We start from the raw sequence: 72,089 nt of genomic DNA on the forward strand, positions 1-72,089 counted from the left end.
TGGTCAAGATTTCTTCTTTTTAAACATTTCTACATGTAATTTTATCCAAAAACTCCAACTCACCCAAAAGCCATTTCAAAATGCATCAACACGTTTTTTAATACTCATCAACATAATTTCTAATCAACACAATTTTATAGAGTCTACATTTATGATATTTCATCAATATGCAATTCATCAACAATCATTCTTATCAATGCCCAAAAACACAATACAACTCATGAGATCACATCTCATATCACAAAAACCATCAAAATTGCATTTTAATAAGAATCTCCCCAAATCAATTTAAATATTCTGTAATTATTAACTTAAATTTAAAACATTTTAAATGACCAACTTCCCTTACCTTGAAGTGGTGATCAAGCATAACTTTACCCCTTTTTATACAGCCTCACACCAAAAAGATCGTTCTATCACAAAAATAAAGGTCTAATCAATAATCTGAGCAAAATTTTAAGATCAACCTAAAAGACAGTTTCATCAAGAATAAAGGGAGATTACATGGACTCCAAAAATAGGCGTGCATGTATGGAAAATGGATTGCTCTGTAGAGTAATGAGCAGAAAATTAAACTTACCTAATGAGAGAAATTGAAAGAGGGCTTTGATAGAGTTTTTCACGTTAATCACTCTGTAGTGTTGAATGTTCACAAAGATGATATATTAGTCAGGTGTGTAGAAGGGAAAGGAAAATGGAATTAGAGGATTAGGTTTTTGGAAGAGAAACTTGTAACGTCCTAACTGAAAATTACTTAATAAAATAGATAATTGTAAATAAACTCAAATCGTCATAAAATAATATTCCCGAAATGCAAGAAAATTTCACCGTGCTTAAATTCAAATCCATAAATCCATAGTAATTAATACAAGTTCCAAATCAACTGAAAATTAAATAACTCAATCATAAATGGTTCATAAAATAAAGTCCTATGATAACCCTCTCTCCCTGTCTACGCATTTCTAGCATCACCTGGAATATCATCTGCACACGTGTGACATGTCACACGATCAATGTCAAACACAAATAGAAAGGGTGAACTCAAATCAAAATGAACACACAATTTAATAATATAAATACCCACCCAAAATACTCTAACTCAACTAATGTTTATTCTTGAAACCTTGTTGCCCTAAGGTATTCTAAAACATCATCTCATTATTTAAATTAAACTACTACCCCATGCATACAAGACAATTACTTGACCAAGGACCCAAGATATATCATGCTTCCACGAACCTGCCCGTTCGTGGTCCAACCTCTATGTACCTCCCCGCTCGTAGTCTAACTCTACGGACCTCCCCGCCCATAGTAGTCCAACACGCATGATCCATCCAGCTACGAACCTTTCCGCTCGTAGAAATTCTCAAGTATGAGCATGGAACATGCGAACCTCCCCGTTCGTATCCTCACAAGAGTATCACTAATATGAACCTCTCTGCTCATTTAATCGCATTCCAACACAAGTCATGAACCTACCTACTTGTGACAAAATCAAACATCTTCTGGTCCATATTTAACATCTCAATAACAGGTATAATAAGTCCAAACACATCCAAAAACAATAACAAATATCCCATACATCAATTATACACACACACACACACACACACACACATATATATATATATATATATATATATATATGTATGTATACATTTACAATTGAGACCATGCTGACACTTGAGTTTATCCAAGAGTTAATCATATTCATAGTAGCTCTAAAATAATCAAGTAATACATATTCTAATAGAAAATCCAAGGATTATGATTTCATAATTTCATTTTATTCCTTTCTCTAAGAAAATATTACAACCTATAGACTCTATATCTACACATGTCGTTTATATTTCTAACATACTTTCACACTTATCACCATAAATTAGTAAAGTTTTCCAAAAAGAACCCATATACTAATTAAACTCCTAAAATCACATAAAGATATAACATTATATTATTCTATATTTAATAGAATATCCAAATATGCAAATAACAGTACCATCTATATCCTTATATGAATACTTAATTATTTTATTTTATTTATTTTTTATTTTTATTTTATAATATATTTTAATATAATATATATCCCTTTGCAACCAATTTTGAATACTTAACTTTAACCTTTTACATAATATCATCACCTTCCATTTTTAATCACTTTATAACCCAAAAATAACCCAACTATAATTATAAAACCAACAAACCAACTTTGAAACCACCCCATAAAAAAAAGAGAACTAAAGAAAGGAGTGGCTGCACTCCAAAATCACGTGAGGTGATTTGTCCAAAGGAAGGAAGACTACCTCTCGAACCTAAGTCCTCTCAAACACCACACCATACGCTCAACCACTTGAGCTACCATCGCTCCTTATTACAATTGACCTAATTAATTCCATTAAATGTGTATCCATTTCCCATTTACTGTTAAATTAAATATTTATTTATATTTAATTTTCTTGGGTCTTACAAAGCTTTTGTTAAATAAATAAATGTAGGTTCGCACAATTCTCTCCCACTAAAAAAAATTTGTCCTCGAAAATTGTCTTACCAGAGAAATAGAAAAATGTATGATTTTCTCATATCTTCCTCCAACTCCTTTATAGAATCTCCAGTCCTTTTATTCCATAATACCTTCACTAGGCTTATAGTCTGGCAATACCTAAGTTGTACCTAATGCCATATCAGATATCAAATTCCATTTTTTGGTATCAAATTGGTCGAACTATTCATCTGAAAATTTTTTCCCTTCTTTAATCCTTAAAACAGGTACAATTTGACTCAAAAGTCCTCAAATAGTACAATTTAAGCAATTTGGTAATATCATAGCTTCAAATTTAAGATTTTTACTAATAATACAATCACAAAGTCTCATACCTAAATTGTCTCAATCAAATTTCACTAATGCATAATACACACACCAATTATCAATAAAATAAATCATTGCATCACAATAACAAACTAACTATGAAATCATTCAACCACCCTTCCATAGATCACAAACAAATAAGCACTTTAACAAACAAAATAAAAATAATAGGTTTCCCTTATTTTGAGTAGAAAACTTCTCTAACTAAAGTTGCTCCTTAGAGTCTTATTCCTCATAAGATGATTTAACTATACAAACATAGTCCCAATTAGAAATTTAAACATATCCTTATGATCACAATCAAACATATATTCACTTTGAGCTATTGAGTCACATGCATTGAACTACATGCTACATTTAGACTAGGTTTGATAAATTACAATTTTATAATCATTGAGTAAGCTTTAGAATAATCGCAGTCTATAACGTTTGTTGCACTAGTGTAAGTTGCATATAAATTTCTTTTGATGCTTTGAAATACACATTTGGTAAGATTTATTTTCTTAAAACAAATATAAACACAGTAAACAACGTCCATGTGGTTATCTTCCATATGAAGAAATAATGACTTGACACACACACACACACACACACAAACCCACCAATATTCGATTCAAAAGTACAACGTTACACAAAGATTCAAAAGATTACGTTATCTTTCAAACATTACGCAACAATCATCTCCATGAAGAAAGTACAGTGTATACAATTTGATTTGTCTCATTGTTCTAAAGCTTTGCGTATAATTAGTTTTTCGTGGGAGTGTGTAAAAGCTTTTGTATTCTTCACCATAGAAAGTTATCCTCTAGTCAGGAAGCCATTCACATATCCTCTCTCTGAGAGTTACCTTTCTTTGAATAAACATTCTTTATTTGTAATCACAACTTACATTTACAATATTTGAGTTCTTAATCTTAGGGGAATTAAGGAGAGATAAATAGGAGTGGCTTGTGTACTCTCTATAGGCAATAATGATTTGGTATACTCAATTTCTAATAAATTTTTGATTAATGTAACCTTTTAAATTTTGACATAAGGAGAAAAAATTGAGTGTATCCCAAGAATTGTGAATAAATCAATATAAAATTGTTGTGTTGGCACTTTGTTCAACCCTTCTAAAGTTGTTTGATACTTTAGTTGGTGTAAGTGCCAACATTTTGAAGTTGGTTTTGTTATAAAAATATAATGTATTGCAAAAACTTTTCTAGATTCAAACTCCTATTTCTAAAACCACATAATTACATACATTGAGTCACACATCTCATTCTACTCCACTACATCCTTTCTCTTATTTTATTGAGCTTATTTTCTACTCTCTTAAAAGTGTTCTTCTTGCTAATTCTGAGATCCTTGGAGATATTCGAGAAGTTCATGTCTCAGGAAAACCATCTAATTCATGTTCTTGTCATGTTTTTACAACAAGTTTTTGATAGAACGAAAGGTGTAATCCTATAATACTTACTCGTGATTGATCATCTACCTTTTTCCAAAGGATGTTGAAGTATGGGAGGTGTAATCCAAATTATACTTGTTTTCTTCTAGTCATGTCATATGGATATCCTATACATTGTTGAAAATGACAACCACATTCTTATATGAAAAGCAAGAGTTTATACCAACCAATAAATGGATTGAATAACTAAAATATTTTTACCAAATGAATGCAAAAAAATGCAATACCTTTAGGGTGTTATCTCTAAAGATGAGTATGCAAAGTTTCACTCATTATTAGTGTATAAAGCGAATGTGGGACACACTAACCGTCACTAAAGAAGGTTTTAAGAAAATAGAAGGGAATAAACTTAATTCCTTGAGTATTCAGAATTGGTAGTTTAACATAGAAGGGAATGAAAGCCATGTTCTACATATTCCAAGTAATTATAACATTAGTACTTACAATATCATGAACAAAAGATTAATAATAAAAAACTTAATTTCATTTCAAAAGTTTTCATTTAGATACTTTTTTTTAAGTTATACAAAGTTCTTTTTATCTTTTCAATTTGCAAAACATCCCTAAGTTTCACATGATTTTAAATAACATATCAATAATACACTTATCACATGATTTTATTAAAGATCATTTAAAAATATTTTACATTTAAAAAAATCAATTGAATTCTTTTTGTTAGAACATAATAGTTTACTTTCCTACACTAGTGCATATTTGCCTTTCTAACTCGGGCTTTATGCCTTGATCAGAATGAAAACGAGGTATATAAACAAACAGTGACAATTTTGAAATTTACGCAATCTTTTATGCCTCAGTTACCATTACACTCGAGCTAGAAACCACCCTTCTACCTTGGTTGCGAAGGACCTGAGGCATAAATTGGTTACCTACTTCGGTTTTGTGTGAACCCGAGGCAAATAAATTTGTGTAGTCAAAAAAATAATTTTTTCAATTTTTTTCCTGCTCTTTATGGCCTCGATTTTCTTGGAACTGAGGCAAAATAGGGTGTTATGCCTCGGTTATGTGTTAACTGAGGCAGAAGAAGGTTTTATGCCTTGATTTTTAATTCAACCAAGGTAGAAAGGTTAGGTTAGAAAAATCCCAAATCAGAAACAAACTGCACTTCATCTTCTTCCCTGCATGCAAGGGGCTTCTTCTTCTCCATTTTCTCTACACTTCGTCTTTGTCTTCCACCAACACAATAGACATCACGTCTTTTTCCTCTCCCTGGAGCGAACCACTGCACTACGCGTCTATCGCTGCTCTTGTGCGTCTTCTTCATCGCGTCATGTCCGCCATTGCGTGTAAGACCCGTGAAATTTAATTAATTAAATAAATATTTAATTAATAAATGTGGGTAATGGGAGCCTTTATGACATTTAATATTGATTGATGTGATGTGGAAAAGTGCTAGCTTAAATGGTTGAGAGTACTTAATTGTATGAGAGGACTTGGGTTTGAGTCCTATGTATGCCTATTGTGTGTGTATTTAATTTATTTTTATTTTAAAAATATGCTTGATCATGTTGATTGATAATATAATCATAGAATTATATTAATCATCATGAAACATGAATTGGTTGAATGGTTGTGCATTAAGTTAGCATTGGCATGAGAGTGGGTTTGAACCTTGGGTAACCCAAACTAAACTATCTTTTTGCTAAAAGTTGTTTTGGCATGAATGTGAAAAGGTATAGGAACCCTAGCTGGCCAAAGAGCAGCCAAGAGTGGTTGTAAAACAGTCCATAACGAGACATTGAATGGCCATTAACATCCCCATTAAGCCTCATTTTCGTTTCTAGATAATTAACATACATTAAGACCTAATTAAAAGGCCAATTAGAGAAAAGGAAGAAGGTTTTCTGAGGCTACTATTGCACTGCACGTTAGGGAGAGAAATTCAGAGAGAAACGTGAGGTTGAGTGCAATCCAGGAGCTGAATTGGGTGAGAGAAGAGAAACCATTTTCTTATGAAAGAAGGAGACAATAACCTTCAAGTTTAGCAAGGAAATCCAGGTTAGGGGAGTTATACACGTTAATCTTTATGTTTAAACATGAATTGCATGATAAGTATGTGATGATTGTACATGAACCCCTTTCTGTTCGGTTAAATTTCGAGTTTCTGAAAATTCCCAGAAACCGCCTGGGGGGCTATGCATAGTTGCCAGGCGACACTGCTGTTTTGGCCTAATTCTGGGTTCTTGAGGAAGGAACCGCCTGGCGGCACATCCCTAGCCGCCAGGCGACACATGTTGCTTGCCCAGTTTTCTGGGTTCTGGTTGAATTGTCTGGCGGTGATGAACACCCGCCAGGTGACACGAGTCAATTTTGACTCGATTTTAGTGTTTTGGACTTCCTGTGTGATTTCTAATCGGTGGAAAGGGTGTTGAATTCTTTAAATGATTAAATGGGAGTAAATAATTGTGAAATTATGATCTAATAAAGGGAAATTGGATGATTATGGCATCATTCTCGTTTTAGGGTTGCGTAAGGAGGAACCTGAATGCGTGATTTGATTCAAGTGAGAATTTAACTGGAAGTGGTGTATTTTATCCTAAATAAGGGTTTGGGTGTAGTAGAATGTATTAGGGTCTGATGAATTGGTAAAGTCTAGGTGAAAGGGATTTTCAGGGAGTCTTCAAAGTGTTGAAGTTCTGGAAAATTGCCTAGAATCATAAGTACTGCCTCGTGGCATGGGGCTTGCCGCCAAGCGCTAGCGCAGTGGTAGTGATATTGCGTGGCTGTGATGGTAGGCACTGGGGTGGGTTTTGTTGCAGTTGTATTTGTATTTGGAACTAGAAGAATTGATTTGGTGATATCCTTGGGTAAGTAATGATATAATCCTAATGCATAACCTAAAGTAGTGGCTTAAAATGTGGAATTGGATGGTATCAATTATTTTAAGACTGCTTATATGAAGTGTGATATAGTGTAAATTATGGACTGGTGTAAGCTATGTGAAGGAGGTCCAAAAGCGTGACTTGTTCTTTGATAGGGTTAGATTTATGAGTGAAGTGTTGGTAAGCACTTAGGAAGGGTGAATGGAAATTAAATACCAAGCTAATGTTTTGAACGTGAGTGGAATTGGCCTAGATGGGAGTGTGGTGTAAATGTTGTTAAGATATGGATATTGTGTCTTGAGTCTTAGACACCTATGGGTAAATAATAGTGTGCCAAGGGTACGAGGTTAACAGTGGTATATGGTAAAGTTTGAAACATTGAATTAAGCAAGGTGATTTATTGGTAAACTTAGGTCGGTGAACCTAATTGGAATTAAGATCATGGGAAAACGAGTTAAATCACATGGTCTTGAGATTAATTAATTTGGTAAAGTTTAGTGATGGGGTGGTGCAGAGGGAGATGTAGAAATCAGTGAGGGAGAACTCAAAACCAGTACAATTAGATGTACTGATATAGCGCCTGACAGTAGAGTTGAAGCCGCTAGGCGATAACCACCAAACAAGTGCTCTTGGAACGTGTGCGTCTGGCGATGAGGGTGGTCCCGCTAGGCGATGTCTAAAAGTCTGGGTGCTCTAAGGCGTTTGGCGCCTGGCAGTATGCGTCCCCCGCTAGGCGGTCTGGAAGTGGGCAGCGCCTGGTGCTTTGTGGGTAGTGCAAGGCGATTTTGCTGCAGTAGAATTGGTTTTGTGCTGGCATTGTTTGCGTGATCTACAAGGCTTTTAGGATATCTCAAAGGTCGGCTTGCTGGTGTTCCTTGAGTTGTGGCTTGGAATGTATCCCTTGAGTTGAGCTCAGGATAGGGGTTAAGCACATAGCATTTATTAAGTTGTGGCTCAGAATGACATTCCTCGAGTTAAGCTCGAGATGGCGGATGAACACGAGGAACCCTTGAGTTGAGCTTGGGTTAGCGAGTGTTGCCGGTGTGAGTGTGCTGGTTGTGGCCAGTACGAATAGGTCCAGATAGATTGCCCTCCTGAATAATTAGCTGACGAGTTTGGTAGTCTTGGGACGTTACGAACTATGTTCGTATTTGGTAACTCCACCTAGTGTTACGGTGTGTGATTCGTAGTATGGTTTCCCACACGTGCTCTATCGGTTATGGCCGATAGATATGGCAACAAGATATCTTGAGATACTCACTAGAAGACGTAGAACACGATTAACATGGTTGTGGCCATATGGTATGGAATCAAAGGAAGGAATTCCTTTGGTGTGATTGTGTGATATATATAAATGTGCTATATGTATATATGTTTATTTTGTTAGCTCACCATATATACTTGTGTTTGATGACGATCGTGTACGCAGTACACGTGACCAGAGAATGTTGCAGGTGGATCTAGTGAGGCTCAGAGACAGAGCAGGGGCTAGCTGGGAGATTTTTTCTATAGAGATGTTTTTATTGTGAATTTTACAGACTTGTAATCTTGGTTTATGAATATGGATTGGTTTTATAATACCTTTTATAAATTGAATTTTGGAATTACTTTATAATGTATTAAAGTTTTAATTTCCCTGTGTTTTTGGGAAACGAGGTGTTAATAAATGTAGCTGATGTAATAATTTTTTATTATTAATTAAATTCGTAATATTTGGTCGGGATGTTACATTGCGCGTCTTCTTCCTCGTATCAAGTCCGCCCCTATGCACTTACGCTTGGTGCCGCTGCTGCTATTATTGTGGCATCACGTTGTAGTCGCTGCTGCACTCGAAGACCCCATTATTGCATTGACGATGTTAAGAGGGAGGGAGGCTGTTGCAATTGTGCCATCATCACCGCTGTAATTGACGTTGGTTGCCCCATAATTGAGGCAAAAAGATCATTCAAAATATATTTTTTTTAATTTTTAATGTCTTTTTGGCATCGGTTGTTATGCATATAGATTTAATACCATTATTACTTTTACTTAATATAGAGAGAAAAGACATAGAAGAAGAATAAACATAATAACATTTAATTAAAAAGTTACTTTAGTTAAAAATAAGAACGCCATAAATTAATTCAAATTAATTGAAAAGTTACATTAATTGATTTGAAAATTTACAACAGTTGTCAATTGAACAATAATCTTTCGATAACCAATGTTAAATCTATTTTGGAAAAGTAGTAAAATTAGCCTATTTTACTATTATTGTTATATATATATATTAGACTAATTGAACAATAATCTTTCAATAACCAATATTTAATCTATTTTGGGAAAACAGTATAATTAGCCTATTTTACTATTGTTATATATATATATATATGTATATATATATATATATATATATATATGTATATATATATATATATTAATTAGACTACTTAATAAATTATGTGTATTTTAGTAATTTAAACTGGAACGAAAAAGAACATAGATGAATATTAGGACATGTATGTAATTGAAAAAAATATGTAGATACCAATTCCCATCTCTATACTTAGTTAAAGAAAAATCAAATATTATTCGTACTCATACCTAGTTAATACGAGATTTTCCGTCAAAACATAAGCAAGTTCGAGCATTATCTGCTCTGAAATTAACTCACATAAAAATTATTTATTTTTAATTTTATTAATTTAAGTTAACAAGAATAATGTATTAAGTAAAAAAGAAAAGCAAAAAATAGTTAAACCTAACCAATAAAATGAAAAGTGTTAAATTAAAAGGATCTCTTGGCGCGAGAAGGGAGGAAAAAGAAAAGAAATGGAGGATGAGTGAAGTATCATAGAAGAAGCTACAGAGTTCTCATGATCAGAACAGTGTATGATACAAAGCTATTGAGGCTTGTAGCGCTACATGGCAAAGCCAAAACCATCACTCAATGCTTCTATTCCACTCATTTTCATCACCAAGATGCGTTGGATTCCTATTCCTACGCCACCATGCTCCAACAAGCTATCCAAAATCGCAACCCCAACTCAGGGAAGAGCCTCCACTGCCACATTCTCAAGCGAGGCGCCCGTTTGGACCTGTTCGCCCAAAACGTTCTTCTCAACACCTACGTTAATTTCAACTCCTTAGAGGATGCCTCCAAACTGTTCGACGAAATGCCCCTCATTAACACTGCCTCTTTCGTCACCTTGGCTCATGGCTTCTCCAGTTCAGGCCAATTTCATCACGCCCTTCACTTGCTTCTCAGGTACGCGTCTTCACAATTCCAGCTGCTGGTTAGTTAGTTAGTAACCTATTAGGAAGTTTGCTGCTTGCTAGTTGGGTCCTTTGTAAATTAATCCAATTAAAAATAAAGGACCTCACAAACGCTAAAACGGGAACTTCCTTTTTACTGCATCGGATTTCAGATTTTTTTTTTAATCCATGTTATTTGTGTGAATTATCGTTGATTTGTTGATGGCTCACAGAATCACTCCTGAGTTTATGTCATTCATGTTTTCATTTTTAAATTTTCGTCGCAATTTATATTTTTTATGAAAATATATTTAATTATAGATAACTTTTGGTAATTATTTGAGTGTGACTATGAATATCATTATCAAACTGGATAAGTTTATTTGTAAGGATTTACACTACTATTTGATATATAATTACTTATAGACGATGAGATGCTTTGAGTGATATGGTTGGTCTGGTTTGATCTCTGGTATGTGTGTATAGGAAAACATTTGTTGGGAGAGGTTAACCCCTTAAATGAGTCGTAATATCTCAAGGATTAGTCCTTGGCTTGGATCAAATTTAAATTTAAGGTAAGCCAATTAGATATTAAGAAAACTGAAGTGATTGAATGTGGAGGATTTTGCTTCGAAGATGATTCAATCCAATTGGTGAACACAGGTTGTTCAGAGAAGGATACGAGGTGAACCAGTTTGTTTTCACGACACTTCTCAAGTTGCTGATGAGAATGGAGTTGGCTGATACATCTTGGAGTGTGCATGCATACGTTTATAAGCTTGGTCATCACTCTGATGCGTATGTTGGGACTGCACTACTTAGTGCCTATGCTGTCTGTGGAAATGTTGATGCTGCACGTGCAGTTTTTGATGGCATTTGTTGTAAGGACATGGTATCTTGGACTGGAATGGTAGCTTGCTATGCTGAGAACTATTGCCATGAGGATGCATTGCTACTTTTCTGCCAGATGAGGACTATGGGGTACACACCAAACAATTTTACCATTTCTGCTGCGCTTAAGTCCTGTCATGGTTTAGAAGCATTTGAGGTTGGGAAAAGTGTTCATGGATGTGCTTTGAAAGCATGTTATGATAGGGATCTTTATGTTGGCACTGCACTGCTTGAACTGTATGCCAAATCTGGAGAGATTGCTGAGGCGCAGCAGCTTTTCGAGGAAATGCCCAAAGATGATCTTATTCCATGGAGTCTCATGATTGCTCGGTATGCTCAAAGTGAAAAAAGTAGGGAGGCTTTGGAGTTGTTTTGTCGATTGAGGCAATCATCTGTTCTCCCTAATAATTTTACTTTTGCTAGCGTGCTGCAAGCTTGTGCATCTCTGGTTTCGTTGAATTTGGGAAAGCAAATTCATTCTTCTGTACTGAAAGTTGGTCTTGACTCAAATGTGTTTGTGTCAAATGCCCTCATGGATGTTTACGCCAAGTGTGGTGAAATTGAAAACTCCGTGAAATTATTCATTTGGTCGGAAGAGAAAAACGAGGTAACTTGGAATACTATAATTGTTGGTTATGTTCAGTTAGGGGATGGGGAGAAAGCCTTAAATTTATTTTCAAATATGCTTGGATATGATATACAGCCAACAGAAGTGACATACTCAAGTGTTTTGCGTGCCTCTGCCAGTTTAGTTTCTTTAGAGCCAGGGCGTCAAATTCATTCCTTAACCATCAAAACCATGTATAACAAGGATAGTGTAGTTGCAAATTCTTTGATAGACATGTATGCTAAGTGTGGTAGAATTGATGATGCTCGGCTAACATTTGATAAGATGAATAAACGAAATGAAGTTTCGTGGAATGCTATAATCTGTGGATATTCTATGCATGGGTTGAGTATGGAGGCTCTAAACTTATTTGACATGATGCAAAAGACCAATTGTAAACCAAATAAACTCACTTTCGTTGGTGTGCTTTCTGCATGTAGCAATGCAGGGTTGTTAGACAAAGGACGAACTCATTTTGGGTCAATGTTACAGGACTATGGCATTGAACCATGCATAGAACATTATACTTGCATGGTTTGGCTTCTTGGAAGATTAGGTCAATTTGAGGAAGCAATGAACCTCCTTGGAGAAATTCCATTTCAGCCCAGTGTTATGGTGTGGCGTGCACTGCTTGGTGCTTGTGTTATACATAAGAATCTTGATCTAGGTAAGGTTTGTGCTCAGCACGTACTTGAGATGGAGCCCCATGATGATGCAACTCATGTACTTCTGTCAAACATGTATGCCACTGAAAAGAGATGGGACAGAGTTGCTTCTGTTAGAAAAAACATGAAAAGGATAAAAGTGAAAAAGGAACCAGGATTAAGCTGGGTTGAGAACCAAGGTGTAGTTCATTATTTCACTGTCGGAGACACCTCTCATCTCGACATTAAACTAATACATGCAATGCTTGAATGGTTAAACAAGAAAAGCAGGGATGCAGGGTATGTTCCTGATTGCAGTGTTGTTCTTCTTAATGTGGAGGATGATGAAAAGGAACGTCTCTTGTGGGCACACAGTGAAAGACTGGCACTGGCTTATGGACTGATACATATTCCACCTGTATGTTCTATTCGTATCATTAAAAATCTTCGGATTTGTGTAGATTGTCACACTGTTATAAAGTTGATATCAAAAATTGTGAAGCGAGAAATTGTTATCAGAGATATAAACCGGTTCCATCATTTTCAGCATGGCATTTGCTCCTGTGGTGACTACTGGTAACTGGCGTAGTCAAGCAGCGTTTAGAGAGTGATTAGATATATCTTTAATCTCTAAGTAAGATCAATTTTGTCTTTTAGACAACATTAGTTTATCTCTTAGAGTAGTTTTATCTTTTAGTTAACATTCTATTTTTATATATATATATATATATATATATATATATATATATATATATATATATATATATATATATATATATATATATATATATATATATATATATATTATATATATATATATATATATATATATATATATATATATATATATATATATATATATATATATATATATATATATATATATATATATATATGGGTGAATACACTTCATGTTGTTGTCTTCTGTGCATTATGCAGAATTATTACATTCAACCAGTAGGATTGAGATTTTTTCTGTAGCGTCTCTCGTTGTGAAACTTGTGCAAGTTCAAGCAATAATTAAATAAAATATATACAAATTTGGGTGAATGTTTTAAATTGTGTTTTGTATATTTTTATCAGTTCGCCAACCACACCATTGCGTGGTATGCAAAGTCAGCGTCTAGCAAAGTTAGTAGTCTTTTTTAACTTTGTCAAAGGCTAGCAACCCTATAATAAATTTCTTCTAACAATAGATGTTAAACGAGGTTTGATAATTTAGAATTACTTTTTAATACTTACTTAAAATATTATTTTAATTAATGATTTTTTAATTAACGTTTTGACGTGGTATATGGTAAAATTATTATTATTGTTGATGGTGTTGTTATTTTCTATTTTATTTAAAGTGCCTTATACTTTAGAAAAGTTAGACGTACTTTTATACATAAAACACCTGATGTATATAATTTGCTTCAATATATGTTATGCATAAAGGTTTTACTTTCAAGGTATAAGTTTTTATATAGTTAAGTGATTTAAAATTATAATAAGTATGACTTTACTATAAATCAATTATTTGATAATCAATTTGATTTTTTAATTTATTAAAATATCTCCTGTTTTTCTATTGAAACAGTTATTCAAACACCCTTAAAAATATGCGCAAAAAACTTATTTTGTAGTAGCCACACAACTTCAAGTAATTCACATAATTGCTTGAATTGGAAAGAAATCGATAAATAAAAAACATTGGATTAACTTCACAGTAGAGCTAAGCGATCAACAATTATTTCTTTTCCTAAAAATTCCATATATTTGAAAAACATGAGACTAATTATTTATATTGTAGAAATCATTAAAGAGAGTTTTACCTCTTTTAATAACCAATCTTTTTCCTACATACAATCAAGAAACAAACATCTATCTACATACTTAAAATAATTAATTGCTTATCAACTAGGTTGACCTTGTGTACAGCAAGGATTAGTAAAATTAGTTAAAAACTATTAAAATAGTGGAATATATGTATGGTATGAGAGTTATTCAGAGATTATTTTAGTCAAGATTTGGACATATTATATCATCAGTTATCAAATTCTTTTAATGCTTAAATTTAATGGTGTGTTGAAAATTTCACATATAGATAAATCTAAATTATAATTTAAAAGGGGATTATTAAACCTAAAGTAAACGTAGTCTCACTAACTGAGATGATTAGAGTCTCTTAAAAGACTTACGTTTACTTTCTAAAATCTCTAAAGGGAGAATGCATTTAGAAGTAGGAATGTTGGCCATATGCAACTGTTTGCAATGAAAGTGACAAGACTTGCATGGAAGGTATTTGAAGACAGAGTTCCATGAAAGGTCAATTTGTCCTAAAGGGGAATCCTACCACTGAATGGACCAAGGACATTTTTCTTTCCAAGAAACAAAAGCAGACAAACCGAGCATGTATTCTTCAAATGTAATCATATTGTTGTATTTTGCAAAGAATTTATGCTTGCTTTGGCGTGGAGATAACATTGTATAACATTGCATAGAAAGTCACTCCTCACAATATATGATTTATCATGAGTGCTGATGAGTTCTGTTTTTATGTATTGATTAATTATTTTTTTTTTGGTGATAGGGTTAAGAAAACCTATTAATTAATTAGGTGAAGCATCATTTGTGTAAAGGTACAACTACCTCTTTTAATGATTTTTCCTCTATAAAAAAGAGTTAATAAAGTTATTGAATAAATAAATATAATAAAAATGCCAAATCATGCAATATTTATATATGAAATCTTACAACTTACATACATATAACAATCACTTCAATAAAAAAAAAAATGTATGTGAAACACTAGCCTAGCCACCTTTTAGAACTCCCCTCCACAAACCAACAACAAAAGATACATAGAATCAACACTATAAAACACTATTTGCATCAATCAATACTATACAATTATTTTTTTTCCTATAGGGAAATTGTAGTCTACATTGAATGTATCTAGAAAATTAGGAATAGATTCTCTTTTTTCCACTTTTCATTTCAGAGGAGACACATTCTAGAGAAACAAATATTGGAGCATAAATATTTCTTGTGTGCCCTTTTTCTTTCCCAAACGTGTCAGAGGAAACTTGAAAAAGATTCATCCCTGAAACAGTAGAAAGAAATTTCAGAACACAAATTTTGACCCATTTTCTCTTATTCAGATAATGTTAATGAAAATTTCATTAGATATGTCACACTTTTTAAAGAGTTAATGCTCCATATTTTTGTTATAAATTGGATAAAAGAATTTTAATTCGTTCCTATTTCAAATATTTATATATCATATATTTTACTCCTAGTTTCAAATGTTTATACGCTAAAAGTTAGAGACATGAATTAAAGTTTCAGTGTAACTATAAAGACAAAAATGAAGATTTTAATAGTCAAAGATTAAAGCCAAATGTTTATCAACTTTATACAAATTTAAAAGTTAATCCTATTTTAAATTAAGAAATGTCACATATATAATAATATTTTTTATTTTTATTTCGCTTGTATTCGTCATTTACTACATATCATAATAATAATAAAAAAATACATAAACAAAAAAAAAACTATGCAATTTAGTGTAAGAAAGGTGGTTTAATAACTTATCTTAAAAAATCAATTAATTGAAAAACAAAATTCAGATACAATATTACAAAAGGGTTATTCTTAAATTAAATAAAAAGTTTTGTATTAATGACATAATTTAAAATGTATTTAAAGAAATTTGTACAGAAATAATTATAAGAGAGAAGAAAATGAAAAAAATGAAAAATGATACTTTTTTTGTTGGGAAAGTAATGGATTGATTATCTGTAACGTGGTTTGGGGCTAGCATTAGCGGGAGAAACAGTGTTTCCTTTGGCAATGTTCTGCACAAGCACATCGCCAACGCTTTCTCCGATGCCCTCCACGAGTCCTCCGATGAACTCAATGACCACCTGGGAGGCAACGCGGGCGGCGGCGGCGAGGACGCTGGGCTTCTGCGGTGGCCTGATGCCGTTGGCGAGGAGGCCGTTGATCTTGGTCTTAGCGCAGGCGGCGTGGAGGTGGTAGTCGCAGACGGTGCAGCGGTAGACCTTGCCGGACCTGCGCTTCTTGCACTCGGCGCAGACGAAGGAGGCGGGGTCGACGGCGGCGGAGGAGGTGGCGGGGAGGATCCTGAGAGTGTGGGGATGGGAAGGGAAGTCGATCTCGGTGTTGAGCATGGCGCAGCATGGATGCATCTGGAAGGCGCAGGCCGTGCAGAGGAAGGCGAAGCCCTTCGTCGGTTTCCCACACACGTCGCACTTCACTTTCCCTCCCATTCCACTTTTTCCTGAAACACGTTTACCATGCAATCAAGTTTTACACCATTCTCTCACAAATCTTACACTTCCAGATAAAAAAAAAAAAAAAAACATTACAGGAGATAAAAACGTGTTGGTTACCTGGTTTGGAGTGGAACAAGAGAGAGTGTTGAGAGTGAAAGGGGTGTGCCTTGAGAGCAGTAGGAGCCAAAGCACAGAAGTCATGCATCTGAAACTCACATTGTTGGCAGACAAACCTCTTTCCAGACCCATATTCCTTGCAGCCTACACAGTTGAATAGGTCAGGGAGATCCACCATTGAAAGAGGATGCTGAGGGTGGCTGAAGTGAACAATTTCCTCCCCAAATATCAGTTGTGGAGAGGTTGGAAACTCCACTGCTGGAGGAGGTGATTTTTTAGTCACAAACCCAGTGTAATATTGCTCACTGGGTGCTGTGAATTGGTGCTTTTCCATTTCCGGTGAACACTTTTCAAGCCTATAGCTTTTGCTTTTCTTCACTTGCCTCAGACTCTTCATCATCATATATGGATCAGACCCTTTTCTCTTCAATTTGGTGAGTGGTGCACAACAAATGCCCCCACCTATATGTATAAATTTGGCTACAAAAAGCTAATTGCACTGTTCATGTCTTTGGAAAATTAAAGACCTAATTGTTGACATTAAGAAGATGCCATGCATCAAAGCATCTTGCATGTGTGTGAGACATGAAATTTTTGTTTACGCATGACGCTTGGTGCTTTTGCCACCTTCTGCTGCCCTGTAACTTGTACTCTTTTTCTTCTCTCTATGGACCTCTCCAATTAATGCTTATCTGTTAAAATATTATGTCTGCACTTTTAAGGTTTCTTTTTTCTTTTAAGAAAAATTAATTATATAGTTTTGGTTCTTGAGAATGACAAGTTATTTTATATTCCATTTGAATTAAGAAAGTTATCTACTTTTATTTTAATTGATAATTTTATTAACATCTTGTAATTCTATTTATGTTAATGCTTTTTTTTTCTTAATTGAAACTTGATATTAAAAATAAGAACTTGATATTTTGAGATAATTTTATATTAAATAAGATAAAAAATTTAAATTTTATTTATGCTCAAATAGGTTTATTCAAAAGGGTCACATTAAAGATTTAAGATTTAAATATACTAATTGAAGATTAAGACATATCATCTTCATACTTATTACTATCAAAATTTAAACTTATTAGAATTAATAATAACAATATAAATCACTTAATGGGAGAAATTAAACTAAGAAAATTTCTCGTTCAAAAGTAAACGATTATATTTATGCATAAGAATAAATTACTCTCATACTTAAATTAATATGTGTGCATACCACGTAAGAATTTTTATTTAATAGACACTAGATTTCATCCAAAACGCATATTTTTCCCACGTTATTGTTTCTTTTTTCAACAGTGGATGTGCCTATCATTTTCAATCACCCTCATCATCCATTCAAAAAAATAAAATAAAAAAAATTATACATCTTTCCATTTAAAACCATATTTTTTAAGAAATAATAATATTTTGAGAATCACATCTATCACTAACATTATTTTGTGAATTATCCTTAATAAGGACTACAATACAAGAATGTGGTAGCAAATGACATGAGCCAAAATGGGATTTGACAAGGGACCCAAACAAATAGGCCTAGTTTGCTGGAATTATAAAAATATCACCGCGCCATTATATACTTCGGTTATTGGATAACCGAGACATATAAGACGAGTTAAAAATAGTAATATGCACTAGTGAGGATGTCAAAACCACTTGATGCAAAAGGTTATTTGTGTCGGTCAAAGGATGACAAATAATAGCTTCCCAGTTATTGTCGACTAAACCTACACAAAGGAAAAAATAATATAATAATCAGTAAAAGATGCATCGGTCAAGCTCACGCATGATAGAAATATAAAAAATATTTAAAACACCATTCGTCACTTTGGACGATGCAAACTGAGATAATTATTTAATATATAACGTGATAGCGTCGGTTTTGCATCGGCTAAGTCCACACAAATGAATGTGATTTTAGAAATGCAAAATCTATTTTGCTACACATCCATAACCTATTTTAGCCAATTCATTATAGTCCACCATATCATTTAATTCATTCAAAATTGAAATTGCAAACATAAAATTAAGTTACATTGATACTTAGATAGTTAAGAGATCAAAATATAATGGTCGCGCATAATCCATCGAAGTCCAAGAAACACATAATACCATAATAAAAGTTTAAGATGTTTATAAATAGTCTAGTGCATTGTCATTATAGTCTAAATTATAAAACTAAGCCTAATGAACCTAGTAAGAGTGAGATCCAAGCCACAATCCACAATGGAAGAGAAGGATTACACCGAAACTTGTAAAATGAAAAACAAAAATGTAAGACATTAATATGTAAAGCTAGTTTATGAGTATATACAATTTGAACATGAACAAAGGTGTACGATCTTCAAGTCTTCAGCATAATGTGGATGCACATGACTGATGCCTGTTGAAGTGTTTGCAGCATGTTTCTCTAACACAATAGCTAACTATCGCTTGATCAAATTCAATTGTTCTTGCACGAGAGTATATTTCTTATCAGTTTCACCAGTTCTCACAGTGGCTTGTTTTACTTCTTCTTGAAGTTACTCTATCTTAAGCAATTGTCCCTATGTTGGATGAATTGTGCGAGCTAAAGTAGGAGGTTGAGTGAGGGATGACACATCATGATGAATGTTGGCAACCAAGTTCTCAATGCCACAAACTCCGCCTCTACTTTTCCTTCCAACAACATCCTTCCAACATTGAATCTTTGTTGTTGTTGTTGTTGTATGTGTTGTTGAACTATTCGACTCCATGTCCTATACAAGCTGGTGATATGTCTCCTATTCATTCATAATATTTGAAAATTGTTAGAATTTTATAGAAAAAACAAAAGTAAACCAATTATTGACAACCTACATATGTTTCACGTGTATGTGTATCTACCTAGGCACCGTCCTTTTTCTTGTGAGTGACAAGAAATAAGTCATATGGATTCACAGGACGACCATGTTTGCACTCTTGACAAAATTTATGCAATTGGTAAGGTTATATCATCCACCATATAGAATGTTCAATAATGTAAGCAAAATTGATACACGTGTTAAAGAAAACTTACCAGTCCCAATGCAATCTCAAGGTGAGATTTGCGTCCTGTAGAGTGTAGTATTCCATATGTAGCTAAAGCTCTGTTTGTTTTATTCTAAGAATATACATCTTTGAATTCTTTACTCTCCTAATAGTTGAGCAATTGAGTCTTAGCATGTTTACCCATCCAACTAGGTTTCTTCATTTTGGTGAGCATATCACAAAGGGGTTTTCTGACTTTAGCCTCATACAATTTTTTGAATCTGCCAATCATGCTTATGTGCCTAAGTAATATGAGACTACAAAAATAGAAAAATATAAGTAATAATTGCTCTATAATATCATAATTGATATAAAATATATTCTATTACCTTAAACTATGTCCACCATTTAAGTTAAACATCTTCAGGGACCTCCTTATAATGATGGTATGAGCCCTTGAAGTGTGCCCTTATTGCCTAGCCATTTACCTCTCTAGCATGGTGATTAGGTGTCCACCTACACAAAAAGCGAAAGCGAAGACATTTTTTAGTATCAAGTACATAAATTACAATGAAAATGAAATAACACAATCCACTTACCCTTTACCAATGGGTATAATAATGACCTTGCCATGTTCATCACATTGCAATTCCTCAGTTGGTAAATTATGGTCCAAAGGAGGTTCAATAGATGGGGAGGGATCCACTATTACATTAATTAGGATCTAGAAGGATGAGGTAGGATTTGGACTACAGGAGCTAGATGGAGACTATATGAGTTAGGGTAGATTGAATAGAAGCATCTGGAGTGGTAGAAGTGACAATAGAGGTAAATAGAGTAAAGGTCTGAAAAAGATTACCAAATGGCACTCCAAAGTGTGGAGAAGCTTATGAAACCCTAGCATGTGGGCTTGTAGGGTGTAAGGGAATGAGAGAGCATATGTTGTCTGGCTGTGTAGGGGTATAGTGGAATCAAACATCCTAGATTGTTGACCTATGGACGAGATAAAAGAATCCTAGTGTAAGACCCGTGAAATTTAATTAAGTAAATAATTAATTAATAAATGCGGGTAGTGAGAGCCTTTATGGCATTAAATGTTAAGTGATGTGATGTGGAAAAGTACTAGCTCAAGTGGTTGAGAGTACTTTATTGTGTGAAAAGACTTGGGTTCGAGTCCTATGTATGCCATTTGTGTGTTATTTAATTTTTATTATTTTTCGTATGCCTGATCATATTGACTGATGGTATAATCTTAGGATTTCATAAATTATCATGAAACATGAATTGGTTGAGTGGTTGTGCATTGACTTTGTGATTGAGTGGTTGTGGATTCAAACCTTGGTCAAACAAAGTAAACTATTTTTTTGCCAATTTTAGTTTTGGGCATGAATGTGAAGGGGCAAGGAAAACCCTAGTTGAAGGAGCAGCCAAGGGGAGCTGAAAAATAGTTCATTATGATTCATTGAATGGCAATTACCCTTAACAATTAACCATTTTCGTTTTGGCCAAATTAACTCTAATTAAGGTACAATTAATGAGGCAAATGAATGGTGAGAGAAGGGGGAATTGAGGGTTAGGGGAGTTTAATTCTATGTATTGTATGCCAATTATATGATTTCGTGCTATACTAGATGAATGGGTTATGTTTTTCGGAGTTTTGTTGAATCTTGTTGCTCCAGAAACCGCCTGGCGACGTTGAAGGCCTGCCAGGCAACTCATGTCTCCAAAACCCATTTTTTGTGTTTTCTTCTATGGACCGCCTGGCGGCTAGGTGTTGTCCGCTAGGCGACACGAACTAGCTCGCCCAGTTCTCTCGGGTTTTTGGTATTTCAGTAATGTGGGAACGTTTGGAGTTGGTTTTCGTGAGATGAGTACGATTGGTATTTTGGTTTATTATCTGTAATTGCTTAATTGGTGGAAAAATTGCATAAAACCTTCACATGAATTTGAGATTTAGGGTCCGTATTGGGATTGGGAATGAATAACATGGATGATATTTATGATTGATGCACTGTTTGCGTGGAATTGATGATAACATGATTAGATTATGAAGCCTGGATGTTGTGTGCATGTGAAAGCATGTCAGCCTGAAGGTGGACATTGAAATCAGAGTGTTTGCGAGTCACACTGGGTGTGGGAGAAATCTGGCAGAACCCAACTGGTCACGCACCGCCTGGCAGCATCTGGACTGCCGCTAGGCGACCTGTTAGAGCAGTGGCATCTTGAGTGGCTTTGTGACTTGCGTTCTTGGGGTTATGGCTCGAGGGTCTTTGTTCATGAAATGGGATAGTTGTTAAAGGACGTATAAAATTGAACATGTGATGGAATTAAATGTTAGTGTGTATAAGGATGAGTCTTACGAAGTCAAATGCATGAAAGAATTAGGGGATTATGTACTGAATGGTAAATTGTGTATTTGTAATGTAATTATGTATTTCTTTGGGATATTGAGTTACAAAGGGAGTTAACACGTGCCAATGGGAAAAAGGAATGAATCCTAGATTACTTGCATTATATTTAAGTATAAGTATGGCTTGGACTGTGAAATTATGATTAATAATGCTTTGAAATGTTGTTATGGGAGTATTATTGGGGTCTGTTTAAGTATAATTGTATGATAATTTATGTATGAGTTGGTTAGGGGGCCAATTAAGGCCTGATTAATGTGCCAAAAACTAGTAGCACTACGCTACTGGTATGGCGCCTGGCGGCTCACCCTGCGCCGCCAGGTGGAAGACATCTAAAATAGTGGCAGTGGCCACTGAACATAAGTGGCGCCTGGTGGCACAGAATGGTGCGCCAGGCAATTTGCTTGGATTCCACCCGGCGGCGCTTTGGCAACGTCAAGCGGATACGATTGCGGCTGGAAACTTTGTTTGTGATGTTAGGCTTGATGGACTAAGTCCATAGGCGATCTGGGATGTGCTTGGTTGGTAACATGAGCGAGGAGTTCGTGTAGGGTGGACCGCATGCAAAACAAGAACGGTTTAGTTCACTGGAGGTACCCTTGTTGGGATGAGTGAGCGAGGGAGTTCATATCCTGCTCAACTTGGGAATGCTACGAGCGAGGGAGTTCATAGTAGGAAAGACGGGTATGCGTGTCCAGGTCCGAGGAGTTCAGATTACGGGCGAGGGAGTCTGTGGAGCAAGACTATGAGCGGGATAGGCTCGTAGGTTGGACCCCGAGCGAGGAGGTTCGTGGAAGCACGAGAAAGTCCCATGAATAAGAATACATGCATAAGCTCATAAAGGTTATGAGTGTGAGAAAATGGGTATTTCATTGTTTTAAAAGTTAAATAATTACGAGATATTTGGGTGGGTGTATTTCATATTTATTTTCATCTATGCGCATATCTCACCCTATCGGTTTGTATGTGGTGATGATCGAATAATGTGTTATTTGGGAGCAGATGATGTAACAGGTGAGCCATGAAATATGTAGTGATGGAGTGCGAGAGCAGGAGAATTTATAAAGATTTACTTGTTTTATATGTGAAACTTTCATGTAATCTATGTATTGGTTTTATTGCTTTAGTTTTTTTAATTGTAAAGACCGAATATGGTTGTTTTGTCTTATATCGCGAACTTTAGATTTACGTTTTGAAACTTTTCTCGTGTTTGGGAAAAGGCTTAAAAAATAAATGAGATATTTTATTTAATTAAATTATTTACTTTATTTTATTTAAGTAATATCTTACTAGGATGTTACACCTAGGATGTCGACTTACGGAAAGGATAAAGGAATTAAACATCCTAGAATGGCAAGACAACCATGCATGGCTCTCGCACTCCACGTCCAGATTGGTTCAGCGAGATGACCCTACCATCCCTTCCACACATCTAGGCATATTTCCTACATAAGGGAACATAAAATTGAAGTTTGCAATATATTTCTTTATCTGCCAAATTTAGTATAGCAAATGCAAGAGATGCAAATAAATATAACATAGACCTAAATTAATTATCTATTTTGTCACAAAGTTGAAGGGTGAAGGAAGGTCGTCACATACTCTCTCGCACAAGCCGCGTCCCTCATCGAAAGAGTTCGCCACTCTTCACCCAATCTCTGCAAATTGACTTGCTGCAAGGGGAAAAGAGGCATGTGAAAACTTGCGGTGAAGGAAAAGGATTAATTATGAAAATTTTCTCACCTAAATTAACCTATGTTTATTTACTTGTGGAGCCTATCTGTCGGCCATGTCATGACAACAATTTTTAAATTTTGTGCATCTGCCATCCAACTCAAATTAATAAAGCTCCCGTTTTATTAAGGTTTGCTGGAATAAATTTTGTTTTTAAATAATTTTTTTATAATAGTCTATTTTTCGTGGATTTAGCCGACGCATTGTGCGTTCTACATTGAAACATGATAAATACCTTTTCCATTTTGTAGATGTACCATACGTTATAAAATTATAATTGTTTGAGGAAGTTCAGTTTGAGTATCTCTACAGCTATAATTAATTTTAAACTAATATATTTTTAACCAATAAAATAATCCATACCCTGATAGTGTAAATTTAATCACAAACCATCACATAATGTATGTTTTTTAGTTTTAACAGGTTATAAATCATATCGATAATGATTTTTTATTAATTTATTTTGTAAATTATTTTACGCAAACAAACTCATTTTTAATTATATATATGTTTCTTGGAAAGCCAGCATTAGAACATCTGGTTTTGGTGCGAAGTGGGGGCCAATAAATTGAGATTTCTACGAAGTTGTTGAAATGAGATGAAAAAAAATTCGATACCCTGCCACCAAAGTCAAGATTTTCTTTGAAGCAATTGAATGTGTCATTTGATTTCAAGATAAAATTAGGTACTTTGGTAAACTGATTTTTCCTTTTTATATTATATTTGAAGATTCACCTTAATTAGAGAAAATAATAAAATATAAATATAGATGAATGTAAATCTATAGATCGAATGAAATGTAAATTTTACTTTCTAAAAAGTATTAGAATTATAAAAAACTTATTCTAATAAAATTAGTTGAGTTACTTATCGAACCTCTTTTATTTTTACGATTGATATTCTTATCGTAAACGTTCTAATAATCATATAAAAAGAAATGTATTTATAGATTCTATGTATATCCAAATTATAATATATAAATAAATATAAGCTCTACTTTAATAATTTTATAAAATAATTTTAAATTTAAAGTACACTTCTGAAAAATCTAATTAAGCAATTGATTAATTTGCATCCATTATACGGTTTAATACAGTTAATTTTGTGAGTTGTATTCCATATATATATATATTTGAAGAATTATTAGATGCTCCTTTCAATCACTTGACTAAGTGTCACTGAAAGTGATTCCCAATTATTGTTTGTTTGAGTGTTGCAAGTGATTCCCATTTATATTATTCGTACATTAATTTGCTTTTTCCCATGCTGGCTTCGAGAAATCCACAAACCAAATAGAAAAAGGTTCAAAAACTTGAGATACGTATTCGGTATTCCTATCTTTAATCTTTAAGACTTTTAGCACCACAACAACTTTTCCACCATTTTTATACGGTGAAAATTCCACCATATTTTGCTATGTTGTCACTTTTTGTTTTGTATACTTAATAACACTTAACCCTATTGGGGAACGAAAATTCGTTACCTAACTCAGCTATATTTATGTTTCTTCCAGATAAATCTTTTAAGGTAGAATATTTTAAACGTTTGAATTGTGGAAACAAAATACTTACTACTATGCTGATTAACGAAATTCAAAGCTGAAACAATAGATTAATTATATAATAAATGCAGGAAGATGCAGCTTGAAAGAGCAATAGCAATCTAGATACCTCATTCATCTAGTTCAACCTAGATTCCTCTTTCTTTATCTCACCAGTTAAAAACATGTCAATTATTGTAGATTGAATTGATTAATTAGATTAATTTTACAGCATTTCTTTTATATTATTCATACACCACTTGTGTTAGATTCGCCACATCATTATTGTGCATATTAAGTTACCTGTTGGATCATTATCTAACTATTTGTAGACATTGATTTTTATATAATATATTTAGTTCGTGGTTAAAGATCTCATATTCTTATTGATACTAGCATAAATACAGTGTTGTCACACATGATTTTCAGTATTTTTGAAACATTTGTATTATAATATAAATTATTAATATTTATAAATTGATTAAGTTCACATGTAAAATAAACTTTTATTCGTTAATAAAGTTAAATATATTTTTACAGATATGATAAAAAACAAAAAAGATAGCAGTTTTATTCAATAAATCTAAAATAGCAGTTAACAATCATTATATTATAAAGAGTAAAATAAAAATATGAGTTTTCAAATAAGCTCATGGTAAATATCATTAAACTTTGATCTTATATTCACATGAAAATTTTTGTCTATAACTATTCATGTGTAGGGTCTTTCTGTCTCTATTTTTGGTTGTGTATTTTGGAGCAGCAGAACAAGTTTGTGGCTACTGTTTTAGTGTCATGTGCATCTTTTTAGGATCTTTTTAATCTTTGATGGATCTCTAGTTATTGACTGTCATGTCTTGAAAGGTTTCGATGTCAAGCTTTTGCATCATTTTATACATGTTATTGATCTTTTTGTAGAAGGGTTAGAACACCCTATAAGTGTTCTTCTTTAATTTATTCATTCTTTGTTGAAAAAAAAATCACATGAAAACTTCATTAAAATAAATGAAAATAAAAAAAATAATGTGAATAAAACATGAAAAGTCACATTGAACTTATGATAAAAAAAATTACACCTTAAGAAATATAGACAAATAAGATTTATTATGAAAATTTTAATATATTCGGGTTAAAAGAAGTATATCAATTCATTTTTAAAGTTTAAGAATCAAAATATATCAAGTTTGAAATAAAGATGAATCTCAATTTTGCGTCAAATTTCAAGAATTAAAAATATACTTAATCCTTAAATAAAAAAATAAAAAGAAAACATTTAACATTTTTACGCACTAAAAATACTTGTAAGGTTATTATTTGACTATCCGCCATTATATTGTTATCAATTCTGATCGATGACTTAATGATCGAAATAGTGTAAATGATTCAATTTAAAATAAGCTTGAAGTGATCAAATTCTTGGAGTATTTAAGATCTTTCCTTTAGCTAGTGCAATTGATGATGGTTTAATTAGTGGGTGATTTTGAAGATTATCACTACTAAAATTTTAAAGCCAGTTTAATATATTATTTAGTGGCGATTATAATCGCCACTATTTTTTCTCCCGTTAGTTAATTAACGGCCACAAAATTTAGCGCCACAATATTATTTAATCGTCGATTTATTGTAATCGCTAAAATAACCGCCATTAAAATTGATAAAGTCGGTTTTAACTACCTCTAATTTTTTCTAATTATATTAAATTAAATACTTAGTGGCAGTTATAACTGCCGCTAAGTCTACGAATTTAAAAAATTTGGTGGCAGTTATAACTGCCGGTAAATTTAAAAAATTTGAAAATTTAGCGACAGTTATAACTGCCAATAAATGTAATCCATGAATTTAAAAATTTTAATGGTAGCCTTACTCTCTAGTAAAGTTATTAACATCATATAATCATATTGATATCACGAGATGTGCCTTGGACCACCTCAGGAGGTTAGGGAGGCAGGGATGGTGTTGGCACTTTTAAATGATATGCACGAGTTCAACGTCATACTTTTCCTGAAATAGAAGAGAAAAGTATATTTAACATGGAAAGCAAAGGAGGAAAATGAACCTCCACTGCCACAGATCCCCAAAACAATTTTAGAAAAGAAAATTCCTTTAAGAATAAAAATATACCAAAATTCAATGGTAATCCAATTAAAGGAGCTCACATGAGATTTACGTGATCTGGAAACCCATATAATTGCACTTCCTTCACGAGAGCATGTAATTATGTTATCATGATAAGACCTGAAATATTTAGTAATGAGAGAAGGGATACAGTTTTTACATTAAATAAAACCAACCAGGATAAAAAATATTATAACAAGCGCTAGATATACCAAAAATTTTGAAACTTCAGTGTATTTTCTTCTTTCAAGGGGTCAAATGTTAAATTTTTTTGAAGCCATAGAGCAACAACTGCATGCGGAATAGCAAAAGATAATAAGGATCATTACAAAGCAAAACAAACAAGTGTAGATCTAACCAGGATGTCTAACTTAAATTGTACATAATTAACATCATTTTCATAACCACATAATAAATCTATCTCATTTATTGGTTGTTCTGGGTCATTAGTGTTGGGCTTCAACGCACTCCACACTTGCAAATAATAATAATTTTCAACATTGCATAGAAGCGATATTAAATAAGCTAATAGTATTCTTGAGAGAAAATAGGAAATTTGTGAAGAGTACGCCAATAAACCTACCCTAGCAAAAGTATCAAAGCTACCAGTAACAAAAATAGTTCCATTTGCATTATATGTACAATAAAGTACTTGATATTTGTTGACCATTGCTTGAGGATGGTAAACTAGCTAGTGGACCATTCCTCAATCAATAATAACCTAATAACACAAAGGTAATTATTTTAGTCAGTAGGTCAGACTACTGATCTGGAAGGTTTAAGTAACAAGTCATCCATTTGTATGTCTAAACTCGGACAGTTTGACTTCAATAAGATTTGATAATTCCATCCACTATTCCATGTGTACTATTTATTTAAAAAACATGTTGAAATATATAAAGATATTTTTTTTATATTCCATTTAGATTTTAAGAGAATATAATTGATCCAACTTAAAAACTTAATAGATTGTACCACCATATCAAATTTAACATGGTAAAAAATGCAAAATTCAGCCACTTTCTATTCCAGACCTGATCTATTAACAGAAGTAGAAGCAATTAATTGACCATTTATAGCATCTAGAGGTCGAGGCACATATATTCGGGGATTGTGTGAGTTCCTCGCATATCGTATTCTATAAGTTCCATCATCAGAAGACCTACATAAGTCATAAAAATTAGATTATTAACACTAGAATGATGTACATGTGTGTAAAATAATAATTCATGAAAAAAATGGGAAAATATTATACCTTCTGAGGTATTCTGGTAAACGCCTATGACTCATCCATTGCTCAACATCATCGAGTCTAAGTTGCATTGCTAACCTCTTATAAAAGAGAATGAAGAAAAAAAATCAAGCATGGTACAACACCAAACACATTAGCACTTGATCATCAAGTTTTGCTCAAAAGTTGCAGTATAAGGTAAGTTTTACCTCCGTCCAAGACCTTGAAGAAAGTTCTGAATGTTTCCAATGAGAAACGCAAAAAGCAAAAGTCTCAATCCTATGATGGCTATAGTAAAAAAAAGGTTTCATACACAAGTCACTTGGTGTTTCGTTACCCGCCAAAGTACTAATTTGTTTTATAAAGATCAAATTGGGTATACTTTCTATACATATTAAACCATTCATATGCATTTACTAGTTTGATATTGTGTTAGTAAACCATTTATATGCATTTAAGATTTCTACATTTATCATCCTATGTAACATCCAGTCCGGATATTACGAATTTAATAAAAATAAAATAGAAATAATACATCGGCATCATTTATTAAAACCTCACTTAATAATAATACCTCGTTTCTCAAAACATGAAAAATGTAAAACTTCATTAAATTACTAATAAGTCCATAAATATAAACCGTAAATTTAGTAAAGTAGGCCATGAGCCTTTACATCATATTTTAAAGTAGAATAACAAAAATGTGAACATAAAAATTCCCATAATCATCCCCTCTCCGCAGCTAAGCCTCACCAGCTCCACCTGCATCATCACCTGCTCACGTGTACCGCATACACGATCATTGCCAAACACAAGCAGATAGGGTGAGCTAACAGTTGAAACACAAAAAAATATACCTAACATACATATACATGTATAACCAATTCAAAAAAATATAACAATAACACAACTCTTTCTTTATACCGCGTGGCCACAACCATATAAAATATCCTTTCTTTTCCCATAGAACCTTACACCATTTCCATCACATGGCCACCACCATGAACACCGATGCATCTAGTGGAAGTCTCGTTACCTTCCCTCCACATGGCCACCACCACGTGTAGTAGGTACATCAGGAAACCTCGTTCCCATTTCTTCTCATGGCCACAACTATGTTAGCAATGTTCTACATTTCTATTGAGTATCTCAAGGTGCCTTGCTGCAAAACCTACGGCCACAACCGACAGAGCACGTGCAGAAACCATGCTACGGATCACATACCGTAATGCCAGGTAGAGTTCTCAAGTACGAACATAGTCCGTAACGTCCCAGGACTACCAAACTCATCAGCAACCACTGAAGAGGCCAATCCATCTGGACCCATCCGTACTGGCAACAACCAGCACACTCACACCGGCACACTCGCCAACCCGAGCCACAACTAAAGGTTGCTCGACTTCATCCGCTATCCTGAGCCACAACTCAAGGGAAGTCATTTCGGGCCACAACCCATAGAATGCCACGTGCTTAACCCCTATCCCGAGCCACAACTCAAGGATACGTTCCGGGACACAACCCATGGAACACCAGCAAGCCCACCATTAGGATTACCTTAGAAGCCTTATGGACCACGCATTACAATTTCCTTCAGTACAACAATAACTCAGGTCTTGAACACTCACTAACACCCTTGCTCACTTAGGTCAATATCCTTTGTTCCACCAATCCAGCCTATCTCGCTTAAGCTAGATCCACTAGCTTGGGCGAGCCTCTTGAAGCTCTGCAGTACACGTACTCTCGCTTAAGCGAGCTCACCCTCGCTTGGGCGAGACCCTCGCTCGCCCAGAATCATAATTCATCTCATCCAAGCGACGAGTTCAATTCAACAGCATAACCCGCCCTCGAAGTCTCGCCTGGGCGAGACATACTCCCGCTCAAGACCATAATCAACCTCGCCTGCGCGAGTTGTTCAATCAAACCACACAAATGCACACGAATTCTCGCTTGGGCGAGGCATACTCGCCTAAGCGAGACGAACTGTCGCCCAAGACCAACACACCCCGCCTGAGCGAGATGGTCGAACAGAGAAGGGTTTCGAGTCCCTGCATATTTCGCTTAGGCGAGTCTGGCTCGCCTGAGCGAGACATGCAGACTCTAGCACTGTTTCGCGCACACAAAAGCAACAAATCCACCCAAAATATACTTCAAATCCATACCATTTCATTCATCACAATCCCATTAGTCATACGCGCATAATTGAACACTAAAATAGACCCCCAGCAGCCCAAATTTGCATAACCACGAAATAGACAGTGCATAACCCCATTATTTTCATGCTTTTTGGCCAAAGTTCAATAAACAGTACCAAAACCCATAACCCCTAATTCCCTCAGATGTAGCACGAAATTCAGAACACAATTCCATCACAGATCATACAAAACAACAATATAAACATGGAAATTCGGCTCAGCTCCCCTAACCTGATGTTTCCCCGCTTAAAACTTGAAATTGAAGGATTCCTTCGATCACCAAGGACTGACCGTGCCACCACTTCCGTTTCCCCTATCTACCTCACTCCCAATTCTCCTTTCACTCTCAAATTTCGTCCTCCCTCTAAACTCTCAGAAAATAGACTTCCAAAACCTTATTCTCCTATCAAATTTTTCCTTTTATAGGTCTTACTAATTGGTTAATAAAAAAAACAGGAATATAATTAAATTTGGGTTTTATTGCTTTTCAAGGACCATGACTTGATTGTTTCTCAGCCCTGTAGCTGCCACACAATTCAAGCATTATCTCATACACAAATGTGGCCTAACATACTATTAAAACATTAATAACAAAAATACACACAATTAGCATACATAGGACTCGAACCCAAGTCCTCTCACACAATCAAAGTACTTTCAACCACTTGAGTTAATACTTTTTCACATCATACATAACAGAATTTAATGTCATAAATGTACAACCTACCTGAATTTATTAATTAATTAATTATTTAATTAATTAAATTCCGCGGATCTTACATACTGCACTTTCAATATTAATTTTAAGATTTCATATAATGTAGTTTTCTCGGTTTGACAACTAGATCGGATGGTGATGCATCCACTTTCAATAATGTGGTTAAAAAATCAAACTTTATTTCTAGAGCAAATATGTTCATTCTAACATGTAAATGGCGACAATGCACAAGCCAATAATCAAGCAAACAAGCTTTGTTCTTTCCTTAACCTATGATTATTGAACGTAATGTGCTAACAACTAAAAACAGATATGAAAAAGATTATTAAATTACCAAGTGATCAAAACAGAATCCTTGCATTGATAGGTATCTTAAACCGTGTGTTTTTTCCCTCCCGAACTATAATTCTTGAACAATATAAAATTCACAATGCTCTACACCAATGCCAAACAAACAATTGATGCAATTCCAATCCAAATGTTGAACTTGATGGTAGATGACATAGTCTCTCATTCCAACTGAGATCCTTCTTCTACAAAATAAAACATCAAAATTCAGAACTAGTTTCAGAAAAACAGAAGCAAAAACTCCAAACATCAAGGTCTTAATTCAAGAATAGAACACGAATACATTACTCACCTTGTTCCTCTTAACCTTAGAGAGTACGCATGAGGAGAAGGAAACTAAGCCAAGAAAGAAAAAGAGGGAAATTCAAGCTAGGGTTAAACAAATTGAAGATAGGATTAGGATTTCTGAAACTCAAAATAATATACATGGAGAAAAAAATCAAAGGAAAAATACTTACGATTATGAACAACGGAAGAAGATGGCTCCGAAAACTTCAATCTAGTGTGTAGAGGATATGGTTTGCATTGATGAGTTCTTCTGTTGTGAAGAAAAAGAAATCAGTGCAAAGACGAAGAATGAACTCTTCTATTGTGAAGAGAAAGAAATCAGGGAAAAGACGAAGATATTGATGTAACTGGAAAGAAGAAAAGGCATAGATTAAACTAACAAACTTTTCGTCGGTTTTCAAGCGACTCTACTTACTCCTTAAATTTTTTTTAAGCATAACGTCGATTTTGTTTAAACGTCAGTAAATACCCACCACTAAAAAAATAATTTTCTTATAGTGTATTCAATCAATGGTTTTGAATTCTCAAGCAGATTGATGATTTTTTGGTGCAATTGAATTGTTGAGTTGAATAAAAAATGAGGTGGTGCCTTGTTGCAATTAAATTGAAATCTCATTGAAACAACTGACAAGAGCTGAGGCACTCTGTAATCAAAACTATAGTTGTTCAAGCATTTTATCAAGCATGAGGCATTCAAGCTAGGGATTAACACAAATAAAAAAAACTCATTTCTTGTAAATTTTGTTTTGAAATTTTTTTCGTAGAAAATACTTACAAATTTTGTTGTGAAAAAATATTTGCAGAAATTGTTACCAAATTTCATACAAAATATTTTATATAAAACACTTTCCTCAACAAATTTTGTAGGAAATACTTGCAAATTTTATAATTTTGTCGAATATGATTACCCATGAAGGAATTACCTACCAATTAAAATTTGTACTGGACCTGGTTAACTTAACCATATAAATGATGACCCTTACGTATATGCTGGAAACAACCCAAGTACACGACTTGGGCCGGCATAAGCTTAAACTCATAACGGAACGAAGCCTAAACTAACAACAGAACGGCCAACCTAGGATAGTGCACGGGCAAAGACGACATCCATCAACTGGAGAAGTAATCGGATCAGACTGCTCCTAAAGACTTAGCAAAATGAAAACCCTCCTGCCATCCAATAAGCCCACGATAGTCGAACTAACGGCCTGGGCCCCACCTGCAGCCCAAACTAGGGCCCAACCCATGTCGTAATCAGACATAATTAATACTCTATAAATACGCGTGGACCCCAGTAATTAAGGGTACACATTCATTACTCCATTAATCACCTGATTTGACCTTTTGAGAGCTTTGACTTACTTGAGCTTCGGAGTCCCTTCTGCAAGTAACCCCTCCTGGGTCCAAGCTAACATGTATCAACTGGAAGAAGCCAACTGAGGAGATAGCGGACTACGTGGGTGAGGTGACGCTTGTGCCTAACTTATCTTATTTGTTCTCTATAGGAACAATTGGCGCCCACCGTGGGGCACGAGACAATCACCTTAGTACCCGTTTTTCTCCGAAGATGGTTTCCACCGGTAGCAGAGCTGGAGTGAACAAGCAGGCGGATGCTGGTCCCTCAGGACCTGCTGGCATCACCCCTGACCTAGCCGCCATCCTGGACGGCCAAACGAAGATGCAACAAGAACTAGCAGATCTGAAGAAACGCAGCGCTGATGAAATGGAGGTGCTGCGGTAAGAGAACTCTTGCCTTAGGCGAAAGATCGAAGCTGATCCCACCCTGAAGGGAAAGGCCAAGGAGGCGTATGAGGCTACAAGGTCCCCGACCTTCCAGCCCACAGAAGAGGAAAGCGAATACAACCCCACCCCTCACACCTTCACCACCACCCAACAAACACCCATCCCCTCCACCCATCCCACTCACTTCCCATCCACTCAACCAGGGTATACTGCAGCCCCAACCCCTGTTGTTACCCTCCCTACCACCCAGATCCCCTACAACATACCCACCACCCTACACACTACACATGTTCCACCCTACAACCCACAATACCTTCCAACAACCCACATCCCCCCTCACAACCATACCTCCACCTTCTCGGTTATGATCAACCATCCCATCCCACCTCATCTGCTCCCTCCCCACCAGCCCAGACGTCGTCACCCCTTCACCGACTTTATCGCCAACACCCCGCTTCCTGCCCAGTGAGAACCCTTCACGCTGGACCGCTACACCGGCAAAACCGACCCTGATGAACACCTCAAAGTATACATCACCCATGTCGCCCTGTACACGTTCCAAGACCCGGTCTTCTGCAAAGCCTTCCCCACCACCCTCAAGGGCCCTGCTCTAGAATGGTTCACAACCCTCCCACCTTACTCCATCGACAGCTTCGACGTTCTATCCCATATGTTCTCCACCCATTTCGCTGGCAGTCGTCCACACCAAACTACCACAATCTCCCTCTTGGGCATTCGACAAGAACAAGGCGAACCACTCAGAGCATTCATAGATTGCTTCAGTAAGGCAGCTCTTCGCACCCCACACCTCAACCAAGAGATGATCCTCCAATGCATGGCACTTACCCTACAACCCGGCCCCTTCGCCAACAACGTCTACCTCCACCCACCTGCCTTTATGCACGAACTTAAATTGCGTACGGCCGACTATGTCCGCATGGAAGAAATGCAGACCCTCCATACCAAATTCTGCAATGACTATGCAGCCACCACCGCCAACCCTACCCCACAACCTCCCCGCCCTGATACCTGCCCACACGAGCCCCGCCAACCCCACTTCACCAGATATGCCCCTCTTATTGTAGCCCGCTCCCGCATCCTTGATGAGGCCCTACAAGCTGACCTCATCCCTCCACCACGCAAGACAACCACACCCTCTAATGCTGATATGACCAAGTATTGCCGCTACCACCGCAATCATGGCCACACTACAGAAGACTGCAAAGCACTCCAGGATAAGATAGAAGAACTGGTCTGTGCTGGTCACTTTCGCCGCTTCATCCGTAGAGATGATCACTCCTCTCGATCCCGCCACCCCCCTCGATCCGACCATAGACACCTTCCACACGACTCCCGTCACGACAGATGCCCAGCCCAACCCGCTAACCAGGAACCCCAACCGGCCCACACCGACATCACCCTCGCCGACCCTCCCCTACGAGGCACTATCAACACCATCTCTGGTGGCTTCGCTGGTGAAGGATCCACCTCTTCGGTCAGAAAGAAACACCTCCGCCATATTCAATCCACCAACCATATTACTCATTCCCATCATAGATGTCGCATGCCTCCCATCATCTTCACAGACAACGACTTTCACGGCGTCGACCACCAACAAGACGACCCCATGGTCATCACTATTGAAATTGAAAACTACGCCGTTAAAAAAATCCTTGTCGACTAAGGTAGCTCTATTGACATTCTCTACTGGGCCACCTATCAAAAGCTCCAGCTCCCGGATACGGCCATGGTCCCATACGACGAACCAATCTATGGCTTCTCTAGCGAACAAGTTTCGACCCGCGGCTACATCGACCTTCACACCGTGTTTCGTGATGGAACACAAACCAAAACCATCCCCATCCGCATCCTTATCATCGACGCACCCACATCCTACAATGTCCTCCTAGGCCATCCTTTGCTCAACACCCTCGGTGCTGTCGTCTCCACCCCCCATTTGGCCATGAAATTCCCATCCCCTTACGGCGACATCCTCACTATCCACTGCGACCAACGCCTGGCACGCGAATGCTACATGGCCAGCCTGCGCCCACAACTCCCCATCCAGCAAACCAACCACATTGAGTGACCACCTGACTCCGACATCGCCCCATCAGGCGAGGATCTAGACCCCAGAGTTGGCCAGGACGTCCGTCTCGAAGCTGTTGAGGAGACCTCCCCCCTCGAGCTCCCCAATGGCCACTCCATCAACTTAGGCACCAATTTGAATTCTGACGAGCGTGCCATCATCACACCTATCCTTGTCAGCAACACCAACATTTTTGCCTGGTCAGCCGCTGACTTACCTGGGGTAGACCCTCTAGTAGCATCTCACAAGCTATCCATCTACAAAGAAGCCCGCTACATCTCCCAGAAAAAATACAAACTTGGCGAAGAACGCCGCCTAGCAGCTAAGGGTGAGGCTGACAAGTTACTAAGCGCCGGATTCATCGAAGAAGCTCAATACACCACTTGGCTTTCTAATGTAGTCTTGGTGAAGAAAGCCAATGGCAAATGGCGGATGTGCGTAGACTACACGGATCTCAACAAGGCCTATCCTCGCGATGCCTACCGCTTAGCCAATATCGACCGACTTGTTGACGGCGCGACAGGGAATAAAGTGCTTAGTTTCTTGGACGCATACTTTGGGTACAACCAAATCCCCATGGCCGCATCTGACATGAATAAGACCGCTTTCATCACGGACAACGCCAACTACTTTTACAGAGTTATGCCCTTTCGTCTTAAGAACGCTAGAGCGACCTACCAATGACTGATGGACAAAGTTTTCAGCCATCTAATGGGACAATGTGTCGAAGTATATGTCGACGACATAGTTGTCAAGTCTCCAAGCCACCACCAACATGCCCAAGACCTCTCGGTGGTCTTCTCCGTATTACGCCAATACAACCTTCGCCTCAACCCTGACAAGTGTGTATTCGGAGTCGACCGCGGTAAATTTCTCGGATTCATGTTAACCCAATGCGGTATAGAGGCCAATCCCGAAAAGTGCAAGGCAATTATCGAAATGCGCAGTCTCACTACCATCAAAGAGGTCCAATGCCTCATAGGCCGCCTCACAGCCATTTCCCGCTTCACACCCAATCCAAAAAATATTGCAAAAACCAGACCTAGCCGGACGGATGTCATCTTGGGCCGTCGAGCTGTCAGAATTCAACATTCGCTACGAACCCCATGGCCCCATTAAAGCCCAATGCCTCTTGGTTTTTGTCAATGACCTCCAACACACACCCACAGAGGACCAGTGGACGCTTCATGTAGATGGTTCCTCCAATCCCAAAGGTGTCGGTGCCTACATCGTGTTAGAAGGACCTAACGATATCCTCATTGAAAAATCCCTTCACTTCGCCTTCAAAACATCAAACAACCAAGTCGAATACGAAGACATCCTCGCCGACCTTTTCCTTGCCCGCGAAGTCGGTGTCAAGACGTTAACGTGCAAAACCGACTCCAAACTTACTGTAGGGCACCTAAACGACGAATTCCAAATTAAAGACCCTATCCTTCTACAATATTACCATCTGGTCCGCCCAATCATTCAATCCGCTTTCGAACGGGTCCGCATCGAACACATCCCTAGAACCGACAACATCAGAGCTGACATCCTTTCCAAATTAGCCAACACCAAATTAAAAAGCTATCACCGATCCTTATTACATCAAACATTATCTACACCCTTCATCACAAATACCTGCCAAAACCTAACCCACTCTCTAGCCGACAATACCACCCCTCCCCAAAACCACAACTGGACCACTCCATATATCCAATACCTAAAAACCGGCAACCCCCCACAAGATGCGGACAAAACTTGGCTGGCTAAGGCCGCAAGGTACACCATGATAGGCGACGACCTCTACAAACGTGGATACGGCCAACCACTTCTCAAATGTGTCACTACAGAACAAGTGTAATATATCATTAAGGAGTTACATGAAGGCATTTGCGGCTACCATTCCGGCGCATGCACTATGGCTACTAGAATCGTCAAAGCTGGCTACTTCTGGCCGACTATAGAAGCAGACTGTCAGGACTACGTCAAAAAGTGCAAACCATGTCAAAAACATGACAACCTTATCCACCAGAAACAGGAACAACTTCATTCCATACTATCCCCATGGCCCTTTGCTAAATGGGGAATGGACATCCTCGACCCCTTCTCCCCCCGCAAGGGGCAAGTCAAATTCCTGATTGTAGCCGTTGACTATTTCACCAAATGGATAAAAGCCAAACCGCTAACCACTATCACAGCACAACAAGTTCAACAGTTCGTTTGGAAAGATATTATATGTAGATATGGTGTTCCGCACACTATCATCACCGACAATGGCCGACAATTCATAGATAAGAAATTAGCCAAGTTCTACACTTCTGGGCATCAAACACATCACAAGTTCTATAGAGCACCCACAAACAAATGGACAAAGCAGAGGCGGCCAACAAAGTTATCCTGGTGGAATTGCGCAAGAGATTAGATAGCGCCAAAGGCCGATGATCTGAAGAGTTAGTATAAGTGTTATGGGCTTACAGGTGCACCCCTCAATCATCAACAAACGAATCCCCATGCAGCCTAGTTTACGGTGCAGACGCCATGATACCGGTCAAAATTGGCGAACCATCCTTGCGCCGAGAACTGTATGACCCAATCCATAACCACCAAAACATGGCCACTCATCTCGACCTCCTACCCGAACTCAGAGAAAAAGCCCAGATACGCAACTTAGCTGCCAAACGAAGAGCTGCCAGAAAGTATAACACAAACCTATGTCCACGATCATTCGCAATCGGGGACTTAGTATGGAGAATGGCCAGCAGTGCTAGAAAGAAGGATGGGAAGTTCTCCGCTAAATGGGACAGCCCATACCGCATACGCGAAGACGCAGGAGGAGGAGCTTATCGCCTGGAACATTTATCTGGGGAAGAGATTCCCAACACTTGGAATGTGTCCCACCTCAAATTCTACTTTAGCTGAATGTATACTGTAATTGAACCGAATACTTGTAACCCTGGGTGTACTCTTTTTCCTCACCTGGTCTTTTTTCCCTAAGGAGGGTTTTTGCTAGGGAGGTTTTAACGAGGCACCCCATATTCAATGAATAAAATGAAGGGTTCTCAACTTTACGACTTTTCTCTATTTTACTTTCATATTCGTTTAAGTTCCCCACCCTTACCACAAGTAAGCGGTCTGGGTCGAACACCCTTAACTCGTTGGTTATTCATTTAAGTTCCCCACCCTTACCACAAGTAAGCGGCCTGGGTCGAACACCCTTAGCTCATTGGTTATTCGTTTAAGTTCCCCACCCTTACCACAAGTAAGCGGCCTGGGTCGAACACCCTTAGCTCGTTGGTTATTTGTTTAAGTTCCCCACCCTTAACACAATAGCACACGCAAACACCCCATACATCACAAATATAAAGAGCAATTAACCCGGAAGTAACCGGCATTCATAGCACACATCAAAATAAAGCAATGTACGAGTTATTACAGACTTAGAATCATTAAACCAGATTGGAAATATTAAAGTAAAAATCCTAAGCTGCCTTCTGCTCAACGTTCTCCGCCACAATCTCGTCACCACCAGCATCGGCGTCGACCGCCTCCTTCTCCCCATCCCCTTCTGGCCTAGATTCCGCCTCATCTATAAGTACATCGTCGACAACATCTTTATTAACATCAAACCTAACATCATTAGCATCAACATTCTCATAAAAAATGACGCCTGCCGAACACCCTTCTGGAAGCCATTAATATGTTCTTGAATTATGCAGCTCTTCAGGTCCTCTAGTTCACCCTCCAGCCCGTCATGTTTCTCCTTGATATCATCGTAGTCGGCTTCGAGATCTGCAATTTGACCCTTTAGCTTTTCCTTAGAGTCAAGGCAGCGCACCCTCCAAGTAGCAAGCCTCTTCCTCTCCGCTTCCCACTCTTCCTTTTCCTTCTTCCACGCTTCTTTCTCTTCCGCGTGCTTATCCATCTTGTCCTGTAACTCTTCCATCTTAGTCCGGCTACCTTCCTTCAACTCCCTCTCATACAAAGATCCCACACGTCGACTAAGTAACAATGTATTACTGCTAAACTCCACCATAGCCTTTACCAACGCTCTCGGCTCCATGTTATCAATGGAGTCCATCAGCGCCTCCGGCACGTTAATCTCGATGTCCTTCTGAACGGTAGTCTCCGGAAGCTTAATCAACCCAGCCTCTGGCCTCTTCACCCCACTTGTCGAGCCTGCTCCCATCACAACAGCTCGAACTTTCTTCACGTCTTTACCCTTACCCAGCCTAATCGGCAACTCCGCTTTCCTCTTAGTACCACCATGCACGTGGACGTCTACTAGTGAATCTTGCAGATTGGGGACCTCAGTTTTCCCTCCAGCTCTAGCCTTCATTGCCTTTTCCTTACGCAAGGTTTGGAAAAGTGTCAAGTTTTTCTTACCAAGCTGCGCCATATGCCCTTGAAAAACACATCTTTAAAATGCTTGAACGATTGATTGAAAGCCTCCAATTTGTTGAGACCAGGCCGACTGATTAGCGACAACCATGTTATCAGACTTTTCGGCCTCATGACAAAAAAGTATAGGAACGCTCGAGGAGACGGTTCCAAGTATAACGCCATTCACAACAATCTGAAAGCTTGTAGATACGCCCAGCTGTTCGGATGAAGCTGAGTGGGGGCAACGTTCAATAATCGCAACATTCCCATGGTGAATTCGTCGAACAGTAGTCGGATGTGCAGCTGCGAGAAGTGGCACATGTACATATAGAAGAATTCTTCGGCTGCTCCTTCTCGGTCATGGCATACACATTCAACAGCGGTAACCCGCTCCGGAGCAATTATGTCCCTTTGCACCCCCTTCTCGAAAATAGGTGTGCAGTTCAACCACGATCTTAACAAACGCGACCATCGGAACAACGATCGTTGAGTCCGCACGTCTGCCGCCACCCATTCGTACCCGGCCTTCGCCGGCAAATTGCTCTCCGCCAGCTCCTCAAGCGGATCTTCCCTAATTTCAACCACCCTTTCCACTGTAATTCTCCCTATACTACCCATTTCTTCCCTATCGCTGGTATCATCTCAACTACTTCCATTATCCCTAGACCGCTCACTACCCGAATCTGACAACGAAACCTTATCGCTACTACTAGACATACCTGATTTCTTTAGAAAAGATGACGGAGGTGGAAGAGAAGATATCGGACAACTCTAAAACGCACCCGAACGAATTTTTTGCAAATGAGACAGAGTGAATGAACTATCAACATTATCTTCATTTATACATACGAATTTCAAGCATCATAACCCTCTCCCGCCAAAAACATAACTCTTTTCAATCATCACAAAATATCAAAATGGCGGCGCCAAACCTCCCTAAGTCAGCCTTCTGACACCTTTTCACCTGCCAGAAACCCTTTAATCACCTGATTTGACCTTTTGAGAGCTTTGACTTACTTGAGCTTCGGAGTCCCTTCTGCAGGTAACCCCTCCTGGGTCCAAGCCGACATGTATCAACCGGGAAGAAGCCGACTGAGGAGATAGCGGACTACGTGGGTGAGGTGACGCTTGTGCCTAACTTATCTTGTTTGTTCTCTACAGGAACACAATTCTTAGAAAAAATGGTAGAAAACAGTCTTTTCTTGCAATTTCTTTTAACAAATTTGCAAGAAAAATCCCTCGTAATATGAGAATTTCTAGTAGTGTAAGTTGTTAGCATATATATAGGGGCGATCCAACGGTTTGGAAGTTCTTAAGCAAACTTAAAAAATGAGACATTTTATTTAAAATTTATTTTTCAAGCATTTTTTTATGCAAATTATTTATTAAATTGTCATAATTAAATTTTTTTAACATTTCTTTCTCAATAGATAATATGACTAATTTGTTTAATTTTCTTGAGACATGATAATAAGTGTTTATTATCTTTAGGTTTGATAAACTCATTTCGGCTAAAACAACTGACACTAAAATTATTAACATTATTCTATAAGTTATATATACATTTGAAAAAGAATTTATTATTTTTATATAATTAAGAATGTCAATTGGTTTATCATTTTCCAAACCTATAATTTTCCTTAAGATATTTAATTCTGAAATTAAATCAAATTTATCAATATCCAACGAATTATCATGTTTTAAATATTTTTCAAGGTTTAAACATTTTTCTTCCAAAAATAAAATATCTACACACGGTAATACACAAGACATTTGCTCTTTTTTGTTATGCAATTAAAGTCTCAATTCTTCTTTTCTTTTGAATTTTTGAATAGCCTGATTAAAATTTATTAGTTTACATAACTATATATTTTTATATGAAATAAAAAAGTATAATATATAAAAAACTACTAAAGATAAATATATAAAATGAATGAATTAAAACAATTTGTCAAAAAAAATAAACTCGATGGTAGAGTTGAAGTATCTTGAAGTATCAAGTCTCTTTTTGTTCTTAAGTTTCAACTTTTTAACAAACTTGCAAAGTTGTTTATTTTAAGATTAATCATTAATAAAAATAATTAAAAAAATTATTGTTCTTCTAAACTCGATAGTAAGTCTTTTTTTTCCTAAACTTGAATTATCTTTCTACAGAAAACTTAACTTTGAATTATGCTCCAATTAATCTATTATCCACCAAAAGATTAACCATAATCTAACTAATAGTTTTGTAAAAGATTCAGTTTCTCCTCAAGATATATGCAAAAAAAAAAACCGTTAACCCAAAAAGTACCGAAAAACAAAACTAAGCAAAAGAAACACATTTCTAATTCTAATACAAATTCAAAACAAAATAAATATAACAACAACACAAATAGAAAGAAAAAACATACTAACCATAAATGAGGATGAAAAATTTGGTACACATGGGCAACATGAGATTCAAGAGATTTAAGGGATGTAATATGCCAAAACCCTAGAAAAAAAAAGACTATTAGAAGAAAATAAAGTAAGGAGAGGTAAGAGAAGTCATGGAGAAATAAAAGAAGAAAATAAAATCCAGATTGATTATAAGAGAATAAAGATTAGGGATGACAAAGGGTCAGGTCGGGCGCGGATAGTGCCTACCCGCAACCTGACCCGCCAAAAAAAAAATTCGCTCGTTACCCGCCCGTTTACCCGCCGGGTATCCGCTTAAAAAATACCCGAGGATATTTTTAAAACCAGCGGGTACCCATGGATACCCGATACCCACAAATATTTAAAAAATATACTTTTTTATAATTTTTTTAATCTAAAATTATAAAAATAAAATATAAATTAAATTAAATTATAATTATAATTAAATTTGATGTAATAAAATATATGGTTAATTTTAATTTTAATTAAATTTAACTTAATAAAATATAAATTAAATTTTAATTTTAATTTTTTGCGGGTAACGGGTACCCGCGGGTACGGATAGTATGATACCCGTACCCGACCCGTTTATAAGCGGGTATTAAAATACCCGCTACCTGCTACCCGCGGATAATAAATACCCGTGGGTAGTAATTATCTGTCCCGGATATCCGCGGGCGCGGATATTTTTGCCATCCCTAATAAAGATAGTTAATCATTCTCTTTCTTGTAAACAAAATTATAATTTCATAAGAAAATGTTTTAACTCATTAATTATAATTTTTAATACCAATAAAACTTAACATACACTAATAATAATTTAATTAAATTTTATTCCCAAACATAAACTTATAATTAATTTAATAGAGCTATATTAGTAATAAAATATTTTTGTGAGGTCTTTTTTATCCTAAACATAATTTTATAATTAGTTTAATAGAGCTATATTAATTAGTACCAAAAAAAATTTTGAGATTTTTTTTTTCTTAAACATAATTTTATAATTAATTTAATAGAAAAATATTAGTAGTAAAACAAAATTTTTTTGAGGCCTTCTTATCCTTGAGGCCTAAAACGATTGTTTTACCCTTAGGTCAGCCCTGCATATATACTCTTTGCTAAGTTTTTTTTTTAGTGCCTAGTTTATCTCGTTTTTTAGTTTTACACCTTGTTTTATATATATATATATATATATATATATATATATATATATATATATATATATATATATATATATATATATATATATATATATATATAACAATCTTTTTTGATAGGTTAGTAATTAAAATTTATAATATATTTAAATATTTATTATCACCATTGCTAATATCATATTCAATAGGAGTATAGTATATAAAAGGACTATATTCATTCTTTTCTAAAGTTTAGGAGGTAAAATGTATATGTAGCCTTTGTGTAACAAATACAATGGATAATAAAATTTTATATTTTCTCCTTTCTTATGCTCTATGTTTCTCTTCTTGTTCTCTTTTCTCTTTTTCCTTTTGAATAACACTTTCAATTGGTTCCTCTCTCATCATTGTTCACATTGCAAGCCTTTTTCTTCTGATTTTGAAGATGATGGGCAAATACTGTATAAAAAGGCAAACTAATTTTACTTGAATTGAAGTAGTGACAAAGAATTAGAATCAGGCAGAATTTTAATTTACATTTAAACAAGTGATAAAATCATTTCATTGTGTTAATGTTAACATAGTAACATAAGCATTGTAATGAATGTGTCTCTAAATTGATGACTAACATTAGCTACCAAAATTTTGACTACCAAAGAAATTGGTCTATAATATGATACAAATACATCACTTATAAAATATCCATACACATAAACTAATAATCTAGGAGTATAATATATAACCACCTTGCACAACTACATAATTTTACTAATTATTTTCAATTTATTCCTTGGGAGAAATGGCGGCGCGACGATGGCTGGAAGTGGGGAAGGAGGCGCCACAAACTCGACAGAACAGTGGCAACGTTCGTCGAAGCAGAATGGTGGCAGCATCATGGATAGTGGACGTGAGAGAGAAGAGAGAGTGCTATTGGCAACAAATAGTGGTTGTTTGCATGTTGTTCGGTGGTGCGGCAACAACCGATGACGACATTGTGGTGGACGATGGCAAAGTAGTGGTGGTTTTTGTGCAGAGAATATTTGGAGAAGAGAAACAATGCACAATTCGCGAATTTGGTAACCTAAATAGGGTATATATGGCCTCGGTTTAATTAATAACCAAGGCCTAAAGTGGATTGGCCTCGGTCCTATTCTACTCAAGGCCAAAGGCTTTGTTGACAGTGACAATTTTAAAAAATTAGGGAACTTTGATGAGTTATAGGCTTCGGTTGTGTTATAATCGAAGCATAAAAGCTCTTGTAGGCTTCGGTAAGCGATGTAAAAATAAAGTACTAAACTGCACTAATATGTATTGTGCCTTTGGTATTCCTTTCAGTATATTATAAATAACTCTAATGGTTGATTTTTATATATTTTCTGTCAGTGTTCTGCTCTATTATATTTATGTTTATATTTATGTGATGCTTTAATTATTAAAATTATTCTATTAAATCAAAATGTCACAAAAACTTAAATAGAAAAGTTTCATAGAAAAGACTCAAATTATATCATATTGGAGACACTGATAGTGAATAATTCTTCTGACTGTACCCTTTCCCAATATTAAATAAAATTGTGTTATTTAACTAAAGTTACTTTAAGTAAGAGGAGTCTTAGATTTAGGAGAAGTATTTGTTATAGGAAAATTAATTTTATATATTGAAGTACCCTTACCATTCTTTTTATTATATATATATATATATATATATATATATATATATATATATATATATATATATATATATATATTAAATTATAAATATGTACAAAACTGTTCTAAAATTATTAATAAATATTTATATTATTAAAAATATAAATGATTAATTATTACACAAGTGAATTTATTTTGTGAGTGTGCTATAAAATTAGTCTATGACTTATATATATATATATATATATATATATATATATATATATATATATATATATATATATATATATATATATAGATAAATATTTGTTTTCTATAATATACATGTATTAAAATATTTCAAGTTTGTCTCCAACTTTATTTCACACTTAAAATTTATAACATCTGTACATTATATAAGATTTTTTTTTTCCTTTTGAAAATAAATAAAAGGAAGTGCATATAATATATTATAAATAATTTAAATATAACATAAATTTTTCATTTTCATTATAAATATCACTTATATTACTTAATATTACTCGAGGTTTTATATTTAACTTATATTTTATAATATGTGATAAAGTTATTTTTTTTATGGTTACGTGTGTGAAGGAAAGAACGGTGAAAAATCTGATCTCTTCCGTGAGTTATCGGCCCAAACAACATATTACTATGTATTTAAGAATATCATTTTCCATTTAAGAATATACTTTGAACGGGTGCAGGTAAGTTCCTTTGAATTGGTTCTCTCGTTATCCTAAAAGCTGTGCATGTTTTCCATAGTAACCCTAACCCTAAAAGCCATCCATCTCTTTCTGCTATCAATGTTGCCGTATCTTTTTTCAACTCTGTCCTCTATCTCTCTGTGGTTGCCACTGTTACCTTACTCTTTTTCATCTTCTGGTTTGAGTTCTATACCTCACTGTGGTCACTGAAAAAGAGAACTTGAAGCCGCTTCCACTCCCAAGGTGAATGCATGCTGAGAGTAATTTCACACTTCATTCATTTTTGTGGCTTTTAGACTTGTATAACTGTGACTTTGGGTTTTCTTGTCTAATTGTCTCTGTTAATGACTATGAAAACAAGTGTGAAAGCTCAAGCAGCATAAGCAGAAGAAAACACGTCAAAAATATTGGTGATAAACTGGTTCTGTTGAAGTTCGTCGGAGATCGGAAGGATATTAGCTCAGAATCTTGATCTGACTTGGTAAGCTTTCGGATCATGTAACTGAGATGGTTGTTTTATTTGATTTAACATATGTATTTCTGCACTCTTTTTTTTTTTCCTAATATTTCTCTTAATAATACCATTGATATTGATTTTATTAGCTCGCTACTGTGTGGTGTCAATGCATAATTGTTTTAAAAATTCTTTTTCTTTTAGTTCAAAAAATTAAACGGAGTTGGGTGTGATCTACTTTAGAAATAAAACAGAAAAAAGTTTTAGAAATCTATTGGAAGTTTTCTTACTACATATCTAGGTGTTCAAAACTAAATTACTATATGATTAATTTAATTTTATAATAATTTTTTATTATATTTATATTGTCATTGAACATAGTTGTTTTGTTTAAAGTTCTTCATTATAATTTAAGGTTTGTTATTATAATAAAAATTATAAAAATAAAAATAACTCTTTATAATTTAAAATTAAAGTTTTCTTAGTCATATAATTATTATGAATAAGATATTCGTAATAAGATAAATCAAATAAAACAACCATCTCAAGTTATATATATATATATATATATATATATATATATATATATATATATATATATATATATATATATATATATATATATATATATAAACTGTAGACTTATATAGATATTCTTATTGATTTAACTCAAATGAAATGATGTTTTTTCATAATTAATATTATACCTCAACTTCTTAGTAAGACATACTTTATGATAAGTAAATATTTTCTTTACCAAGATTATCTTCTAATAATTAATTAAAAGTGATATATGTTTTAATTTCAAACATTGTATTGAGTATAATTGAATAATTGGGGATTTATTATTACTTAATGAAGGATCCCTTAGAAAATTAGTTTTAAGTTTGTAATAAAAGTTAAACCGTAATAAATTAAAGAAAGAAAAATATTTTCTTTGCTAATAGAAAATTAAAGGAAGAAAAAAATATTTTATTAATTATTTGTGATTAGTTAACTTGTTAGAATTTGATAATTCTAACATACATTAAAGTTAGTTCACAATTATATATGAAATATAAGAAATATTGTATTATTTTTCTAATAACTCATTCATGTTATATATTAAATATTAATCAATATCGCAATGTCTGTACTAATATTTTATCACATTATTAAACTAATATAATAACAAGTAATAAGAAATCTATTATTCAGAAAAAAAATTAATTTTATACATTGATTATTATTAAATTAGTTGATAATTTACCGGTAAAATATTACTATATTATTTACTGATATTTGAAATATAAAAAAAATAGAAAGTAAAAATATTAAAAAATTTGTTTGGTAATTTTTGTTTCATATATATATATATATATATATATATATATATATATATATATATATATATATATATATATATATATGAAACAAAAATTGTGCAAAAGTTATTAATAAACATTACTTGAATTGGTATTTTGACTGTTATAAAATTAGTCTTGGAGTTACGTATTTGATATATATTATATAAAATGTTTTTTTCCTTAACAATATACATGCATTGAAATCTTGTCTGATACACTATTTCAATGGCAAAGTTTATTTTAGCAACTAAGATATATTATTGAAGGAATTTTTGTATTTCCGGGTTCATTTAAATCGAAATTTGTAAAAATAGTCTATTGAATTTTTTTTTTGCAAAATTAAGTTAAGTCGTCAGGATGGATGACGACATTACAGGTGAAAGTGAAGTCGTTTTCATATATGACGACTTCACTTTTGAATTTTTTTTATATTTTTTATCATTAAAATTTATTATGATTTAAGATTTTTTTAATGAAGAGTGATGAACTTGAAGTTACATCATAAATATTAACAGAGAGTGCAAGAAAATAAGGGCACTGTTTCCAAAATAAATAAACAATGAATTGGTGCATTTACTTGTGGAGCTGAGAAGTCGCCACGAGAAAGGAAAGAAAAGGAACCAAAACATGGCCTCTATGCGTCCACTAGATGAGCCTGAAACCACTGTTTCCATTCTCACCATCACTCTTGCAACAACTCTCACCATCACTTTGCAACAACGTTAAAAAAACTATAAAAAAATTAAAAGTGAAGTCGTCATGTATGAGGACGACTTCACCTTTTTATGTGAATAGAAACCGACCTTCCATCGCACGATTTTGCTTTTTGAAAAAGAAAAGAAATTGATAGGATGGAGGACGACTTCATCTGTGATGTCATCCTCCACCTTGATGACTTAATATAATTTTGCAAAAAAAATTTCAACGGATCCATTTTTACAAATTTCAATTTAAATGAACTTCAGAATACAAAAAAAGCCATTATTGAATGTTATTCACGCATAACACAATGTAATGTTGAGGAAAACAAGTGTGAAAGTTGAAGCTGAAGCTGAAAGTCAAAGAAATTGAGAACTAGTCTGGTCAAAAGGATGTTGGAGATTGGAGTAGCACTGCATCAGAAGTTGGTTCTAACCTGGTGAGTTTTCTATTCATGTCATTGAGATGATTGTTGTATGTGTTCTAACATATTAATTAGTGTCAATGGAGTTTTCAATTTGTTTAAATTATTTTGAGAAAATGCTGCTCGTGTTGTCGGACATCTAAAAAGTAAATGTATCAGTACTCATATGATCGTTACGTCTTCCCATGATCATTATGTCTTCCCAGTTCTTAACGTCTTTCTTTATTTTTAAAATAATTTGAAAATATGTTTTCTTGTGCCTTTCTTTTGGATGTTTGAATTGTAGCCCGTATTGTTTCACATCTTTAAAATAAAGGTACGACTACTCATATAATTTTCCGTGTATATTAGTATTTAATACCTCTTTTTAAAAATAATTTGACAATACATTTTTCTTGTGTTTCTCATTTGGGTATCTATGTGACCGTTTGCTCGTCTAATATCTCCATAATAAAGGTATGAGTATTCTTATTACCGTCTATGTCATCCTAGTACTTAATGCCTTTATCTCTTCTCAAAAAATATAAAAAGATAAAAATAAAATTTTTTCAAAATTTAAAATACCAACATTTTCACCCAAAATACATTTTTAAGAATTACGTAATTCTTGATTTTTCATTATAAATGCAAAAAATTAGGGGCAAATTAAATTCATGTCAGATTCACCAAGTTCTTATCGGATTCACTTTTAAAAATTAAAAAAAAAGCAATCAAAAATAATTTTTGAATAGTTTTTCAATTAGAACACATAGTGTTTGATTTTCCATTATGAATGAAAATACGTAAGAATAATGATTAATCCTTATCAGGCCTTTTATTTTTTCAAAAAGCATATTTTTGTTTCTTTTTCTATATTGTTTTCTTATTTTTGGAGAAATTAAATATTTTGAAAAAACCACATTGCGTTTTGCACCTTTGATTAAAGGTATCGTCTTTGCACAAATGTTGTAGTGTGCTAACAACACCTTTCTCTACGCGTAATTCTCTATTGGACCCAAAATCTATGTTTTCACATTTTTGAACTTGCTAACCCAAAGGAAACTGGCCCGCTAGACCTATTGGCTTGTAGGGCCACAAGACGGGCTAATCCTACTGGCCCACTAACCCGTAACACTTTCCTTTTTTATTCTTTCCCAATCTTTATTTGTTCATTCTTCAAGCTTCACAAAATAGGTTCTTCCCATCGCGTATTTACAAAGTGTGACTCCAACAACGTCACTGCAATGACCTCACCACGACGGTATCTTGACCCATTGCGACCTCACTCATGATGGTATCACTTACGACGACATCACCTACGGCAGCGTCACACAGGTTTGTTTTCTTCGATTCTGTTAGTGAAACCCACGTTATCGATGTAGAGCGCGACTTCAGTGGTTGTTCCAGTATAAGTGCGAATCCGAACACTGTCTTTATTGGCGACCTCACACACAACAACGACACTCACAGAGACAAAACACAGTTTATGATTTTTGTGTCCTAAATCATTCGATTTTGTTTCTCCGATTCAATTTGTTTCTCTTCTTTGCACCAAGTTTTTTAATCTAATCTTTTGTAGACTTGTTTGTTGTAACACAAGATGTTGTAAGGAGTAATTCCTCCTCTGATTTATCCTCTACGGTGTTGATATCTTCTTAATGATCTTCAAATTTGCATAACTTTTACATATGTCTCAATTGATCACATCTGTGGCATTTAACATTTGGCATCCACCAACAATTGTTGGGCTGGTGAATATTTGTTGTTGCAATAGAGACAAGATGGAAAAACCTTGTGGTGTTGTATTCGTTCCTTTTGTTGTTCTCTCGGATATGAGAGCATTATCTCTAGTATGAAGTAAAGAACCTTTAACCACATGATTTTCTCTCACCGATCTATGTTGTTCTTGTACTTGCAAGGCATCCATCACCCCTATCAAAGTAATTATAGACAAATCTTTCTTGTTTATAACAAAGCAATAGATGCTTCATATCTCTCTAGCATTGTCACCAAAATTTTCTCAACGAGTTTGGAATCTAGAAACTCCTTTCCCAACAATTTTATCTTATTATCAATGTCCAACAATTTACTTGAGTGTTCCTTAGTTGTCTTACAATCTTTCATTCTTTGCATCTCAGACTCCTTTATCAAGTTTAAAATTTTCATACCTCGAATTTTCTCGCTTCCTTCATATTCTCCTTTCAAATAATCCTAAATGTCTTTGGGTGACTTTAGAGTCATGATCATGGCATGTATCCCAAACAAACATGACTTTGCTTTTGCCCTCTTTGTCTTTCTTTCCTTTTGCATTTTGATATGAGTCATGGTGGGACTTTTACGCAACAAATCGTCATCTTCCTCTACGACTTCCCATCAATGTAGCCCATCTAGATAAGTTTGCATTCTTACCTCCTATAGAAAATAACTTTCAGCATCAAAGAGTGGAATAACGACTTGTCAGAAATCTCCTTCTATTCATAAGAACAATGACTCTTGATAACATTGATGGGTCTATTTTGACGGGGGTTCATTAGGTAGAAGTTGTTTATATGTGACATGAGCATAACCCCTATAAGAAATTGACACCAGTTTTATCCCAAACCTTGAAGTATAAAAGTTTTTCTTATATGGTGTTTAACTTTGTGATTTTTACATAATATGGGACTTAAACTCAAAGGTGAGTCATTTTCATATGGTATATAACCCTTCAAGTGTATGATGATCTTTACTTATAGCATTGTTATTATGTTTGTGCTGTTATATTGTTGTTGTCACAACGAACTAAACCAGCTAGTCAACAAAACTAACCATCCATAAAACAAAAGAAATGAGAGGGTTCACCTTTCCTTGCCCCTCTTTGATAGGAAAAATACCTAAACCTCCCACATGGATAGATAGAAAAGTAGAGTGAAGGATGACATTAATTCAACTATAGAAAGTATAATTAAAACCAAATTTACAAACCACTTTTTTGATAAGAAAGTTTTAGCTTATATAGTATAAAAACAGTTTTGATAGTCACATTACAACCTACGGTTTACCTATTGGCTTTATTAGAAAGCATGTTCTTCAAAAGCAACACAATTACAATATCTAATGTCTCTACCTTTCACACACTCTACTAACAATGAAACTTGGTCTATCAACAAAGATTTACATACAATATTTAAATATATTTGAAATAATATAAAAATAATGATTGAAATTGCAACCAAAATTTTAGTCTCAAATAATGGTCACACTTACCTACGACCAATATCATACCAATCGTTAGTTTAAAAGTAGTGACCAAAATATAATTAAAAAAGATAATATTTTGACTCAGTTGTTTTGAATCACTTTTAACTCATCACTCCAATCACCTTTTAGTTATCTATTTTGATTTTTATAATGGTGTGATGTGATGATCGAAAGGTGATTATGAATAAAAAAAAAAGTAGATCAAAATATATCATTAAAAAATGGTGACATCTCTAAAATCAATTACTAATTAAATTGGTGACTGGATTTTTAAAGACAAAACTTGATTTAGTCACCAACCAGTTGAAATAACAATTCAAATAACGTAAATTGGAACTAATTTTAATTGTCACTAACTTCCATTTTTTAGTGTTGCTTGATTGAAATATATTTCCACATAAATTTTAATTTTAAAATTAAATAAATTATTACTACAATAATTAAATTTGCAAAGTAAAGTTCTTTTTTCAAATGAATAAATATTATTTTTGTTATTGTAAAATATAATTTCTTGACTTCTACAACAACATAAATAAAGTTCGATTCATTAAATTCTTAAAATTAACTCTAAATATAAGATGTATATAACTACACCAAAATCAAGGATCTTATATATTATTTTATTTATTTTTATAATAAAAATTTTATATGATAGCAAATGATAAATATATTTTAAAATATTATCCTATATCAAGATAGATATTATTCTAAAATATTTTATTGATTCAATAATAATAAAAAATTTAATCGGTGAATTATTTTCTAAAAGTAAATTTTCACGGGTTGTCTAAAATGTAGTTCAAAATTAATTTTCAAAAGGTCATTAAGTTTTTTTCCCATAATTAAATCCTATATTCACAGTAAAATCGTTTTGAATGTGTACTAGAAATATAATATCTCCAAGAGTTATGAATGTGTTAAGAAATTTAATTTCAAAATGGTATTGTAAATGACTTTGTGAATTGAAATCTTGGAAGATAATGAAAATGTGTATAGAAGATTCAAACATTATGTTATTCATCGGGTATTTTTGAAATAAAATTAAAAAATATTTAAATAGAGGTGGATCTGACAAACCGTACGATGCAAAAGATAATTTCTCTTAATCAGTTTAGTTAGATTAGTTGAACTCGTAAAATTGGCCCGTTCGTGCGTACAACCTTTTGCATAGAATACAACAATACTACATTACAATCCTAATTACTAAAACAACAAAACAAAGAAACTTGGATTTCGAAATTTACTGTGTTCTGTGTTGCTTGAGGAAAAACAAGATGTAGAATTGAGCACTGCAAAAAGAAATCAAGAATAAATACAACACAATGTTGCAAAAAATTGAGTAAAGCACAAACAAAATTCGATGAATAGAACAGAATGATATATCTTTCAGATAGCTCGTTTGATTAAGTGTTAAGATAATTCTTCAGTACTTGGTCAGGCAAAATTAATTTCTCTCCAAATTTGTATATATATGGCAGAGCACCATTCTGGTTGATTACAGTAGCAGACCTAACAAAAAAAGAAAACAAAACCTTTTGTCCAGCAGCTTTTTAGCTGAACTTCCATGTCAATGTCGAAGATTCAGAATTTCAATTCTCCTGAACGCTCTTTTCTGGTGCACCGGGATGCTTCAGAGAATCAAGGCTGAAAAGAAAGAAGCCATTAATGAAAGGAAAAGGACAACGAAGAAGAAAATAATGGTAATTAAAATGGATAAAAAGAAAAAGAAAAGTACGATTAACAGAGAATAAAATCAAAATATTGAATGGGAAAGCTTGAGCGTGTGGTCAACCTGCATTTCTGAGGTACCCTCCAGGAAATAATTGACAACCTCTTCAAACTTGGAGCTAAGGTCAAATAATATTTCCAATCTTGAAGCATGATTCTAAGGTCATGAAGTTTACTATTCATACCATAGCAACAATTTGCATGCATGGTGCAAACTTTATTTAAATCTTTACTTGGCTCACAAAGCCCACCAAAATTAACTGTATCCAAGAATTTCATCCTCAGTCCTAAATCAGTAATGAAAGGGTCAACTTTGATAAAATTGAGGACATCCTGATCATGGTAGCCGGGGTAGGTTTCTTGTGAAGAATACCAGAACTTGTAAAACTCAATTGACCTATTATTGGACTTTACAAAGTTGAACCCTCCATTGGGTCTGTTCTGCACATCACTAAAGCTGCCAGTGAAATGATCACATGCTATCTGGAAATCTGCATCCCTGTGAAACCGAGGAAACGGGTCTCTAAACCACATAATATCAGCATCCTGGTTGAAGACATAAGTATCACAAAGTTAGATATCTAATATTTAAATCTCTCTCCAGAAAATGTCTCCCCTTTGAAAGGAAATCAATAAAAGAAAAATAAGGCAAATTTAAATGATTTGCAAACTTCAAAACTCGTGAAACTATTTCCATGATCACAAGGATTAAACAAGTCAGTCCAAGTAAACACGAGAAAGTTAATGATTAAATACTTACCGTGAACACAAAATTGTACCCCAACTCTAGAACGGAGCGCAAGAAATCAATCCGTCTCCACATCATCTTCAAGTAACGAGGAGTCATGAAAAATGCCTCTTCATGAAAATCAACGGCTTCAGTAGCAAGCAAATAGCAATAGGAGTGTATTGCCTGACAACGCATAAAAGCCTTCGGGTCTAATGCAACAATTACTAAATGATTTAAAAGCCAGCGAGTACGATCTCCAATTCTAAAGCTCTCAAGGAATAGATCAATGATTGAATTTGGTGCTGCCCAGGCTTCATTTAATGTGGTCAAGATAACAGTTTTGTCTTTCATAGCAGCCTCATTCAGAATATTTTCAAGTGAATACTCATTGCTTATCTGCAAAAGAATTATTTCAAAAAAATGCGAATGCCACTACCATTAATAAATTACGCAAACCAAAACCACAATAATATTAAAATCTTCCAGTTTAGGCTATGCCTATCGTAATTTTAAAGATCAGGCAAAATAGTAATCTTCAGTCACAATTTAAGAAATGAAAAGGCATCAACTGGATCGTGACTGACTGATCTAGTAGAGTAGTGGAGATACAACTCGGATATAAAAGTATTGTGGATAATAGCTAAACAAACAATGAATGTATTCTTCTAGAATCACTATTGAAAATTCACCATTTCAAATTAATGTATATAAAAGTAGTTAAAATATGCGGTCTTCCTTAATTCCAATGAATATATTAATATTTTTCTAAGCAGCAGTATGTCTTCAATTTTATTGCCGAATTAGTCCCGCAAAGATTTAACCAGTTACCAAATCCTTTTATATAATGTGGCAACAAAATCTTCGAAGAAGGAAAGTGGTAACAAAATCTTGGATGAACTAAAGACAAAAAATCTTTGAATAGTTAATTTGACGACCACAATTTCTAGGGGAAAAATGTGGTAACACGTTTAGCTTCGGAAGGCCAAAATTAGGATTTCCTCTGGTCCAAAAATAAGAGGATAACAAATTCTAACAAAACAGGTATATCCGTTCACCTAACTATGCACATTTGATAGTGTTCCGAATTTTGCTTCCATCCTCTACCTTCAACTACTCCAAGAAAAAATAACAACAATAATAATGAAATTCAACAAGATTCAACCTTTTCCATTACTCTTCGTCATCACTTCAATCTTCCTCAAGTGAATAACCAAACAGATAGAAGATCCACACGGCATTTTTCAAGAGCTGAATTTCATTCACCATATACAAAGTACTGTTCCAATTAACAGAGTCCTTTAATCCACTTCAACAACATAATTTTCAGTTCAGAACAAAGGTTTAAGCTGTGATCTCACATATTCGTCGAGATCATCAAGATCGCAGGAAATTACGGACAAATGCAATTAAGAAATCATGGTAACCGTTCACGTTCCTTAAAATCTTGCTCAGAACTATCGTAATCGGTATACCTTCCGCAGTTAGGAAAATAATATCGAAAATTAAAAAACGATTTCGGTCACAAATGCAATGTTTTTTTTTTGTCCACATAAAAACGCGATGAAACTGCCACGACAGTTTAAAACCTTAATCAAAGCTAACAAACAAACACTTTCCAAATCACGATACATTCGGCATTATTAACGCTAGAAAAAATTACGGAGAGAGAGTGAGAGAAACAGAACGGTACTCACCGCGACGGAATCGTTGGACGGGAAAACAGCAGATACGCGACCCCAGTGATTGGAAGAGGAGATGCGAGAGTAATCGGCGTTTCTGAAGAGGAGTATGCACGAGAAAGAGACGAGGAGGAAGAAGAGTGCGGCACCGATGCTCCGCCGGAAAACGAGGGCGGATTCCGGCAACATGATGGTGGTGAAGTTACCGGTTGCGCGGCGGTAAGATGTGGCCGGAAATCGTCGGCGGTTGGAAGGGAGCGTGGCGCGGGACATTCGTTGGCGGAAGAGAGGTCATTTCGGTGAACGACGTCGTCTGAGTAAAACGATTTTACTTAAAACGAAGCTTATTTAAAATATTAAGAGCTGTGTGAGCAGTGAAGTTTAGTGGGTGTTTAGTGCGGTAATGGTAACGTGTAGAGAGAAGGGAAGTGGTGTTTAGAATGAACGAACATGCTTCGTGATGTAACTGTAGACATATAAAATAAGATAGTGGGTGTTATGGAATTTGACTCAGTTTGTGATTTTCGTACTTACCTATTGCAGCTGTTCTTCACGTCCACTTTTAATTATTTATTTTCAAGTTAGATGGTTACGAAAATATATTTTATTTTTTGGTATTCTTATAGTTAGTTATATTTTATTTTTTGGTATTCTGATAGTTAGGAAAATTAAGTCTTCATAGAAATAGAAGTTATTGTTTATAATAACTATTTGTTATTTTTTATTTTCAATTTTCAATTTTCAATTTTAATTGAAATAATTTTTAAACATTTTTTTCTAAATTTGTTCAATGCAAAAACTAAACATGTTTATGATTTTTTTTTCAAATATAATACTCCAGAAAATATAATTACTAGGAATTAATACAAAATTATATGCGGACAAAAAACTCGTTAAATTATAAATACAATAGGTAATAAGTATAATAACAAGTAAAATTATATTATTGATAAATATTATCATATTTGAATGAATTTATTTCAACAAAATATTTATTCGACAAAGAAATTCAAACCAATTTATTTAATTTATTTAATCGATCTAAAGTAAAGAATATTTATAAAACTAGGATAAATAGTCACTATAAATTTGCTCCTTAAATTTTTAAAACTATAAAAAGTCTTCATAATTACTTTCTACATAATTGTACCCAAATTTTGTTAGATATGTTATGAAATATAAAGTTGGTAATAATAGAGAAAAAAAGAAAGAGGAAGGAAAGATAATAAGAGATAATGAAGACTAATTTTTGTGTAATATTACTAAGAAAAAAAAACTTATTTAGAAAAAAAAAATGCAACCTAAAGGATAAGGTTATAAATAGTTAATACAAATAATTAAATCTAATAAAGACTATATGGGTAGAAAACTAATGAACAACCATTAATTCATATTACTCTTCTTTGGTGTCCATTTGATCGGAGGATATATCTTGTTAAAATTTAACTAGGAAAAAAACCACTGTAACAAAAAAAAATATTTGTCAAGGAAAAAGAGTGCATCATTCTTTGTTCTTCAATACAATATTGTTCATCACATATTATATTTCTCTCCCTTTAGACAAAAAATTCTTTGGGATAAAAACCTAGTGAAGGAAAAATAATACATCATTATTTATTCATCAATACAATATTGTTCATCACATATTCTATTTCTCTCATGTAAACTCACATCATTAAGATGATAGAGTCCAATCTTGTAAACAAATTGCTCCAAAGTTCTCCTTGGCAAAAACTTTGTAAAAAGATCTTACAGATTTTCACATGAACGAATCTTTTGGGTCTCTATATCACCATTTCTTTGAAGATCATGAGTGAAATAGTTTTGGAAGAATATGTTTTGTTCAATCTCCTTTAATATATCCTTGTTTCAATTGAGCAATACATTCATTATTGTCTTCATATATGGTTGTTGATTTCATTTTTCTCGAGGGTAGAGCAAGAGTTTGTTGCACATGTTGAATTATAAACTTTAACCAAACACATTCACGACTTGCCTCATGTAATGCTAAATTTTATGAATGATTCGATGATGTCGTTGTTATGGTTTGTTTCACAGACCACCATGAAATCATTGTGCCACCATAAGTGAACAAATATTCTATTTGTGATTGACCATTAAGAGGATTTGGTAAATAACCTGCATCTGCATAACCCGTTAGATTTGATTTTGAATCATTTGGATAAAATAAGTCCATATTCATAGTACCTTTAATATAATGAAGAATATGTTTTACTCGAGTCCAATGTCTTCTTGTAGGTGAAGAATTATATCTTGCTAACAAATTTACAGTAAATGTTATATCAGGTCGAGTATAATTTATATCATCCTTTTTTTGAGCTTTAAAAGGGTCTTTATCAACATCTAACGACCTCACACATTTTGAATGCAAAATGGATATGACTTGTCCATATAAAACCTTTTAAGCACCTCCCTTATATAAGCCTCTTGATGTACAAAAGCACATTTATTTAAATACTCAATTTGTATTCCCAAACAAAAACTTTGTCCTTCCAAGATTCGTCATCTCAAATTCTTTCTTTAAGCAATCAATTGCCTTTGTGAGCTCATTAGGAGTTCCAATAATGTTTATGTCATCTACATAAACAACAATTATGACAAATTCATTTTCTGATCTTTTCAAACAAATACAAGGACAAATAGGACCATTTTTATACCTTTCTTTTAATAAGTACTCGCTAAGATGATTATATCACACATACTTTTTGATTGCTTTAATCCATAAAGGGACTTGTTCAATTTTATTGAATAATCCTCTTTAGAATATGCATTTGTTGGGCAAATTAAATCCTTCAGGAAGTTTCATATAAATATCATTCTCAAGACAACCATACAAATAGACCGTAATAACATCCATTAGATGTAATGTAAACCTTCTTGCAACTAGAGTAATCAAATATTGAAATGTTGATGCATCTTATTTCGTGTGAATATGTCTCTTCAAAATCAATGCCAAGTCTTTATGAAAAACCTTAAAGCAACTATCATGCTTTGTATCTAACAATTTCACCATTCTCATTTCACTTTTGCAAAAAAAAACCATATGTACCCAATGGGGTTTACACACTTAAGTGTGCGAGCTATAGGTCCAAAAAGCTTTCGTTTAGTAAGCAAATCTAATTTTGCTTCGATTGCATCTTTCCATTTTGATTAATCATTTCTTTGTCGACAATCTTCAATGGTCATTGGATCTCGATCCTTATTATCACTCATATCATTCATCACTATATTATATATGCAAAAAGTCTCATCAATGTTGACTTCATTTCGGTTCATATTATCTTATTCATCACATAATTTGTCGAGATCTCAACATTTTTCAACAATTTCAATCACATGAGGTTCTCTTCACTACCATAATTCTTAGAATTACCGAGAGAATTTTACCCATGGAAGTAAATTCGTCGGTAAATTTGAATTATTAACGGATTTCACCGACGAATTTTAATATTTTAATTATTGAAGAATTTTAACATAAATCTATTTGTATCGATAAAATCCATCGATAATACATATTTCAATTACTAACAAATTTTTTGGTCGGTAATTACATATCTTAAAATTCATCGATAATTTAAAATTATTATTACCGATAGATTTTCTGGTCGATAATAATTAAGTGAGAAAAAGAAGAGAATGAGAATAAGAAGAAAGAGAAGAGAAGGACGAGAGGTCGGATGTGCAATGGTGGGCACGACGGTAGCCTAGTGGTGCGGTAGAGGCATGATGGTGGGGCAGTAGAGATGGTGTAGGGGAAAGAGAAAAGGAGGAGGAGAGAAGAAAGAGTGAGAGAGGGAGGTGGAGAAAGAGAAGGAAGAGGAGGAGAAAACGATAGTAATGGTGGCAGCGAAGGAATAGGAGGAGGGTTGGAGGTATTGGAAGAAGAGAAATGGAAAGATAAAAGGAAGAAGAAGAAGAAGAAGGGAGGATGATAGACCTTGTAGCGCCACAACAGAAAGGAGAAGGTCCATGGCTGCAGAGAAAATGGAATGAAATGAAGGAGTGGATTCAAGATTGGAGGCTCTTGAAGCAATGAAGGTGAAAGGGAGAGGGAACCTAGAAGAGAAATCTATTCTAGGGAAGGAGGCTAGAATAGTTCTTGGTAGAAATTAGTCTAGCAAAGTGACTCTAGAGGCAATAGGTGAAGTACTTTCAACACTTAGTCTATTACCATTCCAAAGTAACCAAATACAAGAGTAAGAAGGCCCCATTTTTAGGATGCATGGCCGACCTAATGGAATGTAAATGTAATATGAAATGAAATGGAGATATAGCTTGGAGAAGAAGCACAAATGATGGTCGTGTGATGCAAAGGAGGGAGGGATCTAATGCCATGTGGCAAGTCACACTCTCCTTGCTTGCACAAAGTAGACAATAGGTACTCCAAGGCTTATCCCCCAAGACCATTCTCGGCCAAAAGATGTAATTGAGCTTGCATTAGCCCAAATTGAAGGCTAAACAACAAAGTATTTTAGCATTTTTTTATATTCTATAACATGGCCTAACATGTAGCCCAAAATAATATATATTCCAATGCTCCAATCATGCGTGCTATCATATTTTGATGTCTTCTTTAACCCATGAGAATAACATATGAAGCCCATGATGAATTTAATCCTCTTGAGGCAAGTCCATTTGGATCCTTCTAAGCATGCCTCTTGTTATTGGGCTTCTTAGTGGGTTTTGGGCTTGAGATGCATGTGGACCTAGGATTGGGCCTTGAGCATGATGTGGACCTAGAGGGTCTTCATCAGAGGAGGAAGAAGATAAACCATATCGCGCTATTTGTGGACAAATTTTATCGACAGATTTGTCCGTTGGTAATTACCGATGGAATATAAATTTCGTTAGTAAAATTTACGGATAAGGATTTTTACCAACGAATTTTAGGTCGCCAATGATTTTAGTTTACTAGATTTTGAACACCGATAATATCATTTTTTCTTGTAGTGTCTTTGAATCGAATCATTAATAATGTCAAATGAATATTTTAGGATTTCCACCTCCACGATTGTGTCATGTTGCCTTTTAGCTCATTTTCTCATTTGAAATAAGCCTACCATGTCTCAAGCGTGTAATGATAATTCATTCCAACAAATATCTTTTTCCATTTGTGTTCTTTCTCCCCCTAATGTTTAAAAAACTTATTCATAAAAATGACAAGTGACAAGTCAAATTGTAAATAAGTCTCGTGTTGATGGTTCAAGATATTTATTATTGATGGAGAATCATATATCCAACATATATTCTTATTCGTCTCTAAGGACCCATCTTAGTCCTTTATGATGGGGAACTTGAAACATATACAAGACACCCAAAAATTCTTAAATGAGAAAATATTAGGTTGTTGACCAAAAACCAACTACAGATAAGAGTATTTGTGATATCTTGTTAGTTTGATACGAATCAATATTGCAACATGCAAAATTTCATATCCCCAATTAGCCATTAGAAGATTAACTCTTATGAGTAATGGTCTTGCAATCAATTTTAGAGGTTTTATTAATGATTCTGCAAGTCTATTTTGAATATGAACATGTGCTATTGGATGTTCAACTTCAATTCCAATTGACATACAATACTCATTAAAAGCAAGAGATATAAAGTCACCAACATTATCTAAACAATTTTTCTTAAGTGGATAATACGGGAAGTGAACTCTTAACTTGATTAATTGTGCTAATAACCTTGCAAATGGGCGATTGCAAGTTCATAAAAAACAAATACGTGACCAAGTAGTTGATGCTTCAATTAAAACCATGAAATATCTAAATGGTCCACATGATAGGTTTATTGGACCACAAATGTCACCTTGTATTTGTTCTAAGAAAGAGATTGACTAATTTCTATTTTTTTTTCAGGTGATGCTCTTATCAACTTTCCTTGGGAACATTGAGAAATCATTGGACTAAAGAAGTTTTTCATTCTTAAGTGAACGTCCACATGGGTTTTCAACTATTATTTGCATCATGATAGATTCAGGATTACCCAACTAATCATGGAAAGCAAGAAATTCATTTTGATTCGTGATCTTGTAGTTTACAATGACATTGATTCAGAAACTTCGGGTTTACAACGATAGACATATATCATTGAAATTTAATAAGTTTATATTAGACTCAGGAGAATAAAATGCATTTTTAATGTGCAACCTTGTACCTCTTGGAAGAAGTATAATAGTTCTTCTAGAGTCTTAGATTATATTTAACACTTTTAAAAGAAGTGCAGTAGGTCTTCTAGAGCCTTCAATATATTTATAGTATTAGAAATAGTGCTGACATTGATTTCTTGCATTACCAAACAAAAGAAAGATTTATTACTATTGAAAATTGCATGAGTTGTCACACTATGAACAAGACACAAGTTTGTCCAAAAGAAAAATGGTACAAAAAGGGTTTGCAAACTCAAAGTTTTACATGATACATGACTTGGGATGTCAAAAAATCCGTACCCTCAGGTATCTGCGGATAAAATCCGTAACGGGTAGAAAATGGATATTCTAAATGGATACCCGTAAGTATGGGTACTAATATTTTTTTATACTTACATGTTAATGGGGAGAGTACGGGTATCATAGTATCCGTACCCGCTATACTCTAACTTAAATTAAACAAAAATTAAAAAAAAAACATGATTAAAATATTAACATATTGATTTTGAATGGTTTATTTTTTATATCAATTAGTTTTAATTAAAAAATTTTCATTTCTTTGTGACATTCAATGTAACATCCCGGTTTAATAGTTTTTATGCTATCAAACAAAACATTATATTATAATAGGAATAGGCCGGTATAAAGTATCAATACAATTATCCTTAGTTAACCATACATGTACTGCCTATACATACAGCCTTAAATAAGAAAGGGGTTACAAAACACCCAACCATCTAAGCAAAACAAAGGGTGAAAGCTACTGCTGGAAGCACTCAAACACTACTCAACTCCTATCCAGGAGGGGTGTATCCTCACCTGCACTTTTGGCTGCTTATGCCAATCGTTAAGGGCAATCATTTCAAAAGAGAAAGACACACAGAACAAACATATGCAAGAAGGGTAAGCTAACTTAAATAAAAAGAAATCATACAATTTAATAATTAAGCATCAGCCAAGGTTTATCACATTTATCAGAATTGTTCAAATCGTCACAATCATAACACGCATTCACAATTCTAGACTCGATATCCGGATTATGTAAGTGACATTGGAGCTCTTGGTGGCTTGCACCTATGACGGTTCACAAACTCTGCAGAGTTTTACTAAGTGAAACTTTTAAACAATATGTCTCATAAGAAATCCACCAAAAATATTTCCCTACTTTCAATAAAACATATTGACATTGGATTTTTAGGATTTGATTCAGTAATTGGGATGATCATAATTCTTGAAAAATAAAAGTCATGTTGATATGAGTGGATTGTTTCTATGATTTGCTAAATGAGTTGATTTGATAATTTCTTGATTAAATCTTTTGTGAAAGAATTTGACCTTGTGAGTCTTGAGCCTTAATGTAAAGGATGAATTGTCATGTGTCATTCCTATTTTTTCTTGAGTGACTTGTTCATGTTTGTTTATACTCAAATATTTAGCTTGATTCTTTTGTTTTGCAACTTAGGTGAATATGCATGATTTGATATGACTGAGGCATTTCTTGTTTTTAGCTACTTGGCCAAATAAGCCCACCTTGATATTAATCCATTGGTAGCCCCTTTGAGCTTTAAACCTCTTTTTCTTGTTTTAAGCCTATTGCATAACCTTGAAAAGAAAAAGACCATATTCTACCTTAGGAAGAAAGAATGAGCTAATGGATTATGTTCAGGAATGGACCTAGATGGTCCTCCCACCTTCTGTTGAGACCTCTGCTGAGCTTCAACTTTAGCCTTAAGTTTCTCCATTACTCTTGCCTTCTCTACCAAGGCAGGGAATTCCTTGATAGAGAGTGGAGCCACCATGAGTTTGAGATCACCTCTCAACCTATTCTCAAACTTTCTACACTGCTAGTCTTCCGCCATCTTTAAGGTGTGAAATCTGCCCAAGTGTTTAAACCTTTCAGCGTACTCCGATACTGACATGTCTCCTTGCATCAGCTGCAAGAACTCAACCTCCTCTGCGTACCTCACGCTATCTGGGAAGTACTCAGCATTGAACTTCTTCTTGAACAACTCCCAAGTGATGGGTTCCCTACTATCCTCCAACATCATCTTCATGTTGGACCACCAATGCACAACCTCTCCAGCAAGAAGATACTCAGTGTATGCTAATCTGTTCTCTACAGGACATCTCTTTGCATCATAGATTCGTTCCATGTCCCGCATCCACTGATCGGCTCCATTTGGGCTAACCTTGCCATCAAAACGGGATGGATGATGTTGTAGGAAATCCTCCAAACTCCACTCTTGCACTCGTGGTAGTGAAGCTTGGGAAGAACCAGCTGCCGAACGATTTTCTCCTAGCTGATGCAGGTCTTCCAAGTGCCTCTACTGAGTCGCCTCTGCTGCTAGTCTTGCAGACTTCATCTGTTGCAAAGCTAGGATTTGTTGATTCATCATGTTAGCATTCTGTTGCTGCATGGCTGCAATCATCGCCTCAATTGCTCCCACCAAATGAGGATTATCTAGGTTTGGAATAGGAGGAGGAGGAGGCTTAGGTGCCATAGCTCTGACCACACAACAAAGGAACCATCAGATTAGCTAACAGGTACCACAACCATGCCAAAGACACTACGAGGAACACACAACAGAAACTAAGAAAGCTCACACCTACAGATCCTAAAGGAACCATCGCTTTGATACCAAAAATGTAACATCCCGGTTTAATAGTTTTTATACTATCAAACAAAACATTATATTATGATAATTCAAGCAAATGATAGGAATAAGCCGGTATAAAGTATCAATACAGTCATCCTTAGTTAACCATACATGTACTGCCTATACATACAACCTTAACTAAGAAAGGGGTTACAAAACACCCAACCATCTAATCAAAACAAAGGGTGAAAGCTATTGTTGGAAGTGCTCAAACACTACTCAACTCCTATCCAGGAGGGGTGTATCCTCACCTGCACTTTTGGCTGCTCACGCCAATCATTAAGGGCGATCATTGCAAAAGAGAAAGACACACAAAACTCAATTCCCATATGTTCTTCACATGCAGAGCCACACAAATTCACTCAAAACTCAATTTCACACAACAAGCAGTTCCAAACATCAATTAAACACATGATCATGCAATCCAATCACTTAGAGACACATTTTAAATTAGGAATAAAGTGTGTGGGTGAGTACCTCACCCACAAATTAATAAAAATGGCAAAAGGAAAAATTGTTGATGAAAAAGTGTTGAAATAATTGCTTTTTAAAAAAAAGAGAGAGCAACAAAGCAATAAACGAAAAAGAGTTGTTTTTGAAATTATGCTCCATTATTCTTTCTATATTTTAATTTCAAAAACCCAAAAATCTTAAAATTTTTCCTACCTTTGCCTTAGCCCCATTATAACCTGTGAAAAGCCCTCATGATCTTTGAATGCATATTTTCTGAATGTTTGTGAATATTAGAGTCTTGTTAAGTATTATGAGAGTTTACTTACATGAGTATTTTGAGTGAAAACACAAGCCAAAACACTTGAGAGAATTTTGGTGAGAAAATACACATTTAACTTGAGTGTTTTCTTTCATAATTGATTGTCTTGTGAATTCAAAAGATTAACTCATGTGTGAAAAATAGAACCTTTCTGTTTGTATATACATGATAATTTGATCTCTAGAGTATTGATTTGTCTCCAGTGATGTTCATTCCTTTGATCCAATGTTGATGTGAAATAAAATACCTCAGATTAAGTTTTGAAATTGTTTGATTTTGCCCAGGAGTGCAAAAGGATAAGTGTGTGGGTATGATGACTACGTATTTTTGCCCTCATTTAATGTTTAATTCTGGGTATTTAATTGAATTTGTGTGCCTAAAGAGTGATTTAATTGATAATTCTGATAATTAGGTTGTTTGAGCTTGTGTGATAAAAATGTCTTAAAAAGTGATTTTTAGCTGCATAAATTATTTTTGGATATTTTAACGTTTGTTGATGCAGCTGAAGTTAAGTTTTAAGCTCATTTAGAGGTGTGGAAATAAATTGATTAAAGCTTCATGATACCTTAAAGATAAATCAAAGAATAAGAAATTATCAAAAGCACAAAAATTCAGGCCAAGCATTACATGAAGACGACAAGAAAAGCTTGAAAAGTGAAGAAGTTTGGCTAAACCAAGAAGAGAGGAAAGAAAAATTGGACCTTGCGGTTTTCTTTATCTTTATGATAGAAGATAATTTGGGAAAATATATCTTTAGATATTTTATTTGATATTTTTAAATAATTATCTTATTTAATTATATCATAAAATATTAAAAGATAATAACTACCAAATATTTTTAAATATGACAAGATCTTCTTGAATCTTTTTAGTTCCACAACAAACAAATATATTTAAAGAGATTGCAAAGGGTTAATTTGGAAAATTAATACAAATACTAATTGGTGATAATTTATCATATATCTTTAAGTAATTAATTAATTTAATTATATTAGATATTGATATTATCAACCAACTATATTTGTCAAATAGTATATATCTCTCTAAATATTTTTAAATATTTATATTTATCTTTATTTTAAAAGATATTTGAGAGATTTTAGCAACAGAAAAACCCAGTCCAATTCCTATATAAAGAGACCAAGGGAGAAGCAGAAAAGACAAGCTCGGCACTTCGGAATTTAGGAACCCTTAGGGGGACCTAATTTCTTTCTCTCTTTTCTTCTCTCTATTCTTCTCTCTTTATTTTGCATTCATGGAGTTCTAAACTTCTTGGGTTGATTCCATTGTAATTTCATTATGGATTTTGAGGTTAGAATGAATTAATTTCTTTGTTCTTTTTATTATTGTTGAGGTTTTAATTCATCTATGTCTTTTATCTTTGAATCACGTAAAAAGTAATGATTTAAAATCTATATGCATGTTGATCATATGAATTCAAGGGTTTTTAAATTGAATTGAGACTTTACTTTGATTTTATTTAGAAACTTTCATGTGATTAAATGAGTTTTTACCAATAATTGAGACTTTACTTTGATTAAAGGTATTTACTCTAACGAAAATTAATTGAGACTTTACTTTGATTAATTAAGCTTTTTATTTGGTGAGGAGATAAAAGAATAGACATGATTAGGCACAGTAAAATTTGATTGAGACTGTACTTTGGTTGAATTTACTATGGATAATCTAAAAGTTCTTACCTTTAATTGAGACTGTACTTTGGTTAAAAGTGAGAACGCCAACAAATTAATTGAGACTTTACATTGATTAATTTGTAAATCTACAAAAATAATTAATTGAGCAATAATCTTTAGATAACCGATGATGAATCTATTTTGAAAAAGCAATGGAATCAATATATTTTCTTTACTATTGTTTCTATCTTATTTATCTTTTTATCTTAATCCTCCCATATTTTTATTGTTTTACTTGATTAACTCTTTTGTATAGTTTTATAAGAACTAATTTGTTAGAAATCAATTCCGTGTTCGTTGGGAGACGACTTAGGGTTGACTTAACCCATACTAATCTTTTGACTACTTTCTTAACAATACTGAAGTTGTTATAGATAAGTAGTATTAATTTGATCGCTTGACGACAGCGTTATCATTTGCTCAGGCGAGAGTTGCTCGCTTGGGCGAAATTACCAGGATTCCCATCTGTTCTTCACATGAAGAGCCATGCAAATTCACTCAAAACTCAATTTCACACAAGAAGTTGTTCCAAACATCAATTAAACACATGATCATGCAATCCAATCACTCAGAGACACATTTTACACGAAAATTGAGTGAAGAGTTAGCTTCCCTTACCTTTTTGCTAAGAATTCAGTTTGGTGGAGTCAAGTAAATTGCAAGAGGGCAGAAATCTCAGTTTAATCTAGAGAATCCATCACCAAGACATGGAAAAGGGAGAATCACACAATCAGACCCAGAATTTAGAGGTTAACTAGTGAATCCTAGTTGGAATTGAACCAAAACAGAGAGGGAACCTACCTAGGAGGAAGGGAGCCGAGGGAGGAAGCTGTAGAGGGTCCTGTTGGGTTGGTCCTTCCAGAATCTAAGCATAAAACAGGCAGACAGTGAGATGGCAGCAGTTTGAGAAGAGAGTTTGGGAGAGAATTGAGGAGTAGAGAGGATGAGGAAGTGAAGTATGGTGGTTTGTTCTAACGAAGAGAGAGAAATGTTAAAAGGGGTTTCACATTTTCCCCGCAACAACAAAAATTTTCGACCCGAAAATTGAGACTTACCAGAAAACAAGTGTGGATATGACCTTCTCACATCATCTTTTAGTTCCCAGGTGAAATCACCTATTCTCTTATCCAGATGACCTGCACTAAACTTATGGACTTCCCTCTGAGCTACCTTGTATGGATATCTCTAAGACCAACGGGCTGAACTTCCACTGAAAGATCTCCTCTAATCTGTAAGTCTTCCACCTCAAGCACATGGGAGGGGTCAGGCATATACTTTCTTACTTGCGAAACGTGAAACATCGGGTGAAGGTTGGCCAATTGAGGATGCAGGGCAATCTCGTAAGCCACCGGCCCAATTCTTCTAAGAATCTGATATATGCCAATGAACTTAGGAGACAACTTCTTTGAGCGAATCGCCCTTCCCACACCAGTAGTCGAGGTAATTCTCAAGAAGACATGATCCCCAGGTGCAAACTCTAAGGGTCTTCTCCTCTAATCCGCATAGGATTTTTGTCTACTCTTAGATGCTTTCATTCTTTCATGTATGAGCTTGACCTTCTCAGTGGTCTGCCTTAGAAGCTCTGGTCCCACCACCACTGATTCCCCATCCTGGTACCAGCACAAAGGTGTCCTGCATCTCTTGCCATAGAGGGTCTCATAAGGCGCCATGCCAATGCTGGCATGAAAGCTATTATTATATGTAAACTCCACCAAAGGCAAGACCTCATCCCAGGCACCTAGATGATCAAGCATGCACGTTTGCAAGAGATCCTCAAGAGATTGGATGGTTCTCTCAGACTCCCCATCAGTCTAAGGGTGATACGCATAGCTCATAGTCAATCTACTGCCCATAGCATCCTGCAACGTTTGCCAAAAGCGGGAGGTGAATTGTGGGTCTCTATCACAAACTATGCTTGACGGCACACCATGCAACCTCAGGTTCACTGCTAGGAAGTGGGCACTCTTGGTCAGACGGTCTACTATAACCCATATAGCATCGTGGCTCCTCACAGTCCGTGGTAAATGGGTGACAAAATCCATAGCAATGCTATCCCATTTCCACTCTGGTATCTCCAGCTGCTGCAGCATCCCTCCAGGTCTCTGATACTCAGTCTTAGCCTTCTAACAGGTTAAGCATGACAATACATACCGAGCAACATCTTGTTTCATGCCCGACCACCAGAAGGATTCTTTCAGGTCATGATACATTTTAGTCATGCCTAGGTGCATGCTAAAACGACTTTTGTGCCCTTTTTGAAGAATCAGACCTTTCACCTCTAAGTCCTTAGGTATGCAGACCCTGCCTCTGAATCTCAATACCCCATCACCTCCTATCATGAAGTCCTTGGCTTTCTCGGTTCCAAGCAATTCCACCGTCTTATGTAGCTTAGGGTCAGATAGTTGCCTATCTTTTATCAGGGTAAGAAAATCACTAGACACTGTGAGATGGTTACATCTGATGACACCCTCACCTAAAACCACCTGCAATCGCATGTCTCTGAATTGTTCCACCAAGTCTAACTCCATGACCATCATATGAGATGCATGAACCGCTTTTCTGCCTAAGGCGTCAGCCACCATATTTGCCTTTCCCGGATGATACAACAGCTCGAAGTCAAAGTCTTTCAAGAACTCCATCCACCGCCTCTACCTCATGTTTAACTCTTTTTGGTCAAACAGGTACTTCAGGCTCTTATGGTCGCTAAAAACCTGGAATTGTGCACCATATAGATAGTGTCTCCAGATCTTCAGTGCAAACACCACCGCTGCTAACTTCAAGTCGTGTGTGGGGTAGTTCTTCTCATGATTCTTCAACTGCCTTGAGGCGTATGCCATCACTCTCCGGTCTTGCATCAGAACACATCCTAATCCCTGATAGGAGGCATCACAGTAAACCTCAAAGGGTTTACTGGTATCAGGGATCACCAGCACTAGGCACTCGTCAACTTTTGCTTTAACTCTAGGAAGCTCTCCTCACACCAGTCGGTCCAAGCAAAAGGTTGGTCTTTACGAGTTAGTTGAGTCAAGGGTGTCGCTATCTTAGAGAATCCCTCAATGAATCTCCTATAGTAGCCCGCCAGCCCCACAAAACTCCTTATCTCAGTCACTAGTGGCGGATCTTGACGAAAATTGTTGGGGGAGCCAAAATAATACATCAAAAATTTATATATTTAATTATTGTCACTAATAAAATAAAACTAAATACATAATTTAGTATAACAATAACTAAAAAAGATATCACACATATCTAAAAAATTGTCAAAAGAAAATTCAATAATAATCAAACCACACTTAAAATCCAGTTATAAAAAACACAAAGTACAATATTTTTTTTCTATTTTTATAAAATAAAAAATTAATATACAAGAGGTTGATTAAATAAATGATTAAACTAATATTTTACTATCAAGTGAGACAAGAGAGAATTACCTTCTTCTTTATTTCTTCAAGAATGGAAGAAAACCGCTGAAAGATGAGAGCAAAAATAATAGATCTTTTCCTCTACAGAAACAAAAGAAGATAGGTGAGAACAATTTGTGAGAAACTCAAGACATATAATGGAACTACAATTAAAATTCGGTTATAAAAAAACACACAATATAATATTTTTTCTTCTATGTTCATAAAATAAAAAATTAATATAAAATAAGCTCATTAAATAAATTATTAAACTAATATTTCACTATCAATTGAGACCAAAGAATTACGTTCTTTTTTTCCCTCGAGTATGGAAGAGAATAGAGGATAAATAAGAGCAAAAATGATAAATCTTTTTCTCTTCAAAAACAAAAGAAAACAGCTCAGAATGAGATATGAGAACAATTTCTGAGAAACTCAAGACATATAATGGAACCACAATTAATATTCGGTTATAAAAAAAACACACAATACAATATTTTTTCTTCTATATTCATGAAATAAACAAT

At 34.8% G+C, this 72,089-nt stretch overlaps 4 protein-coding genes across 6 annotated transcripts; 2 read left to right on the top strand and 2 right to left on the bottom strand.

Moving 5' to 3' along the window:
• The first annotated feature begins 9,944 nt into the window (after positions 1-9,944).
• On the top strand, positions 9,945-13,231 carry LOC114172988 (putative pentatricopeptide repeat-containing protein At5g13230, mitochondrial). 2 transcript variants are annotated; one of them, XM_028057169.1, is made up of 3 exons: positions 10,319-10,406; positions 10,880-10,968; positions 11,057-13,231. In XM_028057169.1, exons 2-3 carry the CDS (start codon positions 10,913-10,915, stop codon positions 13,113-13,115), a joined length of 2,115 nt encoding a protein of 704 aa, XP_027912970.1. In that variant the 5' UTR covers positions 10,319-10,406; positions 10,880-10,912; the 3' UTR covers positions 13,116-13,231. The 2 variants fall into 2 exon arrangements, with proteins under 2 accessions (XP_027912969.1, XP_027912970.1); XM_028057168.1 differs by lacking the exon at positions 10,880-10,968 and having other exon boundaries at positions 9,945-10,406.
• A 1,998-nt stretch (positions 13,232-15,229) lies between these two features.
• LOC114172439 lies at positions 15,230-17,547 on the bottom strand. The gene is made up of 3 exons (XM_028056920.1): positions 16,933-17,547; positions 16,284-16,820; positions 15,230-15,620 (listed from the first exon to the last, which is right to left on the bottom strand). The coding sequence occupies exons 1-2, from the start codon at positions 17,333-17,335 to the stop codon at positions 16,312-16,314; spliced, it is 912 nt and encodes a 303-aa protein (XP_027912721.1). The 5' UTR covers positions 17,336-17,547; the 3' UTR covers positions 15,230-15,620; positions 16,284-16,311.
• An 18,440-nt stretch (positions 17,548-35,987) lies between these two features.
• On the top strand, positions 35,988-37,013 carry LOC114173580. The gene is made up of 3 exons (XM_028058066.1): positions 35,988-36,174; positions 36,358-36,657; positions 36,772-37,013. The coding sequence occupies exons 1-3, from the start codon at positions 35,988-35,990 to the stop codon at positions 37,011-37,013; spliced, it is 729 nt and encodes a 242-aa protein (XP_027913867.1).
• A 16,812-nt stretch (positions 37,014-53,825) lies between these two features.
• On the bottom strand, positions 53,826-57,300 carry LOC114170299 (uncharacterized protein At4g15970-like). Of its 2 annotated transcripts, XR_003601050.1 has the most exons (5): positions 56,882-57,300; positions 55,218-55,583; positions 54,522-55,003; positions 54,262-54,373; positions 53,826-54,018 (listed from the first exon to the last, which is right to left on the bottom strand). XR_003601050.1 is itself a non-coding variant. In XM_028055785.1 (4 exons), the coding sequence occupies exons 1-4, from the start codon at positions 57,137-57,139 to the stop codon at positions 54,319-54,321; spliced, it is 1,161 nt and encodes a 386-aa protein (XP_027911586.1). In that variant the 5' UTR covers positions 57,140-57,300; the 3' UTR covers positions 54,032-54,318. The 2 variants fall into 2 exon arrangements, 1 of the variants encoding a protein (XP_027911586.1); XM_028055785.1 differs by lacking the exon at positions 53,826-54,018 and having other exon boundaries at positions 54,032-54,373.
• Positions 57,301-72,089: the final 14,789 nt, after the last annotated feature.

The sequence above is a fragment of the Vigna unguiculata genome, chromosome 2, assembly GCF_004118075.2.
Source record: "Vigna unguiculata cultivar IT97K-499-35 chromosome 2, ASM411807v1, whole genome shotgun sequence".
NCBI classification, from domain to species: Eukaryota; Viridiplantae; Streptophyta; class Magnoliopsida; order Fabales; family Fabaceae; genus Vigna; species Vigna unguiculata.

Bases quoted from the DNA above. Each gene is read 5' to 3' on its own strand.
- LOC114172988 (XM_028057168.1), top strand. From the start codon at position 10,015: ATGATCAGAACAGTGTATGATACAAAGCTATTGAGGCTTGTAGCGCTA. The intron at 10,407-11,056 runs GTACGCGTCTTC...TGGTGAACACAG, and splicing joins GCCCTTCACTTGCTTCTCAG to GTTGTTCAGAGAAGGATACG.
- LOC114170299 (XM_028055785.1), bottom strand. From the start codon at position 57,139: ATGTCCCGCGCCACGCTCCCTTCCAACCGCCGACGATTTCCGGCCACA. The intron at 55,004-55,217 runs GTAAGTATTTAA...GTCTTCAACCAG, and splicing joins GGTACAATTTTGTGTTCACG to GATGCTGATATTATGTGGTT. The intron at 54,374-54,521 runs GTTGACCACACG...CTTTCTTTTCAG, and splicing joins AGGGTACCTCAGAAATGCAG to CCTTGATTCTCTGAAGCATC.
- LOC114173580 (XM_028058066.1), top strand. From the start codon at position 35,988: ATGGTCCCATACGACGAACCAATCTATGGCTTCTCTAGCGAACAAGTT. The intron at 36,175-36,357 runs GTGCTGTCGTCT...TCGCCCCATCAG, and splicing joins TCCTTTGCTCAACACCCTCG to GCGAGGATCTAGACCCCAGA. The intron at 36,658-36,771 runs GTGAGGCTGACA...GGATGTGCGTAG, and splicing joins ACGCCGCCTAGCAGCTAAGG to ACTACACGGATCTCAACAAG.
- LOC114172439 (XM_028056920.1), bottom strand. From the start codon at position 17,335: ATGATGATGAAGAGTCTGAGGCAAGTGAAGAAAAGCAAAAGCTATAGG. The intron at 16,821-16,932 runs GTAACCAACACG...AACGTGTTTCAG, and splicing joins CTTGTTCCACTCCAAACCAG to GAAAAAGTGGAATGGGAGGG.